Source organism: Cyrtonyx montezumae, unplaced genomic scaffold (assembly GCF_038088225.1).
Source record: "Cyrtonyx montezumae isolate F1298 unplaced genomic scaffold, pur_monq_1.0 scaffold_40, whole genome shotgun sequence".
Taxonomy (NCBI): Eukaryota; Metazoa; Chordata; class Aves; order Galliformes; family Odontophoridae; genus Cyrtonyx; species Cyrtonyx montezumae.
In genome coordinates, this window is record NW_027072046.1 from 249,209 (window position 1) to 319,354 (window position 70,146).

General features: G+C 49.8%; 3 protein-coding genes across 3 annotated transcripts; 2 read left to right on the forward strand and 1 right to left on the reverse strand.

Annotated features, from left to right (window-relative positions):
• Positions 1-15,256: 15,256 nt before the first annotated feature.
• On the reverse strand, positions 15,257-25,378 carry LOC136055332 (ceramide synthase 4-like). The gene is made up of 8 exons (XM_065747057.1): positions 25,341-25,378; positions 24,445-24,502; positions 22,358-22,408; positions 20,816-20,908; positions 19,560-19,688; positions 19,189-19,295; positions 18,629-18,785; positions 15,257-15,448 (listed from the first exon to the last, which is right to left on the reverse strand). Exons 1-8 carry the CDS (start codon positions 25,376-25,378, stop codon positions 15,257-15,259), a joined length of 825 nt encoding a protein of 274 aa, XP_065603129.1.
• A 16,939-nt stretch (positions 25,379-42,317) lies between these two features.
• Positions 42,318-45,165, forward strand: LOC136055333 (tRNA-dihydrouridine(47) synthase [NAD(P)(+)]-like). Its single transcript, XM_065747058.1, has 5 exons — positions 42,318-42,498; positions 42,833-42,898; positions 42,986-43,096; positions 43,714-43,810; positions 45,056-45,165. The coding sequence occupies exons 1-5, from the start codon at positions 42,406-42,408 to the stop codon at positions 45,163-45,165; spliced, it is 477 nt and encodes a 158-aa protein (XP_065603130.1). The 5' UTR covers positions 42,318-42,405.
• Positions 45,166-46,584: 1,419 nt separating this feature from the next.
• Positions 46,585-51,449, forward strand: LOC136055334 (tRNA-dihydrouridine(47) synthase [NAD(P)(+)]-like). Its single transcript, XM_065747059.1, has 9 exons — positions 46,585-46,968; positions 47,535-47,660; positions 48,267-48,308; positions 48,409-48,561; positions 48,658-48,774; positions 49,117-49,182; positions 49,270-49,380; positions 49,998-50,094; positions 51,340-51,449. The coding sequence occupies exons 1-9, from the start codon at positions 46,585-46,587 to the stop codon at positions 51,447-51,449; spliced, it is 1,206 nt and encodes a 401-aa protein (XP_065603131.1).
• Positions 51,450-70,146: the final 18,697 nt, after the last annotated feature.

Here is a 70,146-nt window from a genome sequence, read left to right on the forward strand (position 1 = left end):
GTGCCAGTGCTTCACCACTCTTTCTGAGGATGAATTTTAAATAATACCCAACCTGAACTCGTGGCTACACACTGCCAGCGAGGCATGGACGTAACCCTTTGAGGCAGAGCTTGCCATGCAGCTTCGAGTTCTGGGCCGTTCCCAGCACTCTGAACAGTAAGGCTGTGCGTACGGTCAGTGCAAGGGGAAAAAACAAAACAAATCAAAACAAAACACGCACACATGAACTGAATTACAATTCAAAGGAAGCACAGCTGCGTACAATCAACTGAATCCATGGCACAGTCCAAAATCCCAACAGTGTTTCTATGCTTGGTATATGTAGGGTGAATACCCTGAAAGAATAGAAACCCACACAAAATAATGAAGGTGGACAGTATAATTTTGTATGACTTATCTAGGTGGTATAAAGACAACCAGAAAATTAGGAAAGGCTCACACGTCACTGACAACACTTGTTGAACAATTCCTGCAACAGCAAGACAGACATGAGCTGCTTCAGCTGAGCAATCCAAGCTGCCACAACGTCTATGGGAAACTTCTGTGATCATGTTGTTCACCCTGCCTTCAGCGAAGAAGGCCTCACAGACTGATAATTGTAACTATAGGTATTTTTAGAGTAAGCTGTCCTTGGTAGTCTATTCTGTTTAGCTAGCAGGCGTTCTTCCCTTTGGGCTCTGTGTTATGCGCTGGCCACGCTGATACGGTGCTCAGGGGAAAGTACACTGTGTGACTCTTGAGAAAAGTAAAAGCAGGAGATGGTCTGTTGTGAGTGTGGGAGAGGTAAAGGGCACTTTGCACAGAGGATACCCTGCCAGCACTGCCTTTCACATCCGCCGCCGACGCATTCCTGCTTGGGTTTTTTTAGGATTAGGATGATATCAAGAGTTACCTCCCTCAGGATGGTTTCTCACTGCTGTTAATTGTTGGGAACTGCTTGAAGTTGTCTTTCTCTGAGGCTCTCAGCCAAAGATTGTGTGCTATTCTCTGTATGCCCCTGTCTTGAACACTATAAGAATAAGGCTGTCCGGGTAATAAACTGAAGCATGATTTAACCACATTAACCACAACCCAAGCCCATAGCATTGCATGGGGTTATTGTGGCCAAAGTGCAGGACCTGGCACTTGGCTTTATTGAACCTCATCCCACTGACCTCAGCCCAGCTACTCAGCCTATCCAGATCCCTCTGAAGGGCCTCCCTACCCTCAGGCAGATTGACGCATCCTCCCAACTTGGTGTCATCTGCAAACTTACTGAGGGTACACTCAATCCCCTCGTCTAGGTCATCAATAAAGATATTAAACAAGATGGGCCCCAATGCCAACCCTTGGGGGAAACACACATAATGGGATGCCAGCAGGACTTAACTCCATTCACCACTACCCGCTGAGCATGACCCTCTAGCCAGTTCTTCACCCAGAGAAGAGTGAACCTGTCCACACCACGGGCTGCCAGTTTCCTCAGGAGAATACTGTAGGAGACTGTGTCAAAGGCCTTGCTGAAGTCCAGGTAGACTACATCAACAGCCTTTCCCTCATCTACCTATCTGGTCACCCAGTCATAGAAGGAGATGAGGTTGGACAAGCACGACCTGCCCTTGGTGAACCCGTGCTGGCTGGGCCTGATCCCCTGGTTGCCATGCACGTGCCATGTGATCTCCCTCAAGATCATCTGCTCCATAACTTTCCCTGATACTGAGGTCAGGCTGAACGGCCTGTAGTTCCCCAGGTCTTCCTTACGGCCTTTCTTGTAGATGGGAGTCACATCAGCAAGCCTCCAATCTTGTGGGACCTCTCCAGATAACCAGGAATGCTGATAGATGGTAGAAAATGGCTCGGCAATCACCTCTGCCAGCTCCCTCAGCACCCTTGGGTGGATCCTATCTGGTCCCATGGACTTGTGGCAGTTCAGATGGAGGAGCAGGTCTCTGACCATCTCTGCTTGGATCACAGAGGGTGTATTACACGCTCCATCCCGGACTTCGAGGTCAGGGCGAAAAGTACCCTGAGGATAACTGCTCTGTCTATTAAAGACAGACGTGAAGAAGGCATTGAGAACCTCAGCCTTTTCCTTATCCTCCGTGATTACATTCCCTGCCTCATCAAGTAAAGGAGAGAAATTCTCCTTAGTTCTTCTCTTGCTGTTAATATATTTGTCAAAGGATTGTCTGCTCTCCTTTACAGCAGTAGCCAGTCTAAGTTCAAGCTGGGCTTTTGCATTTCTAACTTCATGCCTGCAGATCTTGGCCAGTTCTCTGTAGTCACCCCAAGTAGCCTGTCCCATCTTCCAGAGGACATACACTCTTCTTTTCTCTCGGAGTCTCAACAAAAGATCCCGGTTCATCCACACTGGTCTTTTTCCCCTCCAGCTCGACTTACAGGACTCCGGGACAGCCTGCTCCTGTGCCTTTAAGATTTCCATCTTGAGGAGCATTCAGGCTTCCTGGACCCCATTACATCTCAGGAGCGAGTCCCAAGGGACCCTTGCAACAAGTGACCTGAACAGGTCAAAGTCTGCCCTCTGGAAGTCCAAGGTAGTAGTTTTGCTAGTCACCCTCTTGACATCACCAAGAATAGCAAACTCCACCATTTCATGGTCACTCTGGCCAAGACAATCTCCAACCTTCACATCTCCTACTAGTCCTTCCCTGTTAGTGAAGAGCAGGTCTAGCAAGGCATCTCCCCTGGTAGGTTCTTTCACCAGCTGTGTCAGGAAACAATCCTCCACACACTCTAGAAATCTCACGGACTGCTTCCTCTGCGCAGTATTACATTTCCAGCATATATCAGGGAAGTTGAAGTCCCCCATGAGAACAAGTGCTGGCCATTGTGCAACATCTACTAGTTGCTTGTAGAACACCTCATCTATCTATTCATCCTGACTAGGCGGTCTATAACAGACCCCCACCACAATGTCACCCTTACAGACCATCCCCCTGATCCTTATCCATACACAACCTACTTTGTCATTTCCAACCTCAAGCTCTTCAACATCAAAACACTGATATAGAGAGCTATGCCACCACCCTTTCTTCCCTGTCTATCCCTTCTGAAGAGCTTGTAGCCATCAATCCCAGTACTCCAGTCATGGGAGAGGTCCCACCACGTTTCTGTAATAGCCACAAGGTCATAGTTAGCCTGTCTTACAATGCCCTCAAGTTCCTCTTGTTTGTTGCCCATGCTGCGTGCATTGGTGTAGATGCACTTCAGCTGAGACATCTGCTTCACCCCTTCCTCCAGCACAGCCCCCCTGGGCTCTTTGCTGGTGAGCCCTCTTTTATCCCCTTCCCCCGTCACAGCTAGTTTAAAGCTCTCTCAATGAGTCCAGCTAGCTCCTGTGCTAGGATTCGTTTCCCCCTTTGGGATAGGTGTGTCCCATCAACAGATAACAGGCCAGGAGCCGAGTAAACTGCCCCATGGTCAAAAAACCCAAAGTGTCTGTCTCTACACCAGCCTCTCAGCCAATGATTCATCACCTGTGTTTTCCTAGCCCATTCTGTGTCCTTCACCGCCCCAGAAGGTATGGAAGCAAACACCACTTGTGCTCCCACCCCTTGAAATAATCGCCCTAAGCCCCTGAAATCTCTTTTCATAGTTTGCAGGCTTCTCTGAGTTATTTCATCGCTGTCTGCCCGAACTATGAGTAACGGATAGTAGTCAGTGGGGCGTATCAAATCCGGGAGTCTTTTAGCTATGTCCCTGACCCGAGCCCCAGGGAGACAGCACACTTCCCTACGGTTTGGGTCCAGTCTGCAAATGGGGCCCTCAGTTCCCTTGAGAAGGGAGTCGCCCACTACAGTCACCTTTCTTTCTTTCTTGGCAGCAGCAGTCTCAATGTGCAGAGTCGACTGCCTTGCCATTGGTGACCTCCTGGGGGGATCTTCCCGCACCTCCCCCCTATCTCCCCTTCAACGTCCAGTGCTGCAAACCTATTGCTTAGGAGGACCTGGGGATACGAGGTAGGCAGAGGGGGAGATTGCCCACGGTACCGAGCAGGGATTCTCTGCCAGCCCTCCCCATCCCTCAGATACCCCCCTCTGTCCCATGGGGACAGGTCAGAGAGTCCACCACCAATTGCGGGGGATCTCCCTGGCGCCTTTCTCTCTGGCACTCGAGGGAGCTGCTCCACCAGTCAATCTCCCGCTCGCAGTCCCCGATGGCCTTCAGTCCCTCCACCTCCTCTTTCAGCTCTGTCACCATGCTAAGCAGATCTTCCACCTGCTCACACCTCACACAGGAGAACTTTCCTTTGGCATTGACCCAGCAGTGGGTGCTCGCTGCCGTCTCTCCTTCAGCGTTAGCGTAAGGCCTTCGGTTTATCAGACACTCTCCCTTGCTCATTTTATTTGATTAATTAGCTTTATTTCCAATCATAGCATAGGAGGCATTACCTTCAGAGCAGCCCTCAGAATTACAGCTGATGTTTCTTGTGTGAAAGGGGATAGTAAAACATACCATTTTGGACACAACCGAGCAAAGAATTAAATCAAATCCAGAAAGAAAAGTTGTGCTGTTATTTATTTTCTTATTTATTTATTTATTTAGGGTTGGTTTCTTTGTTGTTTTTTTTTTTTAATCGCAAATGTATAAAACAGATCAAGTCAAAATGGAGGAAGTGAAGATGCTTTGGTACAGCACTTCTGGCACTCTCCCACAGATCTCTGCATGCAGGAGAGTTTAACTCAGCTGGAAATAAGCCAGAGCATCACTCCCACATTTTCCCACCTCTGCCCTTAACCCCCCACCCTCACTGCACGTTTCCTCCTTCCCCTTTTCCCCGGATCCCGCATCGCAACAGCAGCGGCAACGATTGGAAGAGGAGAACTCACTTCCTAAATAAGACACCGAATGCCAAAGAATACGGGATAACACCATTTAATTGGAATCGAAGCCAATGAATCAAATACAAAGAGGGAGAGTGTGGGAGCTGGTGGACTCCTGAAGGAAGGAACCTTAAAGCCCGCCCAGCTACTACCTGGTTTTCTGTGGAACTGAGGCATCCACGCAGCCCGAGCCCTGGCACATAGGTCACGCACAGATACAGAATGAAGAGCAGAGCTCTTCCACGGAGCTGGAGCTGGAGAAACGTCCAGTGTTTCCCGCTATTAGGAATAGTCTTTGGTGAAACTCGCATCCAAGGCGGGTTCCAGAACCTTCTGTGTGCCTCCACGTCAGCTTCGTGCCGCATCACAGTGACATCTAGAGGACTTCTCCAAGCTTTGAACTTCTCTGAGCCTCGATTAGATCCGAATCTCACAAGTCCAGCAGGGCATCTACCAGGGCACACTGGGAATCCCATGGCCAGGGTGGGGGAAAGGCATTGTGACATCACAGCTGTTATGGTTTTATGATTTTTGTTGTATTATTGATATTCCACATCGTGACATCATGTGGTGTATTGGGAGTTAGAGAGTTAATGCTCCAGCTCTGTGGATCATCGATAGTTCTGGGTATACCTGTCTCAGAAGAGAAGAACTACATTCCCCAGAGGACTTTGCGATGCTTTGCGTTCTTACGTGTTTCTGCTCAGAGGGAAAGATAAAAACTGTCTGCAGTCACGGGACATGCTCTTTCCTTTGGGATCGACTCAGCAGTGGGTGCTCGCTGCCGTCTTGCCTTCAGTGTCTTCGCCTTTGGCCAGGGCATGCCCCTGTACAAGCTGAAGTGTTAACCCAAGACAGGAATACGGCCTGTATCTTACCCTGGAGAGCAGATCTTCCCCTCTTGGTACCTCTAAAACACTTATATTACTCCCCATAAGTCTATGAGTCACCAGAAGGAACCAAACAATGCTGCAGTGTTCCAGAATTGCAGCATCTGGTGATGGTCTAACCGGGACTGATGACACACAAGATGGACCTGCACTGTGTGATTGCATGCTTCCAGTAGATACCACCGAGCACTGGCCCAAAGAAGAGTTCAACTGATATGCCAATCATCACCCATCTCGGATTACATCAACATGCATCGCGACGGGCAATTATGTAAGCATCACGATGTATTGGGTCTCTGTATCAAGGGGAGCTCACCTTATGGTTACTTGATCAGTGGTTCATGTCGTGAAGGGGTGGAATGTATGGGAACTGCTGAATCACGGCCTGAACCACTGATTGGCCACCTGAGGTGAGCACCGAGTCAGCCATGGGGGCACAGGTGAAGGCGATATACCTGTGTGACTGGGAGGGGTGGAGCCTGGCTCCACCTCTCCCATACCCCATTTAAGGGCTGACCACCACCAGGGAAGGATCTCTTCACAGAGATCCCTCCTATGTGGAGTCCCCTGCAAGCCTTGACATCTTGAAGGTGAGCCATTTTCTCTTTTGTATTATTTGTATCCCATCTATATAGAACTACCCAAAATATACTATCATCTATACTATTTTGTTGTGAAGTACCACCCTTGGGAGTTATTTACCTCACAGCAGGAGGCTTGGAGAAGGCAAGGAAGAAACTGACATTCACTCCAAAGAATGATGCCATGATTGGCATGTGTTTGGGAGCTGACCTCTTTTATTACACAGTGCAGGGAGAGGAAAAAGCCTTCCAGAAGGCAAATCTTTAAGGAAGTATACATTTGCTCTCAGCCCAGCTTTGGGTTACTGCAGCCACGGCTTTCAAAGCCAGCTATGACACAAGGAATGGATTGAACATGTTGAGCCCAAGGGAATGTTCATGCCTCACCAGTTCAGGATAGAGATGGCAGCAGCTCCTTGTGCTGTGCAAGCCATGCCACCCGCTGGGGGGCACAGCCCTGCCCCCACCTGAGGAGGCACGTTACCATACATCTGGCTCTGTGCTGCCATCGGCTTCGTGCTTCCTCCCATCCCCACTGTGCAAGTTGTCATTGGACGGAGTGCTGTAGTTGGGCCACATGAGATAAGCTCCTAGAGGGGTGACAAGAGGGGAAGGCAGCATCGTTCAGCTAGGTTAGTTCATGCATCACCATTGTTATGGTTTTATGATTTTTGTTGTGTTGCTGATATTCCACATCATGACATCGTGTGGTGTATTGGAAGTTAAGGAGTTAATGCTCCAGCTCCGTGGATCATCGATAGTTCTGGGTGTACCTGTCACAGAAGAGAAGAACTGCATTCCCCAGAGGACTTTGCGATGCTTTGCATTTTTACTTATTTCCGCCCAGAGGGAAAGATAAAAACTGTCTGCGGTCACGGGACTCTCTCTTCTCTTCAGGACCGAGCTCAGCAGTGGGTGTTTGTTGCAGCCGTCCGCCTTCAGAGTTAGCATAAGGCCTTCGGTTTATCGGACACTCTCTCTCTTGCTCATTTTATTTGATTAATTAGCTTTATTTCCAATTATATTACATTGTGCTATTTTCCTTTCTGATATCTTATGTAGTAAATTAGCTTTCCTCCTCAGATCGTTGCTGCTGTTATGTTCTTAGGCCCATCTCCCTTCTCCTTTTTCCCTTTTTCCCCTTCCCTTTCCCTGGGGTGTGGGCCCGTGGGTCCCCTGCCTCAATTGTCACAGTACTGGGTCAAACTGTCCTGCAAATCGGTGACATTTTTGGCGCCCAACGTGGGGCACAACTAGCTGCCTTAGCCGGACAGAGATATCCTTTTAGAGTGAATCTGTCTTTTGTTAGGAAGACTATCTGTACTGCAGGTCCTATATGGCAAAACACGACCTTGAAGTCCAGGCATACTGCCAGTTCTTCTGGGATATTTGTAAATTTTTTGGGTGCTGACAGCTTGTTTGAGTAAAAGAAAAAAAAAATGTCTTTACTGTTTCTATTAGAACTGCCCTGTCACGGTGTTATCTGTGACAGTGACCCAAGGGAAACCAAGAAGGGAGAGGGGAGAGAAAAAGAAACTGTGTCAGCGGCTGCCCGAGCAGAGCCGCCCTCCGGGGGGGAGGGGGAAAACAGCGGGAAGAGATGGGTCTACAAAAACAACGGCACGATCTGAGAAGGAACGGTAACTTTACTAAATCTAATAAAATTGAACAATTGAGAGAGAGAGAAAAATTTCCAACCCAAAAGCTGTGAGCTTACGTTAAGGAGGACCTGCAGGGGAAGCACACGTGCTGAACCTCCACGGCAGCCCAGAGCAACGCGCCCAGACCGAGCGCCGCCTGCATCCGGTGCGGAGCTCCGCCCCTCTGCTGCTCCCACAGCATTAACTCCTTCACTGCTGCGTGATGCTCTGATGTGGAATACCGGCATCAAAACACAAAACCACAACATTCCACCTCTTATTCCACATCATCACATCATGCTTAACATACATCTATACCTAACCAAAACAGTAATAAGTTACATAGAAACATATATATATACATACATATACATGTAATTACAGACTGCATTCCCCCAATATCAAATTCCCTTGTGGGACACACTGGACGTCCCCATTTTTATCCATTACCCACCAGGTGCACCCAGGTCCCTGCGCAAAGATGGTTCCATGGAGGGGTTTGCCCTTTCCAGAGGCTGGAAGGACCCACACCGCTTTTCCCAACATGCTCCTCACATGTACCACAGGGACCTTATCTCCCTCTATGGTCTGGACGGAGCTGGACTGTGTAGGATCCTCTTGGTTGACTGATCCCCTAGTGTTGACCATGGGCCACCTCTCCTGTTCAGCCACATCTAAGGCCAGCTAGACAGCCTTTACCTCCGCAAATTGGCTTGACTCTCCTTCTCCATTGGTGGCCTCTGCAACTCGTCGTGTGGGGCTCCACACGGCAGCCTTCCATCTGTGATGCTTCCCAACGATACGACATGATCCATCAGTGAAGAGGGCATACGTCTTTTCATTCTCTGGCAGTTCATTATGGTGAATATATATGGTGGGGCCTCTTTAGCACGTGGTATCTTCTCTGATGGGGATGTTCCAAATTTTTTGCCTTCAGACAGTCCATGATCACCTCCAGGATTCCTGGATGGTTGAGGTTCCCCATCCGAGCTCGCTGTGTAATCAGTGCAATCCACTTACTCCAGGTGGCATCGGTAGCATGATGGGTGGGGGGGAACCTTTCCTTTGAACATCCAATTCAGCACTGGCAGTCGAGGTGCCAGGAGGAGCTGTGTCTCAGTACCAATTACTTCAGATGCAGCCCAAACCCCCTCGTATGCTGCCCCAAGAGATTCTCTCCTGCAACTACAGCACCCCTGAAGCCTCCAGCATGATGCTGAGCACAGAGCAGCTCAGTCTCCCCCTGCAGCAGTGGGGTGGAAGAGAAGGGTCAGAGCCATTCTTATAGGACAGGGGGGAGGGAAAGGTAGGATGAGGTTAGTGATAGTTGTACAGTTTTTCTCATTTCCTAATAACTGTTATTTGTTCAGAACTGGGGAGGGAAGGGATGGGATGAGGATAGTGTTCTATTGTTGTACAGTTTTTCTCGTTTCCTAATAAATGTTGTTTGTTCTGATCCGCTCCACGTCTTGCTGGGGGTTGAAACAGCCCTTGGGGGGGGGGAAGCTGGGACAGACACAGCACCACAAATAGAAAGTGGTGTCCCCAGCCCTGAAGTCTTTGGTCATGAGATACCTGTGTGAAAGAGAGCCTTGTATGGAAGATTCCCCTGAATGCCTACAGTATTCTACATCTTAAAAAAGAATATTGTGGACGCTGCAGCCATACAGAGGGGAGGAGGAGTGGGAGATGGGGATTTACAGTCTCACAGACAACGGGGAGGTTAAGACAAGCACAGTCATAGTCTGTAAAAGTCATCCTCATCATCCTCTTCATCTTCTGGGTCTTCCTCTCCTTCATCCTCTAGACTTCGTTTTCTCTTCTCCCCTCGTGGAAGGTCTGCACACAGAGGTGAAGCATGAAGCTCTGTTTGGTCTTGTGGAACAGCACCTGAGCTGTGACTACAAGCCTCAGCAGCCACAGCTTGCCAGCGAGCAAGCACAGACTAAACTCTCACCGTGTCGTATCAGATCCACCCAGCTCCATTTCTCATGCTACCCCAAAAAGCCTCAACTCCTAAGACCAGGAATTACCTTATGGTCTCCAAGCATCCCACATTTCATCAACTGCTTCAAAGCAAGGTTTTTGTTGAGCACCCCCAAAAGCATAACAATTGCACAATTCAGTCATCTCTGACCAAACTCATGCAAGGACATTTAAAGTCATGCCAGCCACTACATTCTGTCAGTCTGTTTGGGTTTTTATGACCAGAGGAGTACGGACTCCAGTTCAGGACTATACCCCTTTTCTAGAGCTCCAAGAGCATCTCTCAGAGCCTACTAATAGGAGAACACATGACAAGCCCCAGTCTGGCAAGAACCATCAGTTCAAGCTACTTAGACAGGCCCACCAGGCAACTTTCCTCTAATATTTGGCAGACCTACCCAGTACTGAAACTTATTTCCCCATCACCACCACCTAACTCTCAGGTTTTAGCCTCCATTTTAGTTAGCTCAGGCACAAGCTAACTATATATACAAACTAACAAGTTCAGCAGTGTCTGCGAGGAGCTACACTGCACTTATCATGGAAAAGCTGAAGGCCACAAGGCACAGAAGATTTGGAAGCTCTGAGAATAGAGCAAACACGCCAAGACTGTCAAGACAGCTTCACAAGGCATAGAGTTTGTTAGAATTCAACTTACCATCACCAGCTTCATCACCATCCTCATCCTCACCATCTTCCTCCTCGCCTTCCTCCTGGAGTCAAAACAAAACACCTTGTTACACAAACCACAATCCTTTTCCTTCACCTATGCTCCTGCCTTACTTAGGGTGCCAGGCACAAGCTGAGCATGGAAAACCTTAGCAGCACCTGTTACAAGTTGTGTGTGTGCGGCCTTATGGCTTGAAGACTGACACACAAACATCAGTCCAAGTAGAAAACTACTGAACCAGAAACTCTCACAGGACAAAAAGTATCTGGATGGGAAAAGCCAAAGCCCAGGGTAGGACCCCTTGAATCTGCTCACAGAGGCTCTGTGACATCTCGTCTGACGGGACACAAGTTTGCAGTTCACACACACAGTCAAATAAGCCAAAACTCTGCTGAAGACACTCAATAGCAATAGAAAGCCTCACCTCCTCATCTACTCCATCCTCCTCCTCTTCACCTTCCAGATCATCATCATCATCTTCTTCTTCATCCAAGTCATCTTCTCCTTCGTCCTCCTCCTCTTCCTCACCTTCTACCAAAAGAAGATATTATGGTTTCCAAATACTTGCTAATCCCACACCTCCTAGAGCTGGAGTAATATCACACCAAACAAGCACAAGGAGTACCAGCAGCAAGCCCTGTCAGCTTGCAGCAAGCTTCGTTTCTGACGCAGCCCACCAAAGAAAGGAATGAGCAGGGCTGTCCAGACAGCCCCTACTTACATGGCAAGTTGTAATCATTTATTTAGCTACACAATCATAAAGAAGGGAAGAATGAGCTGTTCCCACATAAAAGGAGAAAATCCTTACCTTCCCAGTTCAAATATTCATCTTCCAGTCCATCCCCATCTGTCTCAGAGTCTGAGTCCAGGGGCTTCCTGCTCAACAGCATCAAATCCCTCTTGGTAGGTGAACTCGGGCAGAAAGGAGAACATGCTATCCCAGATGTTAATGAGCATGGTCACCTTGCAGTTGAAGAGGTCCAGACTATGAAGGTTTGGCAACGTTTTCTGCAAAGATCAAGTTAGCAGATCATTTACAAGTCAACAGATCAAGCAGCCATTACAGTATAGATGGTCTGCTTACTACCTCTATCTAACACACAAAAGGATATTCGCATGCATTATTTTCACTGTGTGCTCCTCAGGTGGAGATAAGCTGCTGGTTTTCCTAAGTGTAGGACAATATTGATGCTGAAAGATGACTCCTTTTCAGCTCCTCTGTCCTACAGCTTCCTCTCCTTGGACCCATATAGGAATCTCACTTCCTCTTAGATGGAGTGGGTAACAAGCACAGTGCCCAACTCCCACACAGCAGGAGAAATTACAAAACCAGGCTCATACTGCCCAAAAACATCAGGCAAAATGCCCAAGAGAACAATACAGGCAGCTCAGTGCCTGCAAACTGTACCTGATTCAGCACAGGCACAGCGGCTCCTCCAGACAGGCTGTGCACCAGGCTAAGCAAAGGAGAACAGTTTCAAGCTCTTTCTAGGAGGGGATGGGGGGACCAAAGATTACACCTACCAGGCCAACACCCTAGATCCAGCCCTTCACAGCTACGGATTCTAGACCACAAGGCGAGAGCCTTTTTTGGGGCAGTTTAGCTCCACCAGCAATGCTGTTCCTGCTGTCACAACAAGACCCTCCTGCAGTGTGTGTTCTGACAGCACCTAACCTTAGTTACAGTTTGAATCACTGAGTGAGCACTTGAAAGTAGCCCTGGGAGCACAAGTGAAGGTGATTCACCTGTGTGACCAGAAAAGGTGGAGCCCCTCTTAGACCTCATTTAAGGGCTGACTGCCACTTGAGGAAGGATCTCTTGTTGGAGATCCCTCCTTTGTGGAGTTCCTTCCCTGTGAACCTAGATCTTCGGAGACAGGTGAGCAGTCATCTTCCTTCTTTTGTAACACCTCCTTTGTTTGCACTCGTCTCTTTGCTTTTACAACCTTTACACACAGCTTTGCAGGTTCCCTGCAAAAAGACAGTTTGTAGTCCCAAGGCACCCTATGCCATGCAGGCTTTTAAGGCATTGTTTGCCTTAAACTTGATAAGAGCCACAGAATCATTAAGGTTGGAAAAGACCTCTAAGATCATCAGTCCAACCTTCAGCCCAACCTTCCTGTGCCCACTGAGCCATGCCTTCCCCTCAGAGGTTTCCATTCCACGTAGGAAATGAAGAGTAGGAATCTCACATGTAAGTCCAGCAGACCAGACAAAGAATTGAGATGATGCTGGGGCTTAGACCCTAGGAAACAACTTGTCTTACTGCATGTGCCTTAGGTTCTGTGTTATCTTATGCCTGTTGCAAAGCAGCACTTCCTCCTATCAGATAATGCAGAAGTTAACCCTGGAATTAAATGCGGGTTGGCAACCATGGAGCTATGCAATTGATCCAATTAACTGGCCCAGTGTGATACATTTAGGGTAAAACACATTGTCTTTAATGAGAAAGAAGTACTTATTTTGAGATGAAATATGAACAGATCAGAATTAACACCCTTTTCTGAGTGCTCACCCCAATTTACACTGCAGGCAGGGAATTCTGCAGCTGTAACTGCACCGCTTATTTCATGTTGCGACTGTAACTTGGACAGCCATTGTCACGGTGTTATCTGTGACGACAGGGATACAAGGGGAAAAAAAAGGGAAAAAAATGCATCGTTGGTGGCCTTACACTCGGGGTGGGGGGAGGAAGGAAGAGGGGAAGGGTATGGAGATAACAGATGGGTCAAAAAAGGAAAAATCTTTTTGAGGAGGAACAGTAACTTTACTAAATCTAACAGAATGGAACAATTGGGAGAGACAAAAGTTTCCAAACCAAAAACTAAGAGCTTACGTTAGAAAAACTGCAGCAGAAGTTCACACACTGCATCTCCGCGGCAGCCGAGGACGGCATCCGGTCTGGAGCTCCATCCCTCTTCAACTCTTCAACTCCCAGCATGCTGGTTTGATGTGGAATACCAGCATCAAAACCACAAAACCACAGCAGCCATGAAGGCACAGCCATCTCGTATGGGACAGAACTCCTGCAGAGGCCGTGTGGAGAATAGAGAAGGTTGGTGTCCATGTTACTGAAGATTTCAATTCATTGTCCTGCTGGTGCACTTCTATTTCACTGCCAGGCTGTGGCACCCTGTGCTCCATCTGCTCTGCTGGGTTATTTATCAGACATAACGTGGCATCTTGCTGCAGGTTTTTACAGCAGCTTCAAGTTTTGAGGTCTGTGATGCTCCAAGAGGAACTGTGTCAGTGGGTGGTGGTGGTGACAGAGGGTGAATTCAGAAATACTAATACAGCACTCACAGAATTCCTGACACCAGAGCACACACAGAATGTGGAGCCATTGTGGGAAGAAAACTGCACGCAGGACTTGACTGAGCCATAGCAATTTGATGACAAGAAAACGTTTGCTGCACCATGGGTCCCAGTGATTCACTGTTGCCATGCTTGGTTACTCAGTTCAAGTGTCCTAATTCAGTTCCAAGAGCCCTCTTGAATCCTTGATGTATCCTTTCACAGTGATCAGATTGGGCTTATAATGAGAAATTGCTTCTCTCAACAGTCAGTGGGACAGCGAAACAGGATGAAACAGCTGGCATCACTATATGTCTGCACTGGTTCCACAGCACGTGGTGCAGTCTCCGGGGAGCATTCTGCCATACTTATTTAACTCCTTCAAGGCATTACAGAATCAAAAGTCTAAGACTACACAAGATAGAAGATACAGAATGTCTAAGGAAACTGAATCAGAATTGCATCATGACTTCATCACCTACTGCTTTAAACTCTACACATCTAGGCACAGGCCCCAGAATTAGAAGACTAAGTTAAAGCACTGTGTCAAGAAGTTCAGCAGATCTTCTCTGATTCTTCTCCCTTTGAGAACAGGGATAATCTATTCCCTTCTTACCACAAGCTGTCTCTGTAAATATCTCCCGCTGTACCAATTATCTTAGATAAAAACATGAATACTTCTTCAGTGTTTTCTTCTCAAATAGATATTTCCTTGTCCCCTCTCTTCTCCTGACGGTGTTACTTTCCAAGGTAGGATTAATGGATTCTCTGGCAGCTGAGACACAGCTGCTTGGATTTTCCAGCTCTCCAACCATGATTTGGGTGGGAACTTTCTTCAGTACAGGCTTTGGAGTTCACCCCTTTGTGGCAATAATGCTGATAACAGAAGGGAATGAGATCCCTTCCAGTACAAAACCAATCATGTGGTGCACAGTGGCATTTACCATAAGAAAACGTTTTCTCGGGTCATAATAATAGTCATTAGTGGCAATGGGCTGAGGCTTTCAGAGGCCGTTCGAGGCTAACCTCCTATCAAACAACATTAGGCAGTTAAGATGTGACATTGCCAAAGTTCATCCACCGTTCTGAGTATTTTTCAGGATTAACACATTTAACAATTGCTATGGTACAGTCTAATTCAAGTCAAAACACTTTGATCCCTTTCTGTTTGCCTCAAGGCTACAACATGTAGTAAGCGTTTGTTGAAGAGAGACCAAAAACTCTCCTCAGGTATCAATGACTATACACAGTTCTGTTTACAATAAGAAGGAGTTCAGTTGTGATACTGCAATTGCAATCTTTCATACCTAAACAATGAGCAGAACTGCTTCTAAAGACAGTGAAGTGGACTCATGACAGATAATAGCAGCGGCTATCTTTCCTTGACGTGGCCGTTGGTGAGATGGGCTCTGTTATTCAGTGGGTCGGTCCCATTCCTCTGGATGTAATTGCTGCTCGTGACATTGCTGAAATGTGCAATCCCATTTTTCTCCTTTTCCGTCATGTTTTCTCTTTCTTCATCCACGTCACTTTCTTCTGTTTCACTTCTCATGTCCTTTTCCATCTACAGAACAATGTAAATGAGAAACAGTACAAATGCAGAAGTGCTCAAGAAGCAGTGCCAGCTGAGCCACAGGCTGAAACTGTTCCTTCAGCCACCTGCCTGTGGCATGCATTTCTGCAGTGTGCTTTTAGCTTTAGTTCACCTTTGCAAGCAATTTGATTTCTGCCCCAGCTAAATCTTAACTGTGATCCTGGTGTATGTTACACAAACAGGCTGAAGCAGCCCCAGATCACAGCTGCCCAGGAGTGAGGACAGCCACGTCAGACTGAAGAGATCCACACTGCTGCTTTGGGCATCATCGTGCACATGAAGGAAGGGGCAAGGCAGTTGATCAAAATCTTGTATTTTCCAAAGGGGACATGACTATAGCTTCTGGGTGCTACCAGCTGAGCACTCTGATATGGAGTCCCAGGATCACAGCACAGCCCAAGTTGGAAGGGACCCACAGGATCCCTGAGTCCAGCTCCCGGCTCTGCAGCACCACCCAAACCCAAACCCTTTGGCTGAGAATGGTGTCCCAACACTCCCTGAGCCTTTGGGCTCCAGGGCATGCTGCTGCCTCAGACTCAACTCACTGGCACCCAGAATCCCCAAGTCCCTTTCTGCAGGCTGGCCTCACATCCCCTGCCCGTACCCATGGCCAGGTCTGCCCACCCACGGGTAGGATTCGGCCCTTGCTCCTGCTGAACTTCATGCTCCTGGGAGTTGCCCAGCCCTGCCATTTATTGAGGTCTCCGCAAGGCCTCCCTGCCCTTGAGGGAGTCAACAGCTCCTCCAATGAATGCAAGCTGTTTTCTTTTCGGTCACTAAAGTCAATTTGAAAGGCCTGTAATTACCATGATCCTTTTTCTTGCCCTTCTTGAAAACTGGGAGAATATTTGCCAACTTCCAGTTTACTGGGACCTCTCCAGACCCCCAAGACTGTTGGAAAAAAATAGAGAAAACTCTTGGACTACCCTGGGATGAATCCCATCAGGCCCTCCATCCAGCTGGATGCAGTTCAGTCCATAGGGCCTGATGGGATTCATCCCAGGGTAGCCCCACAACATTCACAGTGTCCATGAAGCCTGAAGCCTTTTTTAGAAATCCCCACACCACAGAGCAGTCAGGAATTGTAAGAATCTGAACTTGCACTGAGTTCTTACTGCCTGCAAGAACAATATGAATAGGAGGTGCCAAATTTTGTGAGCAATCTATGTCATTCTGGAATTGGCAGCTGCAGAACTATGCACAAAGAGCACTGATCTGCAGCATAAATGAAATCAATGATCAGTACTCTTTTAAGTCCTGTTTTTTCTTTATTTGGAGGTGCAGAATGTGGCTGAGGTCTTACACATTGCAAGGTTTCTAAAGGAACTAGACAGCTGCATGGACTAAAAAGATGGTTGCCTCTATGAGGAAGTGAAACCTATTACTTCAGGATTTGGCTGAATCCTAATTACTTGGGATAAGGGAACATCATATGAAAAGGTGGTTCAGATAAGGCTGTAGCCATGGTGGAAAACTGTGGGGGTCAGAAAGGCTCATAAGAAGAATATGAACTTTTGAACTGGAGTGAGTTTCAAGGGTATGGAAAGGAGGCAGTGCTCTGTATTTCTCCTAATACTGCCTTGTGCTATTATCACAGAATCAGAGAATATCCTGAGCTGAAACGAACACGTAAGAATTACTGAATCCAACTTCTGGCTCCACACAGGACTACATAAAAATTAAATTGTCTGTCTGAAATCATCACTGAGACATCCCTTCAGGACCATTTTAATTTGCTATTGATGGCTCAATATGTCATGTTCTCAATTTTATTTTTTCATATCAAATATAGCAGGTAATTTACATTGTGGGTTGGGATTTTTGGGGTGGCTGGGATACAGTTAACTTTCTTTGCTGAGGCTCATGTGATGCTGTGTTTTGGATATTTGATGAAAGTAGCTGTGTTTTAGTTGCTGCAGAGCAGTGTTGGCACTGAGTCAGGGACCTTTCTGCTTCTCATACTACCTGCCAGTGTGGAACTGGGTGGGCGTAAGGGGCTGGGAGCAGACAGAACTAGGACAGTGGACCCAAAGTGGCCAAAGTATATGTCATATGGCCACACCATTTGACATCAGCAATAAAAGCTGGAAAGGAGGAAGAAGGGCATCTGCAGAGTGATGGTGTTTGCTCTCAAGGGATCATTATGCATAAGCCCTGCTTTCCTTGAAGCAGCCTGTCCATGGGATAGTGAATGAATTCCTTGTTTTGCTTTGCTTGTGCATGCAGCTTTTGCTTTGCCTAATAAACTGTCTTCATCTCAACCCAACAGTTCTCATATTTTTCCCTTTCTGATTCTGCCACCCTGCTTGTGGTGAGCAGTGAGTGGCTGTGTGGCAATTAGGTACCTGCCAGGTTTAAACCGTGACACTTAGAGATAAAATATGAAAAAATCTGGATGTGCTCCAGCCTTCCTGATGGCTCATTTATTTCTAATAAGGCTATTTATTGCCTCATCATTTAACACTGCAATAAATGCAGTGGCGTTTCACCCTGCACTAGATTTAGGAAAACAGAAGTAGGACCTCCTCAGTCACCTCTTCGTTTTCTGCAGCGTGTGAAGTTTCTGGTTTTAATTCACAAGTAATTTGCTTTGTGCTACCTTAAGGGAAGGCTAATAAGGAAGCTCTGGACAATATGGATGAAGATGAGCTATCCATGCTTGTTCTCAGTTCCCCTAAGACAGAATTCCCCAGTTGGGCAGTAACAAAACAACTCATCCCAGGGCATGAGGTCAACTCCCACAGAGCATAAAGTTGTTTCTCCTACACTGTGTCCTTGGCAGGTGGCCAACCTGATGACATTAGGTCACACCTTTGATTTTGAGAAGAATTTCATGCTGAACAGCAGTTTGGTTGCACAGCAGATGCTAAATGCTGTAGACAGAAAGAATGGGGATGCATTTGTCTTAAGTTTATACAGCTGCATCTCAGGAATGGAATGTTGCTCTACGACTGATAGAGAAAGACAATATCAGTCTTGAATGGATTATGCTTACTGAGTGCTCCTTTTACCTCATGGACAGGAGTCTGCATGTACAATTACACTACAACAAGAAAGCATCAATCCCAGATGAACTTCTGTGCTCCTGAGTAGTTTTAGGGCACCCTCCCTCCCCATGTGATGTGCAAGGGACTAGAAGTTGATTCATACCGTGCCCTGGAGCATGAACTTGTAGACCATATGAATAATGGGGCAGGACCAGAAGACGTGAAGCAACTGTAGAATTATCAGGAGAGTATTCACAAAATAGTATCCAAAGAAGGGCTGGAATATCTCCATGGAGTAACAGTAGGTGTTACAGAGCACTCTGCAAGAGAGAAAAAGTTGCACTGAAGGGCAATTGTGTTCTTAGCAGGACTGTAAGCCCCCATAAGCTCTTGTCACAGAGGAAGTTACAGGTCAGTCTTTTCCTTCTTCTATATAGCATGTGAGCTCCCCACTGGAAATAAGCAGAGTAGAGCCAAAAGCTAAGGACTCTTCTGCAGTATACATCAGGTCTTTATGACTCCTCTATGAACTCCAAAGCAGACCACCCTTGTTTACCCCAAGGCAGGTGCAACAGCCATATGGCACTGTAATCTATGCAGAGATCAGAGACATGAGCTCATGAATCAAAAAGCAAAGGCTGTAGCAAAAGATTCAGCCCACAGCTGAATTGTCCTGCCTCTGAGAAGGCAGTTTTTCATTTTCCTTGACTGCAGCAGACGCACGTGTAGGGGAAAATGACCAGGCGGCTGATGAGGAAAACAGCTGAGAAGATCATCAAGAGGCTGTCACGAGTTTTTTTCCACTTCATGTAATTTAATATCTTAGTTGGCTGGAAGGAGAAAGAACAATAAGACAAAGCAAGCCAAGACACTGCATCTGCACATGCTCCAAGAGGCTAATGAGCCAGATATAATACAATCCACATGCAGGTAATCATCTCTCCTCTGTAGGGCACCTAAGCTAGGTTGAGAGATCAGCATTGAGTTATCAGTGAAATAATGCTTAGCCCTTACTGTGCTAGATCAAAAGACAGCATTTGGCTGAAAAGCATCGCTGACCACTAGGCTTTGCCTGGCAAATAACTGGAGCTCACCTCTAGGAAGCAATCAGACGCATCATGAATCACCATCACCAGTGTCCCAATGCGGATGTAATTGGCACAGTATGAGAAACTGATCAGGAAGATGGTTGCAGCATGATGGACTATCTGCTCCTTGAAGTCCTAAAGAAAAAGGGGACAGGAGAGAATGAAACACACAGTGTTTTATCTGTCCTGGTTAAGCACGTCTCGTTCAGGTAATAAAATCTCTCACTGAGGCAAAAAACCTTTCACTGTAAGGTCTCAGAATAACAGAATCGTTCACCTTTCCTGCAGTGAACAGGGACCTCCACATCTAGATCAGGTTGCTCAGAGTCTTGTCCAGCCTGATTTTGAGTGCCTCCAAGGACGGGCATCCACATCTCTGGGCAACCTGTGCCAGTGCCTCATCACCCTCACTGTAGAATACTTTGTCCTTATATCCAGTCTAAATCTTCCCTCTTTTAGTTTGTAACCCTTGTTCTATCACCACAGACTCTGCTAAAGAATCTGTCCCCCTCTTCCCTGTAGTTCCCCTTAGATACTGACAGGCCGCTCTCAGGTCTCCTCAGAGCCTTCCCTTCTCCATGCTGCACAGCCCCAGCTCTCTCAGCCTGTCCTTGCAGGGGAGGTGTTCTGTCCCTGGGGTCATTTTTGTGGCCCTCCTCTGGACGCACTCCAACAGGTCCATGTCCCTCCAGTACTGAGGACACCCCATCAGGACACAGTACTCTAGGTGAAGTCTCACAGCAGAGAGCAAGAGGGGAAGGAGCACCTCCCTCACTCTGTAGACCATGCTGCTTTGGATGCAGCCCAGGGCCTTCTGGGCTGTGATGGCACATTGATGGCTCATGCCCAGCTTCCCATCCACCAGTAGCCCTAAGTACTTTTCAGCAGGGCTGTGCTCTATCCTTACATCATACAGTTTGTATTGGTAGTGGGGAATGCCTTGATCCAGGTGCAAGACCTTGCATTTAGCTTTGCTGAACCTCATGAGGTCTGTCTAGGTCCCTCTGAATGTCATCTTGTCCCTCTGGTGTGACGATTGCATCCCATGCGGTAGCTCACACCTTTCCATGACAGGGTTTGCAATCCCCACCTCCCAGAGGAGAAGGAAGACAGTGACTGGGATGGAAATGCCTGGCAACGAGCAAGGACAGAGTCCCACAGAACATCAGACTGGCACTGTATGCATTATACTCTTGAAGAACGCTCTCCCAAGTATTAAGCTTGCATTGTGTTTGCACTTCTTCCCTGGCATTGTCACTCACCTTCCTCTTCACATCAAAGGGCAAGGTGAAAACCAGAGAGCAGTAGAAGGAGAGCTCCAGCAGGTAGTACCAGAACAGAGAGGGCTGGAGAGGCTGCAACATCAAGGGAGAGACAGTGATATACCCATCAGATAAGGCAGAAAGAGAGATGGAAATGACAACTCCTTTCTATGCAAAATACAACCTATCAGATCACCATCATGAAAAGAGCTGGCTCCTACAATGTTCCGGAAACAAAAATCAACAGAACAATCTAGTCACTAAACAAACATCCACTTGTGCTGAGGTAAAAGCAAACAGCAGGGGTTACTCTATTTTGCCTTACCAGGGAGAACATCTGGGAACTCAGGGAAGACCCAGAATGGTTTTAGGTTTTCTTCAGCACTGTGTGAATTGACAAGCCAACACTGTAGAACCTTACAAACTCTATACACTGTTTCACTATGGTGGAACAGATTGGCACCTGAATAAATCATTCTGTTTGATAGCATTCAGGGAGACACTTCAGATTTCTTGGACTCTGTGACAGATTTTTCAATCTAATGAAATTGTCAGGAAAAGTACAGTCCTCCTGTGTGAACAGGAGATTGTACAGCGCGAGCAGTCATCTACATTCTTTTGAGTAATTTGTTCTGGGGTTTTATACATGGTAAACTAAAAGCTCAGACACAATCAGCAAGCTCGTGCCAATTAAGGAGTAATTTTTCTGTTGTGGCACTGAATGGCCTCCTTAAACCAGAACCCACCTGATAAAAATATTGCTATAACTAGAACTTTGCAACTAGCATTTCTTAATAATCTTGGAGTATGTCACTCCCGAATACCAATTTATTCCTTAGGTTTTCTCTACCCAAAATGCCAATAGATGGTTCTGTAGACGTTGCTTTGTTTTTCTTTAATGCAGCAGTGAGTGCAACAGGAGGAAGCATGGCTGGACACACTGCTGCTGCTGGAGGGTACCAGTGTGTCTCTCAGGTTGGTTCATGCTCTCTGTGCTCTGCGGGTCATCCAAATGCGAGCTCTGGATCAGAAGGGATTCTTTTATTTCCCAAAGATAGATTGTTTGGGAGAATTGATACTTCTTTTGCCCTTGTCTGTACGACAGAGCATGGTTCGTTTAGCAGAAATTATATTTAAAACATTCTTGGCTCCTGTTAGGACACAGGTATGTTCTTGAGACTTTCTACTCTTTTCCTGTGGAATGTTACTAGCTCCTTTGGCTAAGTGTCTAACCTCAGTCTCCTCTATAAACTAAACAAGGAGCATGCTTATTTTTCAGTTCTTTGCTTACCTGGTCCAAAGTGTCACTTTCCCTTTCCTTATAGAAGTTTTCTTCTGCTATACTGACTCCTATCGTGTTTAGATTAAGACAGATATTGAGATGTTATCTACTGACAAGGATTGGATTTGAATTCCTAAGGCTCATCCGTCTGAATTGTGTTCAGCACTACCTCTTGTATCTGTAATGAAATCTGACGTTCAAAAGATATACCAGGACAATACACGATTTATAACAGCAATTTTCACTCCTGGATGACTCACGTGTTGTGGGTATCCTGTCCAGCACTCTCTGTGGTCCCAAAGCCAAGGCTTCTGGAAAGAAAAAGCAACATGAATGGGAGGATGCCGAAGAAAGTCTTTTCTTATCAACAAACTAAATCTTTTACTTGTTGGCTATCACAGATTTGCTGCATGTTATCACAGAGCTGGTTGTGCTGTCTGAAATTTGGTTGTCAAGAAACTTCTACTGCACAGCTTGCAGTTGTTCTTATGCTACCAACGAACTGCCGCCCAGCTGAAATTTTATATGTTGTTCAGCTCATTTCCAAATAAAACAGCCTAGGAAAGATTTCTAGGGGGTATATTTTGAATATATTGAAGTATTTTGAAAAGTATGTCATTATGTATTGCTATGGATCGTACAACAATTGTTGAGTACTGCACAAAGGCTAAGCACCCCTGTCAGGAATACGTCTTTTTCATGCTGCAGGCTGTAAGTAATGAATCTCTGAAAAGACAACCGCTTCAAAGCGCTGCTTACACTTCAAAGAAAACTGTAATGTAGAACTTGTAGTTTCACAGGGCTTCAAATGAGGTTTGAAGGGGTAAAGGGGTGATAGCAAGTCTGCGCACAACAAGGTGTGGGATGGAATAGCTCAGAGGGACAAGGTGCTAGTGGGGGCTCTCAACCTTCTGCATCTTATGATGATGAAGGCAACAAGGATACTCAAGGTAAAAATATCAAAGGAATTAAGGATTACAAAAAAAAAGGAATACAGTGTGAAGAGCTGTCCTTGAAGAAGGGACAAAGGCAAGTCAAAAGTCTTTGGGTGAGAGTTAGAGACTGAGGCAACAAAGGGAGCCTTGTGGTTGGTATCTACTACAGGCCATCTGATCAAGAGGAGCCTGTTGATGAAGCCTTCTTCCTCTAGCTACAGGAAGTATTGTGATTGCGGGCTCTCATCCTGCTGGGGGACCACATCCACCTGGACATCTGCTGGAAAAATAGGATAACGATCTGTAGGCAATCCAGGAGGTTCCTGGAATGCACTGAGGACAGCTTCCTGAGTAAAGTGATAGATAGCCCCAGCAAGGGTGATGCAATGCCAGACCAGTTGCTCACCAGTGTGCGTGAACTGACTGGTGACATCAGAATTGGAGGCTGCCTGGCTGCAGTGACCATGCAATGGAGGAGTTCACACTCATGACTGATATTGGACAAAGAATAAAACCAGGAAACTTAATTTTAGGAATGCCAAATTCCAGCTCTTTAGCAACAATATATACTATTGAATTTAAACTTCAACGTTTGTTTTTCTTTTTTTAGACAAACCAAAGTATTTCACAAAACAATTTATTTTGTGGAAACTGGAAAACATCTCATGAATGAAGAAAAACTTTCATGAAAAGTACAGGTAGTCTCATTCCCAGAATGGGAAGGTTACATTCAGAACAGGATTTTGTCCCTTCTGTCACCACAGGGATCTTGAGCTATGCTGAACAAGTCATTAATTCTAAACTTTCAGAGCTGGCTTCACAGAACACCCTTCTATTTTGATGTAAAGAACCACAAAACAGTGTAGTTAGGATTTAGACGCCTCCACTCCTATGCTAGTTCATCTTGCAATCCCCATACATGTCAGGTATCTTACATTCTGCCTTGGAAGTTAAGTTTCGTTGCTCTTCAGTTTTTATAACAAGCAGCCCTAGCACAGTCTGTGCCCACTGACTTGAGATTTGAAGATCTCCCATTCCTCGACACTCCAGAAGATCACAGGGGAGAACATTTTGCAAAGGAAACAGCACAAGAGCCAGGGGAAACTTCATCCCACAGACAGAGGACAGGTGCCCCTCATGATCAAGTCAGGATGAGAGTGTATGGCATGACTTCCACTACCTCTTCTGTCTCAGTTATTCCAACTCATAACATTTAAGTCTCAGCCTTCTCTTGCTGAAGTTGTGTTAAGGTGAGCATGATTCCCTATTTTTGTGTTCTCACAAGTGTGCTGTGCAGCTGATATATCTGACGGGAAAGTCATCAGGTTTGAAGACACAGGTTTGGCACCCACATCTGCCATTCTGAGGCACTCCCTAGATAGGACAGCAGGTGGCACTGCTTGTATACTCACATCGTAGAGTCCAGCAAGCCCAGTGAAGAACGAAAGGACGCAAAACGTAAACCTCCAGCTACAAAGAAGGAAAGAAGCATGTCAGTAACCCATTAACCACCAAGATTCACTTCTGTGTATCAGTCCCACTCATTCAGAGAATTATGCCATTAAAGCAAACAAAAACATCAAGGTTTGCCTAGATCCTAACAGATTTTGTGTAGTTAGCAAATTCAACAGAGGTCACAAGGGCTGTTGAAATCACCCAGATAACCATCTAGGTGATAATCATTTCCCAGATAATCGTTTTCTGGATGATTACTTGGAAATTGCCCAGATAATCATCCCAAACCTTCCAAGCCCAACTAGAGGCATGCGTAAAACTCAAACAGTACCTATCTCCTTCTTAGGCTTTTGAAGATTAGGTATGCTAAGTTCATTATCATGTAAAGCAAATGAAAAAGAAAAAACAAAACATGTTCAGTCTCTGTGAGAGCTGCTAATGACTTACCCACGTTAAACCAACAGCGAAGTACATATAAGATATGTATAAAATAGAAATGTCATACTGAATATTTACACCTACAGTAAGAAATGAGGGAAATTTCATTCCAGAAGAACAAATTAGTAGCTAATAGACTGAACACAGAAAATCTGCAAAGGAGTCAAACTGCCTACAACAGCTCTTACATTACCAAACATATCTGTAACAAACTGGAAGCAGCTTTATGTTTTGAAAGATTCCATTTGTTAACGAACCACCCAGGATTCCAAGGAAGACAAGCTACTATTTTATGTTAGAAGGGCATTCGATCTGTAGACTGCAAATGGCAACAGAGGGCAGGCAGAAAGACATTACTGTCAGTGAGCTGAGTTAGAAACCTATTTACTGTCTAGTGTTTACTGGTACTATTTACTGCAAGGCAGCCGAGTGCAGGAAGAGCTTGGATTTCATCTTGATAGAAGTGAATTAAGCATGTTTGTTTTACAGCTCTTTGTCCACAATTCTGTAAATCTTTCTAACTGTAACGATCTGAAATGCCATAAATAAATAATATGCACCCTTTTTGTTTTGTTTTCTACATTTGGGGTAGGAGTTTTGAATTAGAGGTTGAATGTTAAACGGATTGTGATCAGCTCAGAGGTGATGCCTACCCTACAGACACACACTTTTAGTTAGATGAATGTCACTGTTGGTATTTATTTTCTCTTTCATCTCTGCAGCCTTCCTGGAAGAACCTACTTCTCCACAAGCCAAGCAGAACAGACACTCAGTAACCAGGCATTTCACCCAAGCTCAGGAGAGTTCTTCACTGGGGAAAGCTGAGCCAAAGCTAACATTTCTAAGAGGGCTAATTTCTAATGTTTTACCAAAATATTCTTGGTATTCCTCTAAATACAATTCTGGGATCTGGGTTCGTTTCTACTCCTACGAAACCCCAATATACAGGAATTTATGTGCAATCAATCGCTGAGTGATGGTCTGCCATGTACTGTCACAGAGCATAACCTCTCAGATCTTAACATCTCTAACAACCTCAGGCTGAGATTTCTACAGCCTCTGCACAAGCATGAAGACCAAGTGGAGTTCCCATAAGGAATCACAAAGACATAGACTAGGAGAATAGCTGGGGCATGCTCACGAGGGTGTGGGCATTAGTGTAGAACGGTTTCTTTAAGAGTTTTACAGTATGACTTTTTGGTGTAAAATGGCTGTGACGACAATTCACCTAGATTCTGGCAAGGAGGCAGTCCCAGCCAAGAAAGTCTTTCTAGGCATGGGGGCAAGGATGGACAGTCATGGAGCTCCAAGAGTTGTACAACTCCTGGCCTCAGCTGTGCAACAGGTTGCCACAGGCCAGGTCACCAGCACCTCTAAGTGTAGCAGTGAATACGTAAGTGTGCAGCCAGCTCAAGTCTATCGGGGCTATTGCTCTGCTACAGCTTCAATCTGCATTAGTTGAAGTACCTAAAAAGTGGAGTTCTCCTTTGCCAGATCTGCTTGAGCCTCCTTAGAACAGCTTTCACATAGGCCCGACATTATAAAAGGGTTCTATTTTTTGGCTTTCAAGGAATACAAGTCTATGACTTTTGAAAGCAGCACTGTGGAGAACAGTTGCAGGAAAGATGCAGCAGAAGGTATCAGCTTGCAGTGAAGCAAATAGGAAGGAAACACAGAGGCAATGGTAGGCTGTTCTGGAGTCACAAGAGTAGCAACTAAGCAGTAGGAAGCGGTGGGAAGCAAAACAATACTGAATATTCAGTTATCATGTTTCAAAGTGGAGTCTTTCAAAGTCAAAAACAGGCACCCTATAAGGAATGAAGTGAGAGAGGAGTAAAAGGAGTCTTGGAAGTGAAAATAAAGGGGAGAAACAAAGAATAGATTACTCACAGAAATACTGGAATTACATTTCTTCTTGCCCTTAAAACTCTTGAAGAGTTTGCTGTGTGACACAGAGGAAGTCCATCATTTTCTATAAACCTTTTGAAAGTGTCATCACGGATAGTTTAGTAAAGGTTTTCATTGAATGTGTTCACCTTAAAGGTATAATGTGACAGTGATTTACATACCCCAAGAGCGTTGTAAAAATCTGTGTCCATTAGCCATTTTCAGATACATTTTTTTCTATTTTTACCTAGTGACTTCTGTTCTTGGGCTGGTGTCATACAGATAACTGTGATTTCAATTCTCCAATTGCTCCGCCGGGTGATATCCCTCCCAAGGTGAGGGCTGCTGAGAACAGCAAAATTACATCTTGTAAAAGCTGCCTCATAAGCAAAATTTTGAGAGCTCACAAGAGGGGAAGGAATCCAAAAGACTGGCTGAGGTGCAAGTCACGAACAAGAGAGTAAGGCTCTGGCCAGCTGCTGAGTTCTTGCTCTGTGTCACACTGATATCAGAAGGCCATCACACGGCCAAGATACACTCTGATATCCCAGATTTTCTAGGACAAAAGTGCGGATTTCTACTCCTTCATTGCATTCAGGGTGTAGTGACAGCTGCATAGAAAGTCTGACTATGAGGCAGCCCTTGAGTTCTGTATCTGCAATGGGAGTTTTACTGAGAAATGTGCAAATTTCTCTGATAGGCAAGAAGGTCAGGGACCATGGCAAGTGTTCCTGAGAACACTCCTTCCCATTGCTAGGGAAAGAGGCTGGCTGCACAACCCAGATGAATGCCTGCATTCTTATTTTAGCCTCTACTCTTGCACTGTCAAGCTGCTGCTGAATGTCCTGGGGTTCCATATGCCCCACAGTAGTACGAAACATGCTGTAACAGCCTTGACAAGGCATTAGCTTGCTTGCACTAGGACTGTCCAGTGGAACTGGAATCCCTACTCCTTGGTACTGCTATCAGCTTTTGCTTCAAGGCGTGCAAAAAGGAGACAAAAGGTAATGCTGCATTGGGCATACACAACAAGGTTTTGTTAGCAGCGCTGGCTTCTGTGAGCAGATCCCAGCAGCTGCCCCTTGTCAGTTCAGCCCCAACTCCAGCTGCTCTAAAAGGGACCTGCCACTGCTAGAGCTGAGCTGTGAACACTGCTCGCTACGCACACTGAAGAAAGGGAAAAACTGCTGTTACTGAAAGAGAGGAGTGAGGAACAGAGAGAGAAGCAGTTCTGCAGCCATCAAGGTTAAGTGCAGAAGGACGGCAGGAGGAGATCCAGGTGTGGAGCAGAAGATCCCTGCAGCCCAAGAGTGGCCCATGGTGTGGCACACTGTCTCCCCGCAGCCCATGGGCACCGTGTGGAGCAGATCTCCACATGCAGCCATGGAGCCCACAGTGCAGCAGTGGATGTGGCCTGGAGGAGGCTGCAGCCCATGGAACCCAGCAGGAGCAGCTCAACCTGTGCAGAGTGGTCTGCAGTGCAGCAGGACAGCTGGGGGAGCTGCAGCCCATGCAGCCCTGTATTTGAGCAATGCTTGGAAAGCTGCAGCCTGTGGCAAGGCCACGCAGAGTCAGTTCAGGAAGGACAGCGTCCATGGGAGGGACTGACATGGAGCAGGGGCAGAGAATGATCAAGGAGGAGGGGTAGAGACAGTGTTGTGGAGTGATCAGAACCCCATTCCCTGTCTCCCTGTGCCACTTGGGGGGAGCAGGTAGAGGAGTGTTTATTTGAGGAAAGGTGTTATAGTTTGCTTTTAGATCTCCCTGCTCTATGCTGTTAGTAATAAGCAATAAAATATATTTATCTCCCTACGCTGACTAGTTTGCCTGCAATTGTAATTCCTGAGTGCTCTCCCTGTCCTTTTCTCACCCTTGACCCCTTTTCTGATGCATTTTCTCTTCCCATTCTTCTGATGAGGGAGAGTGAGACAGTGGTGTGGGTAACTTTTGCTAGCCATCTATTTGAAACAACCACAGTGATTCCCTTACCTACAACAGGGTCGCATCCAGGGACTTAACTGACAAGGTTAAATCCCAATACAGAATATCTACAGTCCTGCTTTTTCCCTCAGCAAATTATCCTGCCAAGATCTTCAAGATCACTCTTCTTCTCCCTCATGGGAAAACTACCTACTATTTGTGCTTGCAGTATTCTGATGGTCCTTATTGTGTCTCTGATGACAGAGAAGATTTTAACAGGCTTCCTTAAAGACCAACCAAAAACCTGTTGATTGTACAGCAACAGAATGCTCTGCCTCCCAGACCTAAAAGAATCATGCAATCCACATGTGCTAAGCTGCAAGGATTCACAATGGGCAGTCAGTTCCAAGTGACCTGATCTGACAGTGATTTGCTAATACATGAAGAAAAAGCCCTGTACAAGGCAAACAAGAGGAAACAGGAGTTTGGAGACTCACCTCTTTAGGGTTCTTACAATTCGTAGTGTAGAATGTTTCCAGAACAGAGATGGGCTGAGCTTTAGGTCTCAGCTTGTCCTTCACACCCAGTTTGGCACTGAGAGGCAGGGCTATGGCTCTGCAAGAGGAAAAAATAAAGATTCAGCCCAAAACAGAACAGGAACAGTGCAAAACATTGTGTAGTACATAACAGTTTCCTCCTACAATTCTGAGTCACAGCACAAGTATCAGGTGAGAGAAAATCAAGTACAAAACCTTGCAGCAGAAACAGTGAGTCTTGTATATTATACAGGCCTGAGCTCTGTTCGGTGTTGAATGAGTTTGGAAATACCACATCCTGCTTTGTCAGTGCTTGCAGAGGCAGCTGTGATCCCTGCCATTGTTTTTTGCCTTACCTGAAGCTTATGCAGAGTGCCACGCTGATGGTAAGACCTAAATCTAGGTGACACCGGGGTCCCACAGGGACATCTGGGTGATGTTATGGACACAGGGGTGCAAAGAGACTGATGGGTAACACTGGGAACATCGTGCCCCTATCCCATGTGGACATACGACCTATTTCAGGTGCTCCTGCTCTGGCAGGAGGATTGGACTAGATAACCTTTGGAGGTCCCTTCCAATCTCTGGCATCCTGTGTTTCTGTGAAATGCTGTTCAGTTTTGATGTTGTGCATATAAGGCACTCACTTGAACTAAGGACTCGGCTCAGGATCAGGACGAAGACTATGTGTATTATGTAAAAGAAATGTCCATAAGAAACAGGAGGCTACTTGGTCTTTATTGGAAGAATGTTCTTCAGTTTTTCCTATGGCAAGCCAAACTGTGGGAAAATTAGGGCACAACAACTAGATACTTAATCATAAGGACTTATGCCAGCTGTGCACCTTCACTCTTTCAAAGTGAAACAATGCAAAGAAAAATATCTGTATAACTAGGAAAAAGTACCTAGAGATGACAAATCTTCCTGTGCTTAACAACTCAGCTTCTGCACTACAAACCCTCTTCTCTTCCATGGCAGTAGGAAATAACAGTGTCAATAGCATGAAGAATCCCATCTGGGCCCACGGTTTTGCTTATGTAAGTATTCTCTGAACAGAACTTCTCCTACCAAGGGTACATGTTCCTGCTTCTGAACACGAAACATGCAAAATGGAAAACCCTATTTCTGCATTTGGAAAATTTCTTTTTTTTCCCCTCAAAGTGCTAATAGCTTTCTTGAATGGATACTGAATTATGAACTGTCCATCAGTGCTGGCAATGATTAAGAGCTGATGAATATGCAGCTGCCTAGCCAGTCTTAATTCTGTTCAGGTAGCTTCTCTCCTCTGGTCATTTATACCAAACGATTCAAACAACTAACAAGAATTCTCTTTTTCCACTGCAGCAAACAAGCTGTGGAGCATTCACTATGCAGGTTTTTTAAAGATGTTTTACTTAAAAATAGTTTGTGATATGCTAGTTGCCTGTGGTTACCTCTTCTAGCTATATGGACTGTACCCCATGTGTTCATGTGCCTGGGGACTATTCTAGACCAAATATCCTATCAGGGGTTCTCCTGGAAGTTTTCTTTTCAAGAACTTGTATCATCATTTAATAGACAGATATCAGAACCAGCTTCCTGAAGAGATCACCTAGGAATGGAATTTTGCAGCTTCTATTACATCAAATCATAAAATACAGAATGTGTACAGCACATTCAGTTCCTTTGTGTAGCCATTGATTTCAAACGTTCTTTTGCATGCCAGCTCTGAATTTCAGTTCCTCTTTTTTTACCTTCTCTTTACCTTTTCAAGAAGGCTGATTCAAGCTTCTCTGAAAATGAAGATGTAATCAGTTTCTGTTGTTTAAGAAGAACCTTACTGCAACTTCTTATCAATGCACATGGAAACAGAATGATCTGAAATTTTCCCGACAGATTAAAGAGAATATTTCTGCTGGGTGTCAGGGCAGTCAACAGACCTGAAAAGCTATTTAAATTATCTTGACTGACTCCTTCTTATTTTCTCTTTCTTGATGTTTTGTCGTGGTCATGGTACAAAATCTCACTGTAGTAAAAACAAGCCAGTTGCAGCTGAAGAAGATAGAGCATGAGTAATCAAAGGTCCAATTACCTTGTTGTTGAGGTACTGAATTAAACTATGAATTATAGAGGCAATCCTACTTTTATGAACATTATTGGGAAATTCCTCCAAAGGGATGTTGGTACATGTTGAATGTGTGCTCGGACTCACTTTTTAGTTGAATCTTGTTCCAAACACGACCCTAAGAGAATGATGCTTGTACTGATTTCAACATCACACGTTCGTAGTGTCAATTGCAGGGGATGGTCTCATCAATGGAATCTTTAACAGCTTTCTGGAATATGGAAGAAGAAAGCCTGAAGACTATATCGGACAGAATTCCATAGCTACGTACGACAAGACACAGACAGTGACATGACTCTCAACTCAACCCTGTTTTTTCTTCTGTTGGGTTGAGGTGAAGATAGGTTCTCCAATTTCAAGGTTTACAAGAGAAAGTCCACACAAAAAGGCATTTTATTCAATAACCACCAATGAGCAAACTGTCTTGAGCAAAACCTGCTGAAGCTGAAACTACATGGATGAAGGGGCATAAATCCGTAATCCCTCACCTGCAGAGGCTTTCAGAGTCAGGATGAGACAAAATAATTTAGCTTTTGTGGGCTTACTTTCCACAAATGTTACTGAATTTATAAGGATGCCACTCTGCCAATATCTTCCAGCACCAAGAACCAGTGACTGTGGCAATGTCCTCTCTTGGAATCGCACAATCTCTTGAAGCCTCATACACTGTACTGGCTCTCTTTGCTCCACAAATCTCTTCTACGTGGTTCCAGGAAAATTCTGTCAAGAAGTTATCATCACAGCTATGTTGCACAGAACAGTCAGATTACACCTTTGCATCAAAAAAAAACCCAACACACCCAGAGCATCTAAGAGAAAGATGCTTTCAGACACTTTAGTTTCTATATAATAACAAAGATCTCTGTGGAAAATGAATTGCACATGAATACATTTTAAAATAAGCAACTTGAAAAGGGTCTTATCTTCCATCTCTTTTCTGGTTCTGAGTTCTTATGTTCTCTGCAGATCAACAATATTCCTTTCTTATAATGCACAAAGTATGGTTAACAAACCACCACCAATCTCCTAAAGAAGAGACCTAACCATTCTGACTAAGCAAGGAGTCTGTTTAAAGAGTCATTAAAAACTGTCCTGATTTAAGACAGGAGGCATGTTCCTAATGCTCCTTTATGTCCCATCAATAACTTCTTGCCATGACCTCTCCACATCCTCCACACAACTATCACCATGGAAATTTCTGCATTAGCTACATTTGAAAAAGAAGCAGGGAAATAAAATTTACTATTTCTCTTGTTAATAATCCTGATTTACAGTTCTGCTCCCACGAGAGATGCACCAGTTCACATCAACAGGCATTTCCCCTTTTATAGAAATAGAAATTATCCAAAATCTACTTACTTGGTAGAAGAGTTATATTCAATGGGCTACAGACATTCACCTTTCATTGGCAGTACACTCAGTTACATCTGAATTAAAGAGCTTACTCTCCATGAAAGCCATCTCAACAGTGTAACAGCCAGCCTCCTCCAACCCTATAGAACTGAGGAATGCCAGAGGCAGGCAGATGGAGGAAAGAACTGGAGCTAAACTAAAATAAAGCTATTGTTCTCCCATTCTTCTAGCACTTCGGGAGTCTAAATGAAAGTAAATCAACAAATTAGAAGGGAGTAACAGGTACGATCACGGCAAAGACTTTCTCCAGAATGAGGGGCACTTTGGTGCAGCTCTATCCTATGACTCAGAAGATATAAGACTGTAACAGCCAACAGAGTATCGTGACTATGGAGGAGGGTATTTTTGAACATTTGCCCTACGACTTTCCAGTTTAAACATTTCAACTTGGAAGAAAATGCTTAAATATTGATTGAGTCACAGAGAGTTAAAAATTCCCATGATAGGAATCAAATTTATACTATTATTTAGGCATATTTGTTAGAATGCATTTCATTTGTAAGACTGTGTTTAAGATTCCTTCATTTATTCCTTAGCGTTTGATCCTCTGTAAATTAATGTGTTAGTCCTAAGCTTCCATACAAAATTTAGGCCATGAGGCTCTCCAACTGCTCCCCTGAGCTGAGCGGATCTGATCCTGAGCCCCAGGGGATCAGCCACGGCCTCCCCAGCAGCATCCCCGTGCTCCAAGACCTCGGGGATCTGCGACCTCGATGAGATCATCACCTCTCACAGCATGAGCTCTCTCTCGCTGCCCCAAGAGATTCTCACCTGCGACTACAGCACCCCTGAAGCCTCCAGCATGATGCTGAGCACAGAGCAGCTCAGCCTCCCCCTGCAGCAGTGGGGTGGAAGAGAAGGGTTAGAGCCATTCTTATAGAACGGGGGGGAGGGAAAGGTGGGATGACGTTAGTGATATATTGTTGTACAGTTTTTCTCATTTCCTAATAACTGTTATTTGTTCAGAACTGGGGAGGGAAGGGATGGGATGAGGATAGTGTTCTATTGTTGTACAGTTTTTCTCGTTTCCTAATAAATGTTGTTTGTTCTGACCCGCTCCACGACTTGCTGGGGGTTGAAACAGCCCTTGGGGGGGGGAAGCTGGGACAGACACAGAAAGTGGTGTCCCCAGCCCAGAAGCGAAGCTCAGATCAAGGGCAGGGATGAAGGGCACTGCAGCCTTCCTCTAAGGCAGATGGGGTCACTTCTGGGAGGAGGGGGGAGCAGAGCCTTCCAAGGGGGGCCCACTCCCGAGCCTGGGTTGTTCTCCCTGCTGCAGCAAAAGAACTCCAAATATCCCAAAGAAAAGTAAGGGAGGGAGCTGCTGGCAGGACACTACCCCACTCCCCTCTTCCACCCAACATAAAGCCACAGTACCAGAGGAAAAATAACATCACCTTCGCAGCCAGAAAGCGCCAGAAAACTTCACCTCACTTTATCGACCATTTCACATCTGAGCTCCTCAACTTCATAGCAATGCAGCCAACACAGCACCTTCAGGCCACAGTGCCACCACAGTGCCGCCACAAACGGACCCAGAGCCAGAAGGAGACCGTAACAAGTGCTGCAAACGCATAGGAAATCCAGCAGCTACACAGGACGGAAAGGTCACGGGCACGCACTCGGAGAGCTCAGCGCAGCAGTTTCCCTTTCAGGCCCAAACTGAACGCCCAGAGCAAAGACGAGGCCCGGATGGCACTCCGGGCAGTCGCAGGAGCAGCAGCAGGGACGGTCCCCGTCCTGAGCTCCAGAGTGGCAAGTCGGGGAAGCAGCGCAGATCCACGGTGCCACGGTGGGGCCTCCATCCGAACAGCCCACAGCTGTGGGGAAGCCACAGCCAGAAAGCCCATAGGGCACGACGAGGCCACGGGGCAGCTCCCAAGAGAAGCCCGGGCAGCTCCGGCCCCGCTCCGCACAGAGGGCGGAGCTGAGGGAGCCCACGGCCTTTCGGAGTCCTCAGCAGCAGCACAAGCGCTCCCGGCTGGCAAAGCGAGCAGCCCAACACAGCCGCGCTGCAGCACAGCCACAACGCCTCGGCCCGCTCCTCCCGCCGCTCTGAGGGGGCCCGCTCTCCGCCCGCCCTTTTCCAGCCGCCCCGGCCCGGCCCCGTCCCGTCGCGTGAGTGACGTCATCGCCGCGTGCGGCAGCAATGGCGGCAGTGGCGCCGGTCCGGGAGCGGTGAGTGCGGGGCCCGGCGGCTCACGTGTGCTCCCCCCGATCCCTGCGACATCGGCCGCCCCACGGGGCCGTCCCTGGGCCTGGGCTGCGTTGGGGACAGCGAGCGGGAGATGCTGGTGCTCCTCGCTCAGGGGCTGCGGCCTACAGGGGGGCACCGGGGACGGCGCGGCCGCGTCCCGGGATGCGGCTGGATGGGGGTGGGGATGGGATCGGAGATTGGGAAGTGGCTTTGCTTGGGGTTGGGAGTGGGGATGGGCTCAGGGAGGGGGGCAGGGATGGAATTGGGCATGGACATGAGGGTTTTGGGATGACGACGGGTTCGAGGATTATCAAGGATGGCGATGGGGACTTAGTTGGGGTTGGGAGTGGGATGGAGTTGGGAATGGGGCCATGGAGGGGGACAGGGACAGATTTGAGAGCGTAGATGAGGTAGAGAAGGGGGTGGGGACGAAGATGAGGATGTGTTTGAGGATGGGGCCGACGATGAGGATGAGGTCAAGGATGGGGATAGGGATTTAATTGGGGTAGGGTTCAGGGATAGATTTGGGAATGGGGATGAAGTCGAGAAGGAGATGGGGACAAGGATGAGGATGAAGTTCGAGGAGGGAATGGGATCAGGGATGGGAATGGGATTTAGTTGGGGTTTGGGATGGGGATTTAGTTGGGAATGGGGTCATGGAGGGGGGTAGGGATGAAGTTGGGAATGGAGATGAGGTTGAGGAGGGGGTGGGGATGAAGATGAGGATGGGTTTGAGGATGGGGACAGGGATGAGGTCAAGGAGGAGATCGGATCGAGGATGGTGATAGGGATTTAACTGGGGTTGGGGTATGGGATACAGTTGGGAATGGGGATGAGGTCGAGGAGGGGATGAGAGTGGGGGCACTCTGTGGCTCTGTGGTGCTGGCAGTGCAGCTCTTCACAGCTTCTTGATTCTTCTGCAGGTTCATTGCTTCCAAGGAGCGGTTCCATGCCTACCTGAGAGCCAACGGGGAGCCCGGCAGCTGAGGGGGTGGTGAGGAGGAGGAGGAAGAGAAGGAGAAGGAGGCTGTCAGCAAGCAGAGCAAGCCCCCTGCCAAGAGGGGGAGGTTGGATGCACAGGGACAGGACGGAGAGAGGCAAGGGGAGCCCGAGGATGGGGAGCAGGAGCCCATGGAGCGCAAACGAGCCCGGGGGCAGAACAAGAGCAGGCCCTGCATGAAGCCCAACCACTACGAGAAGAGCCGGTTATGCCCATCAGTCACGCAGGTATGACATGGAGTGTGATGCTCTGCTTTGCTCTTGGTGGGTTTCTTGATTTTTCTAGTTAGGAGAGCACACCCCAGAGTGATGGAAGGCAAAGATGCACCAGGGTGACCTCCCAGGAGAAGGGAGCTGAGGGCAGGTTCACAGCAGAGCTACAAGAAGAACCTTGGATGCCCAGCAATGGCTGAGCAGCTCCGCAGAGCTGGGCGACCCCCGGAGCAATTTGTGCCCTACACGGAGCAGGGCATAGCTGTGGCCCCAGTAGTGCCCTCAGTCCCCACCTTCCAGCAGCTGGAGGGGCAGATCCAACACTTGAACATCTCAGAGGCAGCCCCAGGTGGCAGCAGTGGTATCCCCACGGGTGACACCGTCCCCCTCCACAGCAACATCCCAGCGGGTACCTTTGCTGCCCCCAGTCCCCAAGAGATAGAGAACAGCCTGGAGAGCTTAGACACAGATGTGCCCGAAGAGGTGCTGCTGGAGGAGGCCATGAGGCTCTTCAACTGCTCCCCTGAGATGCTGAGCGGATCTGATCCTGAGCCCCAGGGGATCAACCACAGCCTCCCCAGCAGCATCCCCATGCTCCAAGACCTCGGGGATCTCTGTGACCTCGATGAGATCATCACCTCTCACAGCATGAGCTCTCTCTCACTGCCCGAAGAGATTCTCTCTTGCGACTACAGCGTCCCTGAAGCCTCCAGCATGAAGCTGAGCACGGAGCAGCTCAACCACGTTTGGATGTGCCCCAAGGAGGCGCGACAGGATCTGACACTGTCAGAAATGCTGCTGGCACTGCCCCGGGGTGATGAGCTCCAGCTGAAGGCCAAGTCAGAAAAGGGGGGGAAAAAGGAGCAAAGCAGCTTCCTGATGAGAAAAAGCCACAAAGAGAGGGTCTCCCCCTGCAGCAGTGGTGTAGAAGAGCAGGGTTAGAGCCAGTCATATAGGAAAGGGGGGAGGGAAAGGTGGGATGAGGATAGTGTTCTATTGTTGTACAGTTTTTCTCGTTTCCTAATAAATGTTGTTTGTTCTGATCCGCTCCACGTCTTGCTGGGGGTTGAAACAGCCCTTGGGGGGGGGAAGCTGGGACAGACACAGAAAGTGGTGTCCCCAGCCCAGAAGTGAAGCTCAGATCAAGGGCAGAGGAAGGCTGCAGTGCCTTCACCCCCCTAAGGCAGATGGGGTCACTTCTGGGGGACGGGGGTGCACAGCCTTCCAAAGGGGGTCCCACTCCAGAGCCTGGGTTGTTCTCCCTGCTGCAGCAAAAGAACTCCAAATATCCCAAAGAAAAGTAAGGGAGGGAGCTGCTGGCAGGACACTACCCCACTCCCCTCATCCACCCAACATAAAGCCACAATATCAGAGGAAAAATAACATCACCTTCTGTATGGTAAATAACCCCCAAGGATGGTACTCAGTGAAAATAGTATGGAAGATGGTATATTTAGTAGGCTTATATAGATGGTGCACAGACAGCCAGCAAAGGATGGTGGCTCGGCTTCAGGATGAAAGAGGCTTGCCGTGGACGCCACGCAGGAGGGATCTCCAAGAAGAGATCCTTCCCCGGTGGTGGTCTGCCCTTAAATGGGGTTTGGGAGATGTGGAGCCAGGCTCCAGCCGTTCCAATCACACAGGTATATCGCCTTTAGCTGTGCCCCTGTGGCTGCCTCGGTGCTCAGCTCAGGTGATCAATCAGTGGTTCAGGCCGTGATTCAACAGTTCCCATACACCGTGGGTACAGCGTGGCTGCACAGAAAGATCCAGAAGGGGATGTCCAAAAATTACCCGTAAAAGCCACAGCTTTTCAGCCAGGCCTGGCTTGAGACGGATACGGGAGCACGTGGGGAACAGATGTGGTTAAGGGCGGTGGGTTCAAGGGCAGGGACACGGGGGGGAGAGGATGGGTGGCCCACGGTGCAGCCCCCGGGCAGCTCTCCAGGGCAGCGTGACACTGCACGAAAACGAAAACTCCCTGCAGTGCATCATGAAAGTCAGCCATTAGAGTCAGGCATCCGGAGCCGGAGCCTCAGCAGAGAGCATCTCCACCAGCCCCAAACACAACGGGAACCCCGAACGGGGCTCCACGTGCAGCCCCAAGCTCACACGTCCCTATGGTGGGCGCACGGATGGCCCCAGCACACATTGCTCTCTCCACAGCCACAGAAATCCCCCCTGGGCTGCAGTGATGGGAGCTCTGACCCCTTCCCATCTCCTAACGGCCACGGTGAGGTGGCTGCACCTCGCGGTTAACCCTGTAAGCTCATTGGAGGTGAGGAGGACGTGGTGGGCGGGGACAGAGCACGAGGACCCCCAGTAACGACCACCGGCAGGAGACCCCAACCGTTGGCAGTTGGAGCCGCTGCTCAAGAGCAGCAGACGCAGCTCTCTGCTGCTTACTTCTCTGCTTCTTACTTCTCCCTGGCACCTCCGATGCTCATCTATCCTGAGCTCCTCAACAGCGCAGGTGAGCAGCAGCCCCGCTCGCCCCACGCCGGCGCTGCCGTCCCTTCTCCGTCCCCCTCCGGGCTCCTCCTGGCGGTTGGGGAGGGGATCGACGCCGTTTCCCTCATCTCTTCCAGGCTCAGCCAAACCCTGCCAGCCCCCTGCGATGCAGCAGCCCCCGCTGGCAGCCCCGCTCACGGTGACACCGATGGCAACCGGCGCAGCCGAGGCTCTCCCACCAGGTTAGACGTGCCCCTACCCGCAGTGGGAGCTCTCCGGGGGAGGGGGTGTCAAAGACCCTTTGACGGGTCCCAGCAACATCCCGGACCCCAGCAGAACCAGTGGCCATCACCAGAGCACAGATCCCGATTACGGGCAGCGAGGATGGCTCAGGCACCCAAAAGCCCGGGGTGCTGCCCTGCCCTGAGCATCCTCACTCCAAAACAGAAGCACAGGCAGCAGCAGTGCCTCTATGGGCCACAAAGAGACGCTCTGCTCAAGAAAAGAAGGAAAAGAAGAGTTCCTAAAGAAAAAAAGACGCCGAGCAGAGAGTCGGGGATGGGGACGCCACAAACGGACCCAGAGCCAGAAGGAGACCGTAACAAGTGCTGCAAACGCATAGGAAATCCAGCAGCTACACAGGACGGAAAGGTCACGGGCACGCACTCGGAGAGCTCAGCGCAGCAGTTTCCCTTTCAGGCCCAAACTGAACGCCCAGAGCAAAGACGAGGCCCGGATGGCACTCCGGGCAGTCGCAGGAGCAGCAGCAGGGACGGTCCCCGTCCTGAGCTCCAGAGTGGCAAGTCGGGGAAGCAGCGCAGATCCACGGTGCCACGGTGGGGCCTCCATCCGAACAGCCCACAGCTGTGGGGAAGCCACAGCCAGAAAGCCCATAGGGCACGACGAGGCCACGGGGCAGCTCCCAAGAGAAGCCCGGGCAGCTCCGGCCCCGCTCCGCACAGAGGGCGGAGCTGAGGGAGCCCACGGCCTTTCGGAGTCCTCAGCAGCAGCACAAGCGCTCCCGGCTGGCAAAGCGAGCAGCCCAACACAGCCGCGCTGCAGCACAGCCACAGCGCCTCGGCCCGCTCCTCCCGCCGCTCTGAGGGGGCCCGCTCTCCGCCCGCCCTTTTCCAGCCGCCCCGGCCCGGCCCGGCCCCGTCCCGTCGCGTGAGTGACGTCATCGCCGCGTGCGGCAGCAATGGCGGCAGTGGCGCCGGTCCGGGAGCGGTGAGTGCGGGGCCCGGCGGCTCACGTGTGCTCCCCCCGATCCCTGCGACATCGGCCGCCCCACGGGGCCGTCCCTGGGCCTGGGCTGCGTTGGGGACAGCGAGCGGGAGATGCTGGTGCTCCTCGCTCAGGGGCTGCGGCCTACAGGGGGGCACCGGGGACGGCGCGGCCGCGTCCCGGGATGCGGCTGGATGGGGGTGGGGATGGGATCGGAGATTGGGAAGTGGCTTTGCTTGGGGTTGGGAGTGGGGATGGGCTCAGGGAGGGGGGCAGGGATGGAGTTGGGAATGGACGTGAGGTCGAGGAGGGGGTGGGAATGAGGATGAGGATGGGGGACGAGGATGAGCTCATGGGGGGATAGGATCAAGGATGGGGATAGGGATTGAACTGGGGTTGGGTTAGGGATAGAGTTGGGAATGGGAATGAGGTCAAGGAGGGGATGAGGATGGGGGCACTCCAGGGCTCTGTGGTGCTGGCAGTGCAGCTCTTCACAGCCTCATGGTTCTTCTGCAGGTTCGTTGCTTCCAAGGAACAGTTCCACGCCTCCTTGGGAGCCAACGGGGAGCCCGGCAGCCGAGGGGGTGGTGAGGAGGAGGAGAAGGAGGCTGTCAGCAAGCAGAGCAAGCCCCCTGCCAAGAGGGGGAGGTTGGATGCACAGGGCCAGGACGGAGAGGGGCAAGGGGAGCCCGAGGATGGGGAGAAGGAGCCCCTGCTGCTGGAAGCCTCGTGCTTCTCTTGCACTACCAGGAGATGCTGGGAAGCTTGCCCGAGGCTGAGCCTCATAAACCCACCGCACCAGTGCCCTGAGAGGAGATTAGATGTGAAAGCCTGACCTCAGCCAAGTACTGCAAGGCGAAAGCACTCTGCATTCAGGCTAACTGCCCCACAGAAACATCAGTGAAATAACTTCATTAATCCCCACGGCCTCGTTACCTTCCTTGCTTTCCTCAGCCACGCTGAAGCTTAAAACAGTATTCCAGCATTCCTCATATTTCTCTCCAAAACTAATTAATATCCAATCAGCCAAAAGCTCTTCTCACAGCAGCTTGCCTCTATCGTGCAACCTGCCCACCCTCAGCAATAGCAGAAGCACCCTGCCAGGCTCCCAGCTCCTCACCTCCTCCCAGAAGACATTTCTGAAGGAGCATCATCCGGAGAGAACTGCATGAAGGTGGCAGAAGAGAGGAAAGTGACGAAATTACCCACGTGCAATCCTACCTCCATCCCCCACACATACACCCCGCACTGCTGTGCCCATGAACACACACTGCACGAATTCCCCGACACTGTAAGAGCAGCTGCTCAGCACCAGCTTCTAGCAGCCCCTAACGGCAAAACACAGGGCACCATCCCCCTCCTACTGTCTTGATGGTACCGACACTTCAGCAGAAGACTGGAACCATGTTCTGGAGGACAGGAAAGTCCACGGGATCCACAGGATGCCCCACCAAAACAGCAGGCCCAGTGACAGAGGAGGACGTTGTAAAGCTGAGGTCGTGCGAGAAGAAGAAGGTGAGCAGCGAGAGTTTGGTCGAGGGCTGCTGTCTCTTGTGTCCCCTGGGAAGACAGAAGAGAGCTCGTAGCTGGGTGGCAGGCGGGCAGAGGGCTGAGCTGTCTGGAGAGCACATCACTGTCACGAGAGGGGAAGGATGCAGGTGGGTGAGCTGTTGGGCCCCAGTGGTGTGGTTGAAGGGGTGAGAGCTAAGAGAAGCTTCAGCCCTTTGCACGTGAGGGAATGATTTGCAAGGAGAGAGGAGGCTGGGGCTGGTTGATCTGCAGTGCTCTCCTGAGGGGAGGCTGAGCACTGCCTCCTCCTCCTCCTCCTCACCTCGTGTCCTTTGGCCAGTCTTACATCCCGCTGCATTTTGAACTGCTTTGAGTTTTCCCCACGCAGAGCAGTGGAAACAAATGGAGCCGTTAAAGTTTGTGGTTCTCTTACCCAGCTGATGTAGTGTCAGGGAACTGCTGAGGTTCTTAAACAAAAAACTGTGATTTCCTGGGTTTCCCACTGAGTTTGCTCCAGACAGGTGATCACGTGGCTAAGTGGAATCTCGTCGTGTTTAACCAGTGCCGGTTCAGCTCTGCTAACGTGCTCCTCCATCCCTGGTTGTTTTCCAGTTGGAAATCCAAGGCAAGCTCTACTTGGCCCCACTGACCACGGTAGCTGGATAATTCTGTCCTTCTGTCAGAACGTGCCTAATATGAGCACGTTTGGAAGAGAGCTCAGCTCGTGACAGAGGATCTCTCTGCTGTCTTTCAGTGTGGTAAGCTCCCTTTCAGAAGGACCTGCAAACGCTTTGGGGCAGATGTCACCTGTGGGGGGATGGCTGTGTGCACAAACCTCCTTCAGGGCCAGTCCTCTGAGTGGGCTCTCCTCCAACGGCACCACACTGAGGATATTTTTGGGCTGCAGGTGAGTGCCGCCGTGGTGACAAGCAGACAAAGGATAACTCACTTCTGAGGAGAAAAGCTGCTTCTTGAACTCACACAAACTGTCGCCCTTTGGTAGCTGGAGGGAGCGTTTCCAGACACGATGACCAAATGTGCAGAGCTCCTGAACCAAACGATTGACGTGGACTTTGCAGACATCAACGCTGGGTGTCCAATCGACCTGGTCTCCGAGAAGGTGAGAAGATGTTCTGCAGCATGTCTCGTTTCTGTGTGGAGATGCTTGTTGTTGGCATCGTCTCCTGCTAGCTGATCTGCTGCTGTCAGTTTGATGGAGAGTTAGCAGGTCATTTATGGACGCTAGGCTTGAGCAGCAGGCAGAAGCGGGGAGGGGAAAAAGGAGAAAGGGAACGGATGAAGAGAAAACCACACCAAGCCTGGAAAGTCTTGGAGTTTGAGCTGTGTTCCTTTGAGCAGAGGGCTGCTCTTTACTGTGCGAGGAGGCAGAAAGTCTTGATTGTGTCCCCTTTCTTTCTTTCTGTCTTTCTGTCTTTCTGTCTTTCTTTCCCCAGGGCGGAGGCTGTGCTCTCATGACTCGATCTAACAAGTTTGAGCAGACTGTCCGAGGGATGAACTCGGTGAGTGCGAGCATGGGCTGGCAGCAGGACGTGAGCAGGTGGAGCTGAGTCCTGCCCCAGCCTGGCCTCACTCTGCCCTCTCTGCAGGTGCTGGACGTCCCGCTGACCGTGAAGATACGGACAGGGGTGCAAGAAAAGAGGAACGTGGCTCATCAAATAATCCCCAGGATCCGGGAGTGGGGAGCAGCCACGCTCACGGTACTGGGATACTTGCTGTGGCTTGAAGTTGTTGGCTGCTGTCTGGGGGAGCTCTGCTTGCGTGTGGGCCCAGAGTGGGCTGTGGGATGACCTTACCCCCTGCTAAGTAGCTCTTTCAAAGCTTTGGCCATCTGTATTTCTAGTGTCTTCTAGTGCTTTCTCCTGATGAGAGAGACAAGTTTCCGTGCCTTTCTATTTAGAACGTTGTCCTCGGTGCTCCTGAGGCTTTGTATCCATTACCAAAGGAGATGGCCACTGCAGTGCTTTTTCAAAAACAGAGGCTTCATTCAGACGAGCTTCATTATTTCAGGGCTGGCTATTGGTTTGCATGGGGCTGAGTAGTTCCTGCCCACAGTGAATATTCCCTTTCACTGCCTACAGTCGCTTCCTGCTCTGCCTTGCAAGTAGCCCAAAGGTGACTCCGAAAAGCATCCAGCCCTTTCTTAGCATTGCAGACCACCTCTGCAGCCTGGTTTGTTAGCAGCTGTGCAGCCATGAGGATCCTTTACCCCAGCCTGGTGCCGTTGCCTCGTGGAAGCACATTCCTGCAGTGCTCCTGTGCCATTCTGCCTCCTCTGGGCTGCCTGGTGAGGTCTCACTGTGACTTCTTTCTGCAGCTGCACGGCCGCTCCAGGGAGCAGTGGTACACGAGAGTCGCTGACTGGGACTACAGAGCAGAATGTGCTAAAATAGCAAGCCCCATGCCTCTGTGTGGTAGGTGTTTTGGGATGCCCGTCTGATCTGAGCAGTGCCGTTCCAAACTCAAAGAACAAGGAGAAAATGCAGCTCCCAAATACGTCCAGCCTGGGGGAAAGGTTGGAGTGTCCCTGCACAAAGCGGGTGGAGCATGGGAGCGTTGTGCAGCTCCGCTGTGCCTGTTTGCTTGTGGCCAGGCAGGATGAGCGTGGAGCAGAGCAGGATGGAAGGGACATGCAGCACACAGGACACCTGGCTTTTAGCAGGTGCTTTCTCTTGTGGGCAGCCAGGCTCCAGCCATTCCAATCACACAGGTATATCGCCTTTAGCTGTGCCCCTGTGGCTGCCTCGGTGCTCAGCTCAGGTGATCAATCAGTGGTTCAGGCCGTGATTCAACAGCTCCCATACAGCGTGGGTACAGCATGGCTGCACAGAAGGATGCAGAAGGGGATGTTCAAAAATTACCCGTAAAAGCCACAGCTGCACCCTTTTTAGCCAGGCCTGGCTTGAGACGGATCCGGTAGCACGTGGGGAGCAGATGTGGTTAAGGGCGGTGGGTTCAAGGGCAGGGACACAGGGGGGAGATGGGTGGCCCACGGTGCAGCCCCCGGGCAGCTCTCCAGGGCAGCGTGACACTGCACGAAAACGAAAACTCCCTGCAGTGCATCATGAAAGTCAGCCATGAGAGTCAGGCATCCGGAGCCGGAGCCTCAGCAGAGAGCATCTCCACCAGCCCCAAACACAACGGGAACCCCGAACAGGGCTCCACGTGCAGCCCCAAGCTCACACGTCCCTATGGTGGGCGCACGGATGGCCCCAGCACACATTGCTCTCTCCACAGCCACAGAAATCCCCCCTGGGCTGCAGTGATGGGAGCTCTGACCCCTTCCCATCTCCTAACGGCCACGGTGAGGTGGCTGCACCTCGCGGTTAACCCTGTAAGCTCATTGGAGGTGAGGAGGACGTGGTGGGCGGGGACAGAGCACGAGGACCCCCAGTAACGACCACCGGCAGGAGACCCCAACCGTTGGCAGTTGGAGCCGCTGCTCAAGAGCAGCAGACGCAGCTCTCTGCTGCTTACTTCTCTGCTTCTTACTTCTCCCTGGCACCTCCGATGCTCATCTATCCTGAGCTCCTCAACAGCGCAGGTGAGCAGCAGCCCCGCTCGCCCCACGCCGGCGCTGCCGTCCCTTCTCCGTCCCCCTCCGGGCTCCTCCTGGCGGTTGGGGAGGGGATCGACGCCGTTTCCCTCATCTCTTCCAGGCTCAGCCAAACCCTGCCAGCCCCCTGCGATGCAGCAGCCCCCGCTGGCAGCCCCGCTCACGGTGACACCGATGGCAACCGGCGCAGCCGAGGCTCTCCCACCAGGTTAGACGTGCCCCTACCCGCAGTGGGAGCTCTCCGGGGGAGGGGGTGTCAAAGACCCTTTGACGGGTCCCAGCAACATCCCGGACCCCAGCAGAACCAGTGGCCATCACCAGAGCACAGATCCCGATTACGGGCAGCGAGGATGGCTCAGGCACCCAAAAGCCCGGGGTGCTGCCCTGCCCTGAGCATCCTCACTCCAAAACAGAAGCACAGGCAGCAGCAGTGCCTCTATGGGCCACAAAGAGACGCTCTGCTCAAGAAAAGAAGGAAAAGAAGAGTTCCTAAAGAAAAAAAGACGCCGAGCAGAGAGTCGGCGATGGGGACGCCACAAACGGACCCAGAGCCAGAAGGAGACCGTAACAAGTGCTGCAAACGCATAGGAAATCCAGCAGCTACACAGGACGGAAAGGTCACGGGCACGCACTCGGAGAGCTCAGCGCAGCAGTTTCCCTTTCAGGCCCAAACTGAACGCCCAGAGCAAAGACGAGGCCCGGATGGCACTCCGGGCAGTCGCAGGAGCAGCAGCAGGGACGGTCCCCGTCCTGAGCTCCAGAGTGGCAAGTCGGGGAAGCAGCGCAGATCCACGGTGCCACGGTGGGGCCTCCATCCGAACAGCCCACAGCTGTGGGGAAGCCACAGCCAGAAAGCCCATAGGGCACGACGAGGCCACGGGGCAGCTCCCAAGAGAAGCCCGGGCAGCTCCGGCCCCGCTCCGCACAGAGGGCGGAGCTGAGGGAGCCCACGGCCTTTCGGAGTCCTCAGCAGCAGCACAAGCGCTCCCGGCTGGCAAAGCGAGCAGCCCAACACAGCCGCGCTGCAGCACAGCCACAGCGCCTCGGCCCGCTCCTCCCGCCGCTCTGAGGGGGCCGCTCTCCGCCCGCCCTTTTCCAGCCGCCCCGGCCCGGCCCCGTCCCGTCGCGTGAGTGACGTCATTGCCGCGTGCGGCAGCAATGGCGGCAGTGGCGCCGGTCCGGGAGCGGTGAGTGCGGGGCCTGGCGGCTCACGTGTGCTCCCCCCGATCCCTGCGACATCGGCCGCCCCACGGGGCCGTCCCTGGGCCTGGGCTGCGTTGGGGACAGCGAGCGGGAGATGCTGGTGCTCCTCGCTCAGGGGCTGCGGCCTACAGGGGGGCACCGGGGACGGCGCGGCCGCGTCCCGGGATGCGGCTGGATGGGGGTGGGGATGGGATCGGAGATTGGGAAGTGGCTTTGCTTGGGGTTGGGAGTGGGGATGGGCTCAGGGAGGGGGGCAGGGATGGAGTTGGGAATGGACGTGAGGTCGAGGAGGGGGTGGGAATGAGGATGAGGATGGGGGACGAGGATGAGCTCATGGGGGGATAGGATCAAGGATGGGGATAGGGATTGAACTGGGGTTGGGTTAGGGATAGAGTTGGGAATGGGAATGAGGTCAAGGAGGGGATGAGGATGGGGGCACTCCAGGGCTCTGTGGTGCTGGCAGTGCAGCTCTTCACAGCCTCCTGGTTCTTCTGCAGGTTCGTTGCTTCCAAGGAACAGTTCCACGCCTCCTTGAGAGCCAACGGGGAGCCCGGCAGCCGAGGGGGTGGTGAGGAGGAGGAGAAGGAGGAGAAGGAGGCTGTCCGCGAGCAGAGCGAGCCCCCTGCCAAGACGGGGAGGTTGGATGCACAGGGCCAGGACGGAGAGGGGCAAGGGGAGCCTGAGGATGGGGAGAAGGAGCCCCTGCTGCTGGAAGCCTCGTGCTTCTCTTGCACTACCAGGAGATGCTGGGAAGCTTGCCCGAGGCTGAGCCTCATAAACCCACCGCACCAGTGCCCTGAGAGGAGATTAGATGTGAAAGCCTGACCTCAGCCAAGTACTGCAAGGCGAAAGCACTCTGCATTCAGGCTAACTGCCCCACAGAAACATCAGTGAAATAACTTCATTAATCCCCACGGCCTCGTTACCTTCCTTGCTTTCCTCAGCCACGCTGAAGCTTAAAACAGTATTCCAGCATTCCTCATATTTCTCTCCAAAACTAATTAATATCCAATCAGCCAAAAGCTCTTCTCACAGCAGCTTGCCTCTATCGTGCAACCTGCCCACCCTCAGCAATAGCAGAAGCACCCTGCCAGGCTCCCAGCTCCTCACCTCCTCCCAGAAGACATTTCTGAAGGAGCATCATCCGGAGAGAACTGCATGAAGGTGGCAGAAGAGAGGAAAGTGACGAAATTACCCACGTGCAATCCTACCTCCATCCCCCACACATACACCCCGCACTGCTGTGCCCATGAACACACACTGCACGAATTCCCCGACACTGTAAGAGCAGCTGCTCAGCACCAGCTTCTAGCAGCCCCTAACGGCAAAACACAGGGCACCATCCCCCTCCTACTGTCTTGATGGTACCGACACTTCAGCAGAAGACTGGAACCATGTTCTGGAGGACAGGAAAGTCCACGGGATCCACAGGATGCCCCACCAAAACAGCAGGCCCAGTGACAGAGGAGGACGTTGTAAAGCTGAGGTCGTGCGAGAAGAAGAAGGTGAGCAGCGAGAGTTTGGTCGAGGGCTGCTGTCTCTTGTGTCCCCTGGGAAGACAGAAGAGAGCTCGTAGCTGGGTGGCAGGCGGGCAGAGGGCTGAGCTGTCTGGAGAGCACATCACTGTCACGAGAGGGGAAGGATGCAGGTGGGTGAGCTGTTGGGCCCCAGTGGTGTGGTTGAAGGGGTGAGAGCTAAGAGAAGCTTCAGCCCTTTGCACGTGAGGGAATGATTTGCAAGGAGAGAGGAGGCTGGGGCTGGTTGATCTGCAGTGCTCTCCTGAGGGGAGGCTGAGCACTGCCTCCTCCTCCTCCTCCTCACCTCGTGTCCTTTGGCCAGTCTTACATCCCGCTGCATTTTGAACTGCTTTGAGTTTTCCCCACGCAGAGCAGTGGAAACAAATGGAGCCGTTAAAGTTTGTGGTTCTCTTACCCAGCTGATGTAGTGTCAGGGAACTGCTGAGGTTCTTAAACAAAAAACTGTGATTTCCTGGGTTTCCCACTGAGTTTGCTCCAGACAGGTGATCACGTGGCTAAGTGGAATCTCGTCGTGTTTAACCAGTGCCGGTTCAGCTCTGCTAACGTGCTCCTCCATCCCTGGTTGTTTTCCAGTTGGAAATCCAAGGCAAGCTCTACTTGGCCCCACTGACCACGGTAGCTGGATAATTCTGTCCTTCTGTCAGAACGTGCCTAATATGAGCACGTTTGGAAGAGAGCTCAGCTCGTGACAGAGGATCTCTCTGCTGTCTTTCAGTGTGGTAAGCTCCCTTTCAGAAGGACCTGCAAACGCTTTGGGGCAGATGTCACCTGTGGGGGGATGGCTGTGTGCACAAACCTCCTTCAGGGCCAGTCCTCTGAGTGGGCTCTCCTCCAACGGCACCACACTGAGGATATTTTTGGGCTGCAGGTGAGTGCCGCCGTGGTGACAAGCAGACAAAGGATAACTCACTTCTGAGGAGAAAAGCTGCTTCTTGAACTCACACAAACTGTCGCCCTTTGGTAGCTGGAGGGAACGTTTCCAGACACGATGACCAAATGTGCAGAGCTCCTGAACCAAACGATTGACGTGGACTTTGCAGACATCAACGCTGGGTGTCCAATCGACCTGGTCTCCGAGAAGGTGAGAAGATGTTCTGCAGCATGTCTCGTTTCTGTGTGGAGATGCTTGTTGTTGGCATCGTCTCCTGCTAGCTGATCTGCTGCTGTCAGTTTGATGGAGAGTTAGCAGGTCATTTATGGACGCTAGGCTTGAGCAGCAGGCAGAAGCGGGGAGGGGAAAAAGGAGAAAGGGAACGGATGAAGAGAAAACCACACCAAGCCTGGAAAGTCTTGGAGTTTGAGCTGTGTTCCTTTGAGCAGAGGGCTGCTCTTTACTGTGCGAGGAGGCAGAAAGTCTTGATTGTGTCCCCTTTCTTTCTTTCTGTCTTTCTGTCTTTCTTTCTTTCTGTCTTTCTTTCCCCAGGGCGGAGGCTGTGCTCTCATGACTCGATCTAACAAGTTTGAGCAGACTGTCCGAGGGATGAACTCGGTGAGTGCGAGCATGGGCTGGCAGCAGGACGTGAGCAGGTGGAGCTGAGTCCTGCCCCAGCCTGGCCTCACTCTGCCCTCTCTGCAGGTGCTGGACGTCCCGCTGACCGTGAAGATACGGACAGGGGTGCAAGAAAAGAGGAACGTGGCTCATCAAATAATCCCCAGGATCCGGGAGTGGGGAGCAGCCACGCTCACGGTACTGGGATACTTGCTGTGGCTTGAAGTTGTTGGCTGCTGTCTGGGGGAGCTCTGCTTGCGTGTGGGCCCAGAGTGGGCTGTGGGATGACCTTACCCCCTGCTAAGTAGCTCTTTCAAAGCTTTGGCCATCTGTGTTTCTAGTGTCTTCTAGTGCTTTCTCCTGATGAGAGAGACAAGTTTCCGTGCCTTTCTATTTAGAACGTTGTCCTCGGTGCTCCTGAGGCTTTGTATCCATTACCAAAGGAGATGGCCACTGCAGTGCTTTTTCAAAAACAGAGGCTTCATTCAGACGAGCTTCATTATTTCAGGGCTGGCTATTGGTTTGCATGGGGCTGAGTAGTTCCTGCCCACAGTGAATATTCCCTTTCACTGCCTACAGTCGCTTCCTGCTCTGCCTTGCAAGTAGCCCAAAGGTGACTCCGAAAAGCATCCAGCCCTTTCTTAGCATTGCAGACCACCTCTGCAGCCTGGTTTGTTAGCAGCTGTGCAGCCATGAGGATCCTTTACCCCAGCCTGGTGCCGTTGCCTCGTGGAAGCACATTCCTGCAGTGCTCCTGTGCCATTCTGCCTCCTCTGGGCTGCCTGGTGAGGTCTCACTGTGACTTCTTTCTGCAGCTGCACGGCCGCTCCAGGGAGCAGTGGTACACGAGAGTCGCTGACTGGGACTACAGAGCAGAATGTGCTAAAATAGCAAGCCCCATGCCTCTGTGTGGTAGGTGTTTTGGGATGCCCGTCTGATCTGAGCAGTGTCGTTCCAAACTCAAAGAACAAGGAGAAAATGCAGCTCCCAAATACGTCCAGCCTGGGGGAAAGGTTGGAGTGTCCCTGCACAAAGCGGGTGGAGCATGGGAGCGTTGTGCAGCTCCGCTGTGCCTGTTTGCTTGTGGCCAGGCAGGATGAGCGTGGAGCAGAGCAGGATGGAAGGGACATGCAGCACACAGGACACCTGGCTTTTAGCAGGTGCTTTCTCTTGTGGGCAGCCAGGCTCCACCCGTTCCAATCACACAGGTATATCGCCTTTAGCTGTGCCCCTGTGGCGGCCTCGGTGCTCAGCTCAGGTGATCAATCAGTGGTTCAGGCCGTGATTCAACAGCTCCCATACAGCGTGGGTACAGCATGGCTGCACAGAAGGATGCAGAAGGGGATGTTCAAAAATTACCCGTAAAAGCCACAGCTGCACCCTTTTTAGCCAGGCCTGGCTTGAGACGGATCCGGTAGCACGTGGGGAGCAGATGTGGTTAAGGGCGGTGGGTTCAAGGGCAGGGACACAGGGGGGAGATGGGTGGCCCACGGTGCAGCCCCCGGGCAGCTCTCCAGGGCAGCGTGACACTGCACGAAAACGAAAACTCCCTGCAGTGCATCATGAAAGTCAGCCATGAGAGTCAGGCATCCGGAGCCGGAGCCTCAGCAGAGAGCATCTCCACCAGCCCCAAACACAACGGGAATCCCGAACGGGGCTCCACGTGCAGCCCCAAGCTCACACGTCCCTATGGTGGGCGCACAGATGGCCCCAGCACACATTGCTCTCTCCACAGCCACAGAAATCCCCCCTGGGCTGCAGTGATGGGAGCTCTGACCCCTTCCCATCTCCTAACGGCCACGGTGAGGTGGCTGCACCTCGCGGTTAACCCTGTAAGCTCATTGGAGGTGAGGAGGACGTGGTGGGCGGGGACAGAGCACGAGGACCCCCAGTAACGACCACCGGCAGGAGACCCCAACCGTTGGCAGTTGGAGCCGCTGCTCAAGAGCAGCAGACGCAGCTCTCTGCTGCTTACTTCTCTGCTTCTTACTTCTCCCTGGCACCTCCGATGCTCATCTATCCTGAGCTCCTCAACAGCGCAGGTGAGCAGCAGCCCCGCTCGCCCCACGCCGGCGCTGCCGTCCCTTCTCCGTCCCCCTCCGGGCTCCTCCTGGCGGTTGGGGAGGGGATCGACGCCGTTTCCCTCATCTCTTCCAGGCTCAGCCAAACCCTGCCAGCCCCCTGCGATGCAGCAGCCCCCGCTGGCAGCCCCGCTCACGGTGACACCGATGGCAACCGGCGCAGCCGAGGCTCTCCCACCAGGTTAGACGTGCCCCTACCCGCAGTGGGAGCTCTCCGGGGGAGGGGGTGTCAAAGACCCTTTGACGGGTCCCAGCAACATCCCGGACCCCAGCAGAACCAGTGGCCATCACCAGAGCACAGATCCCGATTACGGGCAGCGAGGATGGCTCAGGCACCCAAAAGCCCGGGGTGCTGCCCTGCCCTGAGCATCCTCACTCCAAAACAGAAGCACAGGCAGCAGCAGTGCCTCTATGGGCCACAAAGAGACGCTCTGCTCAAGAAAAGAAGGAAAAGAAGAGTTCCTAAAGAAAAAAAGACGCCGAGCAGAGAGTCGGGGATGGGGACGCCACAAACGGACCCAGAGCCAGAAGGAGACCGTAACAAGTGCTGCAAACGCATAGGAAATCCAGCAGCTACACAGGACGGAAAGGTCACGGGCACGCACTCGGAGAGCTCAGCGCAGCAGTTTCCCTTTCAGGCCCAGAGCAAAGACGAGGCCCGGATGGCACTCCGGGCAGTCGCAGGAGCAGCAGCAGGGACGGTCCCCGTCCTGAGCTCCAGAGTGGCAAGTCGGGGAAGCAGCGCAGGTCCACGGTGCCACGGTGGGGCCTCCATCCGAACAGCCCACAGCTGTGGGGAAGCCACAGCCAGAAAGCCCATAGGGCACGACGAGGCCACGGGGCAGCTCCCAAGAGAAGCCCGGGCAGCTCCGGCCCCGCTCCGCACAGAGGGCGGAGCTGAGGGAGCCCACGGCCTTTCGGAGTCCTCAGCAGCAGCACAAGCGCTCCCGGCTGGCAAAGCGAGCAGCCCAACACAGCCGCGCTGCAGCACAGCCACAGCGCCTCGGCCCGCTCCTCCCGCCGCTCTGAGGGGCCCGCTCTCCGCCCGCCCTTTTCCAGCCGCCCCGGCCCGGCCCGGCCCGGCCCCGCCCCGTCCCGTCGCGTGAGTGACGTCATCGCCGCGTGCGGCAGCAATGGCGGCAGTGGCGCCGGTCCGGGAGCGGTGAGTGCGGGGCCCGGCGGCTCACGTGTGCTCCCCCCGATCCCTGCGACATCGGCCGCCCCACGGGGCCGTCCCTGGGCCTGGGCTGCGTTGGGGGCAGCGAGCGGGAGATGCTGGTGCTCCTCGCTCAGGGGCTGCGGCCTACAGGGGGGCACCGGGGACGGCGCGGCCGCGTCCCGGGATGCGGCTGGATGGGGGTGGGGATGGGATCGGAGATTGGGAAGTGGCTTTGCTTGGGGTTGGGAGTGGGGATGGGCTCAGGGAGGGGGACAGGGATGGAATTGGGCATGGACGTGAGGTCGAGGAGGGGGTGGGAATGAGGATGAGGATGGGGGACGAGGATGAGCTCATGGGGGGATAGGATCAAGGATGGGGATAGGGATTGAACTGGGGTTGGGGTTGGGGTCAGGGATAGAGTTGGGAATGCGAATGAGGTCAAGGAGGGGATGAGGATGGGGGCACTCCAGGGCTCTGTGGTGCTGGCAGTGCAGCTCTTCACAGCCTCCTGGTTCTTCTGCAGGTTCGTTGCTTCCAAGGAACAGTTCCACGCCTCCTTGAGAGCCAACGGGGGGGGAGCCCGGCAGCCGAGGGGGTGGTGAGGAGGAGGAGGAGGAGAAGGAGAAGGAGGCTGTCAGCGAGCAGAGCGAGCTCCCTGCCAAGAGGGGGAGGTTGGATGCACAGGGCCAGGACAGAGAAACGCAACGGGTGACCGAGGATGGGGAGAAGGAGCCCATGGAGCGCAAACGAGCCCGGGGGCAGAACAAGAGCAGGCCCTTCATGAAGCCCAACCACTACGAGAAGAGCCGGTTATGCCCATCAGTCACGCAGGTATTACATGGAGTGTGATGCTCTGCTTTGCTCTTGGTGGGTTTCTTAATTTTTCTAGTTAGGAGAGCACACCCCAGAGTGACGGAAGGCAAAGATGCACCAGGGTGACCTCCCAGGAGAAGGGAGCTGAGGGCAGGTTCACAGCAGAGCTACAAGAAGAACCTTGGATGCCCAGCAATGGCTGAGCAGCTCCGCAGAGCTGGGCGACCCCGCAGCCCCCCCGGAGCAATTCATGCCCTAAAAGGAGCAGGGCATAGCTGTGGCCCCAGTGGTGCCCTCAGTCCCCAGCTTCCAGCAGCAGGAGGGGCAGATGCAGCAGCTGGAAATCTCAGAGGCAGCCCCAGGTGGCAGCAGTGGTATCCCCATGGGTGACACCGTCCCCCACCACAGCAACATCCCAGCAGGCACCTTTGCTGACCCCACTCATCAAGTGGCACAGAACAGCCTGGAGAGCCTAGACAGAGATCTGCCCGAAGAGGTGCTGCTGGAGGAGGCCATGAGGCTCTTCAACTGCTCCCCTGAGCTGAGCGGATCTGATCCTGAGCCCCAGGGGATCAACCACGGCCTCCCCAGCAGCATCCCCGTGCTCCAAGACCTCGGGGATCTGTGACCTCGATGAGATCATCACCTCTCACAGCATGAGCTCTCTCTCGCTGCCCCAAGAGATTCTCTCCTGCAACTACAGCACCCCTGAAGCCTCCAGCATGATGCTGAGCACAGAGCAGCTCAGTCTCCCCCTACAGCAGTGGGGTGGAAGAGAAGGGTCAGAGCCATTCTTATAGGACAGGGGGGAGGGAAAGGGGGTGTCATAAACGCTCAGAGTCCAATCTGAGTTTTTAGAATATTTTATTATAATCAAAAGGTGAAAAGCAATAAGCAAGCAGTGCTGGGTGTGCCGGGGAGTCTCTCTCCACCGACACACCGCAAAGAAAGAAAGAATACCTATTTAAAAGTATAGTTCATACATATTCATCACATTCCAAACTCTGATTTATAGAGAGGATTACACTTAAGGGTTGATTTTCATGTAAATCTTCAAACCTTGAAGGGGAAGAGCCCCTCGCTGGTATTTTGTTAGGAGGGGTAGCGATAAGCTTAACACAGCTGGCCCAACAGATAAATCAGTAAGGGAGGAGCACCTTTGGCGCCATGTGGTCCTTTTCCAGGGATCAGCTTCCCCAAGCTAAGTACCCCGAAAAGGGCCACTGGCCCCATCTCTCGGTGCATTCCAGGCTCATCTTCCAAGGTCTGTGTTAGTTTCACCCCTTGGTGTGAGGAATACGCTTTTTGTTACACAAGACTGGTGTTTGAAATGCAGATAAAGTTCTATCCTTCCATGTCTCACAAGGACATTTTACTCCTTCAAGTAACTTTGTATACCAATTGGAATTAATGCCAGTCCGAAGGTATTGTGTCAGCAGCTTTGACTTTTTATCTTTGACACGAATCACCTTTACATGTTTCACAATCCCCCATTTCCTTTTTGATCCCCATCAGTGATTCGTGTCCGGTATTCTAAATTCAATACTGCTTTCCTAGCAGCTTGCAAAAATGGAGCCGCTTCAGTTTTTACTACCATCAATTTGTGGGTCCTTCCAGACTTTGCTTCTTCTGGATCTATTGGCATTGCAGAAATCTGCATTCCTTGTATCACGGAAGGTATTATCCGAATGAGGCATGGAATTATACAAGGTATAAATATTAGTCCAATCATCCCACACAGTATCATGAAACCCAGTCGTTTCCACCACGCGCCCCCAAATAATTGATTCCACCAATCCTCGTTTAGAATTGAATTCCACCTCTGGACCGGAACATGGGCACTTCTTTTTATCTCTTCTGCAATATTTGTTATGGCTTGTCTGCTCTCGTCTATTGTGAGACAGCATTCGGAGGTGTTAAACCTTCCACAGACCCCTCCTTCCTCCGCCAGTAAGTAATCTAGAGCTAACCGATTTTGATATACTGCTGCCCTGGTTTGTGAGAGTTGTCGGGCTATTAATTTTAAGGCCTCTGCTGTTTGGTTTGTTACTACTTCTACCACGGCTTGTAACCTAATAATTCGATTCAGCATATAGATGGGAGTTCTATATCCCCAACTACCATCTTGGGCCCACAGAGCTGGGTCGTAGTATTCTATTATTCTCTGTGGAGGCCATTCATCATCCTTCCAGGTTTGAGTCCCTCCTATTTTTAATTCTCGTTTTTGTCTAGCCAGAGTTTCGTATAGTGGCACTCCCAGAGTTTTCCCCCGTTGTCTAGGTAATAGGAAAAAGGCTGGTTGTATTATCCCAATAGTACAAGTGCCTTTCCAGTCTTTTGGCAATTTATTAAATGCCCGTCTTCCACAGATCCAAAATAGTCCGTCAGGAGATCTCCAATCTGAGACATTCCTTCCCGGCTCTTCCCAAAATTCCTTTAAGGCTTCTATTTCCCTGAAGGGATTTTCATTGCTCTCATTCTTCCAACATAGGGAGTGCTTAGTAAGAGATGTACAATTATTTGTCCAGTATCCCTGGGGAGGGCCGGGCCACCAATGTCCCGCTCCCTCCGTGGAGTTTGTGGTTAATACCATTTTGCAGGGGGTAACTCCCAAATGTCGTTTAAATTGCCTTCCTTCCCTTGATATACAGATTTGTCCAATAACTTCATGACTAAGTATCCATCCCTCTGGTCTCATTTCAGTTGACCTGTGAGTATGATTCCAATTTAGTAATTGCCATGGTTCTAGTCCCTCCCCTCTCCAGGGCCATTGTTCTGTCATCTGAGACCCCCCGCATATCCAACATGAGGATATATTTAATTCAGTGGCAATTTCTTGCATAAGGTTAATGAACAGGTTAACCCCCTTGGTAGGTCCAGATTCCCCTAGGATTTTTCTCACCTCATCATAGAGGGGTGACTGTTTGTTTTCCTGCATTTTGTTCTTCTGTATTTTGTTTTCCTGCATTTTTTGCTTGACCTGCAGTTGCTTGGTAACATTTCTCACTAGCTCTTCCTTGTATTGATCTTGGACCCCCCCCGCCATCAGAATATCCCCACATCCCTGATTTAGTGAAACAGATGTTTTCCTCTCCCAGTGGACAAGCACGGCCATTTATAAATCCACTTTTTCCTTTGTTAGCTGCCACCCAGAGGTCATGCCTAGCAATTATAATGCGTTCCTATCATAACAGGCCGTGTTTATGTGGGTATGGAATGATAATGCCCATTCCGTGGTTCGACCGTATTTAACGTATTGGTAGCACTTTGAGCATGGGTTTGCAGTTCCACTGCCAGGATAGCTCAGTATGGTTAAGAGCATCACTATACCCCACCGTTCTCTCATCCCTCTGCCTCCTCCGCCTACCGGGTTGCATCCGGCAGCGGGGTAAACCATCTTCTCGGCAGCAAGGATAGTCTTCAGGGGCTCCATACGAGCAGTCATATCCTGCGCACCCCTGCCCAAAATTTCCCAATTTGTATTCTCACAAGTCGAACACTACAGGGCACCCAGTTTTGTTGGTAGTCCTCTATATTTTCTGCTCCCTGTTCCTTGGTCCTGTGAATGAAGAGCTCTCACCCTCTCTGTCTGGAGCCTGAGTTCCCTGAGCGGTTACCTCCCTCCCTATATATATATATATAATCGTCCTACCTTCAATTACTCATTGCAAATTTTTCCCTTTTGCAGACACCCCCCCCTGCAGTGGTATCACCACTTCTCCTTACAATAATAACACATACAAGTCATGCAACAAGGTAACATCCACACTTATCCTTAAAGGGGGCGATTTAGTCCCTTGCATGAACGTTATCGTTGAATTCGTATTTTCAGTTCTCCTGGAGACGATGTAACCTTCCAGTCCTTAGTGTCGATGGGGCCTTTTACACGGGAGGCGTGAGTCCAGCCCTTCTCTGCCGTGCGCACACTGTTTCTGTAGTTAAGAGAACGAGAAAAGGTCCCTCCCCACATGGGGTTAACGAAGTTTCTTTCCAGGTTTTTATTAACGCTTTATCTCCTGGCTTTATCTTGTGTATTGTAAATTCTAAGGGGGTACTTTGAGCTAACAGCCCCTTTTCCCTTAGTTCTTCCAAGTTCTTAGTCAGAGTTGTTATATATTGCTGTACAGTACTCTCTCCCAATCTGGGATGATCGATGGGTATTCCCTGAATATAAGGCATTCCATATAACATCTCATAGGGGGATATCCCATGTTCTGAATTGGGCATACTCCTAATATTAAGTAAGGCTAAAGGTAAGCATTTTATCCAAGACATCTTAGTTTCTAACATTAACTTAGTTAACTGGGCCTTCAAGGTACCATTCATCCTTTCTACCCGCCCCGAACTTTGTGGATGCCATGGGGTGTGATATTCCCACCTTATCCCCAGGGCTTCTGCTAGGCCTTTCAAAATTCGGGAGGTAAAATGAGTTCCTTGATCTGAGTCAATAACCCCTATTAAACCATACCTGGGGATAATATCTTCCAAGAGATGTTTGGCCGCTGTTTGAGCAGTGGCCCTAGTTGTGGGAAATGCCTCTACCCAATGAGTTAATTGGTCTACTATTACTAGTAAATACTTATACTTTCCTGCCTCTGGTAATTCAGTAAAATCTATTTGTACTCGTTCAAAAGGTCTGTGTGCCAATGGCCTTCCCCCTGAGGGTGTTTGTCGTAGATTTCTTTTGTTAACCTTCTGGCAAATTAAGCAACCTCTTGTTTCTTGCTTTGCTACTTCAAATATCCCTATGCACCCATAGAATTTTAGGAAATGATCTGCCAGGGCCCTAGTTCCCCAGTGGGTTCTTTGGTGCATTTGCTGCACAATCCTTCGGGCAAAGTTCTTTGGTAATAACTCTCGGCCATCAGGTAAGATCCACTTATTATCATTCAATTTTACTCCTAATTTCTCAAAGCTCTCTCTCTCTTTTTGAGTATAAATTTTTAGAGTCTCCTTTTTGTCATTTTGGGCTCCTATTTCTTTTCTAGCGAGTATTAGAAGTGCTGCCCTTTTTGCCTCCTCATCTGCCCGATTGTTTCCCCTTACTTGGAATTGCAGCCCTTTTGGATGTCCTTTTATATGAAGCACGGCAATGGTCTCTGGGAGCCTAATGGCCTCCAAGATTTGTTTAATTAGTTCTTCATGTATAAGCCCTTTCCCTTGGGTATTTATAAGCCCTCTTCCTTCCCATATTTTCCCAAAGGTATGTACTACCCCAAAGGCATATTTAGAGTCAGTGTATATAGTCCCTGATTTCTCTTTTAATATTATAAGGGCCCTTAGTAATGCATAGAGTTCACAAGCCTGAGCTGACCAATTGTTGCTTAAAGGGCCTGCCTCAATTGTTTTCCAATTTTTCCCATCAATTATAGCATATCCTGATTTTCGCTTCCCTTCCAGTATTCTAGAAGATCCATCTATAAACAACTTTTCTCCCTCAAGTAACTCCTCCTCCTCCAGGTCAGGTCTAATCTTTGTCTGTAATTCTACCATTTCTATGCAGCTATGACTGGGGCTTCCCTCACTTTCCCCGAACAAAAACTGAGCTGGATTTTGTGCCTGAGTGGTTTTAAGTTCCAATCCTGGCGAATTAATTAATATTGCCTCGTATTTTAAAAGCCTACTGTCTGTTAGCCATTTCTCTGCTTTTTGCTGTAGGATTCCTCGCACATCATGGGGAGCATATACAGTTATTTTTCCCCCGAAAGTAATCTTTTTTGCCTCCCCCACCAACAAAGCTACCGCCACCACTGCTTGTAAGCAGGTGGGCCTCCCTCTACTGACAGGGTCCAATAATTTAGAAAAATATCCTACAGGCTTCTTACTCCCAGCCCAGTCTTGAGCTAATACCCCATATGCTGTATGATCTGTGGTTTCCACAAATAAGTAAAAGGGCTTAGTTATATCTGGTAGGCTTAGGACAGGGGCTGATATTAGATCCCCTTTTAATTTCTCCAGCTTACTCTCATCCTCCTCATCCCAACAAACATAAGTTCATAAGTTCATAAGGTTGGAAAGGACCTATAAGATCATCTAGTCCAACCATCCTCCTATCACTATCTCTACCCAACTACTAAATTAAGTCCTTTAGCACCTCATCTAAACGCTTCTTGAACAGCGCTAGGGATGGTGCCTCACCCACCTCCCTAGGCAGGCCATTCCAGTGCCTGACCACTCTTTCAGAAAAGAAATGCTTCCTCAGGTCTAATCTAAATCTTCCCCGGCGCAACTTGTGGCCATTCCCTCTCATCCTGTCATTACTTATCAGGGAGAAGAGGCCTACCCCCTCCTCACCACAACCCCCCTTCAGGAAGTGGTAGAGTGCAATAAGGTCTCCTCTGAGCCTCCTCTTCTCCAGACTGAACAATCCCAGCTCCCTCAGCCGCTCCTCATAAGACTTGTGCTCCAGGCCCCTCACCAGTTTTGTTGCCCTTCTCTGAACACGCTCCAGGGCCTCAATGTCCTTCTTGTAGTGAGGGGCCCAAAACTGAACACAGTACTCGAGGTGCGGCCGTACCAGAGCTGAGTACAGGGGGATGATCACCTCCCTGCTCCTGCTGGCTACACTATTTCTAATACAGGCCAGGATGCTGTTGGCCTTCTTAGCCACCTGGGCACACTGCCGGCTCATGTTGAGCCAAGCATCCACCAACACCCCCAGGTCCTTTTCCTCTCTACATTCTTCAAGCCATTCTGCCCCAAGCCTATAGCATTGCATGGGGTTATTGTGGCCAAAGTGCAGGACCCGGCACTTGGTCTTATTGAACCTCATCCCATTGAGCTCAGCCCAGCTGTTCAGCCTATCCAAATCCCTCTGAAGGGCCTCCCTACCCTCAGGCAGTTTGACACATCCTCCCAGCTTTGTGTCATCTGCAAACTTACTGAGCGTACACTCAATTCCCTCGTCTAGGTCATCAATAAAGATATTAAACAAGATGGGCCCCAAAACTGACCCTTGGGGGACACCACTCGTTACAGGACGCCAGCTGGACTTAACTCCATTAACCACTACCCTCTGGGCACGGCCCTCCAGCCAGTTCTCCACCCAGAGAAGAGTGAACCTGTCCACACCACGGGCTGCCAGTTTTCTTAGGAGAATACTGTGGGAGACCGTGTCAAAGGCCTTGCTGAAGTCCAGGTAGACTACATCAACAGCCTTTCCCTCATCTACCTGTCTGGTCACCCAGTCATAGAAGGAGATGAGGTTGGACAAGCACGACCTGCCCCTGGTGAACCCGTGCTGGCTGGGCCTGATCCCTTTATTGCCATGCACGTGTCGTGTGATCTCCCTCAATATCATCTGTTCCATAACTTTCCCTGATACCGAGGTCAGGCTGACAGGCCTGTAGTTCCCCGGGTCTTCCTTACGGCCTTTCTTGAAGATGGGACCTTGGTGGCAGTTAGTTTTTCGTATAAAAACTTTACCTTACTGCTATAGTTTTCTATCCACTGTCCACAATACCCCAGTAGCCCTAATAATTGTCTTACCTCCCTCTTAGTTCTAGGGTAGGGTAAGGCCAGGATCCCTGAAATACGCTCTGGGTCTAGCTTCTTTGATCCCTGACTAATCCAATGTCCCAAATATTTAACTTTAGTCTCTGTAAATTGTAGTTTTGATTTGGATACTTTCAGCCCCTTTTCCCCTAGGAAGTTTAACAATCCCATGGTACAGTTCCTAACTTCCTTCTCTGATTTTCCAGCTATTAGTAAATCATCCACATACTGAATTAATTTTGTTCCTTCGGGTGGGGCAAATTGCTCCAGCAATTTTTCTAATGCTTGCCCAAATAAATGTGGAGATTCCGTAAACCCTTGAGGTAGAACCTTCCACCTATATTGTTGTTTCCGAAGGGTATCTGGATCCTCCCATTCAAAGGCAAAATAATCCCTGCTATCTTCTGCCAAGGGACAAGCCCAAAAGGCATCTTTTAAATCTATCACACTATACCATGTGTATTCCGGGGATACCTGATTCAATAATGTATATGGGTTAACCACTCCTGGAAACCGGGTGAGGGTCCGTTCATTCACCGCTCTTAAATCCTGCACTAACCTGTATGTCCCATCCTGTTTCTTTACAGGCAATATTGGGGTGTTATGGGGGGACATACAAGGTTCTAAGATTTGTTGTTGGATCAGATCCTCAATAATAGGCTTTAATCCCCGTCTACCTTCCTTTGAAATAGGATATTGTCGCACCCTAATGGGGCACTCAGGATCTTGTACCCTAACTCTTATGGGTGGAATTTCCAATTTTCCTATAGTTCCCTTTGCATGCCACACCTGGGGATTTATTCCCTCCTCGTCTTTTTGGGTGAGAACACACAGTCTTGAAATTCTCTCTCCTTTATTTACAGCGAGGTTTATCCCTAATGCCACTATTAAATCCCTTCCCAGTAAGTTATATTCTGCCTCAGGAACAACTAATACATTCCCTACACAAATTTTGGTTTCAGCTTCAATCATCACACCTTTTACAATTGGGACCCGAAAGGGTTCACCCTTTGCCCCAACTACAAGGCTTGTATCTTTGCTTATTACACACCCTTTGGGTAGTTTCTGTATGGTGGACCTTTCAGCTCCAGTATCTATTAAAAAAGTAGCTTCCTCTCCCTGGGGACCTATTTTTAACTTTATCAAGGGCTCTCTAGTTTGTCTCGTCCCCAGGATGTATAGCCCCTGACACCCCTATTCTTCTTTAAATGCCTCCTCATCCTGTCGGTTTTTTTTTAGACAATTTCGCTTCATGTGTCCTTTCTTCCCACAATAATAACATTCTATTCCTTGTTCTGATCCTTTTCGAGGAGGCTTTTTAATGCCCTTATTAGTATTCCTAGGGTTTTCTCTTTTCCTAGATACCTCCTCCTTTTTTGCCTCTCTTACCGCCGCGACAAATATTCGGGCCTTTGCTTTTTGGTTTTCCTCATCCCGTCTCACATAGACTTTCTGTGCTTCTCTCAGCAATTCATCTAATCCCCGCTCTTGCCAATCCTCCAATTTTTCCAATTTCTTTCTAATGTCCGTCCAGGACCTGGCCACAAATTGGGTTTTTAATAGTGCCTGCCCCACAAGGGTAGTAGGGTCTACGCCTGAATACATTTGTAAACTTTTCCTCAATCTCTCCAACCAGTCTGTGGGGGTTTCATCCTTCCCTTGATGTTCACTAAAAGCCTTACTTATGTTTTGCCCCCTTGGGACAGCTTCCCGAATTCCCTGAATTATTATTTCCCTTAAATCTGCCATGTCCTGTCTATGCTGTGGATTCTGATTATCATGGACCGGCTTCTGATTAGGCCATTTACGCTCTGCGGCCGGACCTTGCTGATGTCTCCTATCCCAGTTTTGCATACCGGCCGTCCTAATCATTCCTCTTTCTTCAGCTGTAAATAACATTCCTAGGATCGAATGCAATTCATCCCATGTATAGATGTTAGGCCCTAAAAACTGATCTAGCCTTTCTGAGACACCTATGGGGTCATCTAGCAAGTTTCCCATTTCTTTCTTAAACTGTCTTATGTCCCCGGTGTTCAGGGGAACTGATACAAATCCTATCCCCCCGATATTCCCTCCAAGGGGAACCTCTCGGAGAGGTAAAAGCGCTGTCCCCTCCCCCTGTTCCTTCTCAGTGCCTGCATTTTGCTTTTCTCTTGTCTGGCTCCTAGTGTGGGAGGCGGGGGGGGGGGGGAATTAGGTGGCGCCGAAGGAGAAGTTTCTTCCCCTGGTAAGAAGGGGTATACTTTCCTCCTCCTCCCCTCGTATGGGGGAGGTAAATTATCGAGGGGGTCCCAAGAGACCCCTTTATCCTTCTTGTCCTCTTTTTCCCTTACTGCATATAGGGAGACATGTGCCCAGGATCCCTTCCAAAGGCTGGCATAATCACTTTCTTCCTGGCTGAAGGGCTCTGTAGTAGTTACGTAAATGTTTAGAGCATGACATATCCAATCCTCAAAAGACCCGAACATCGGCCAATACACACTGTCAGGCCTTATCTGTTTTCCAGCCCATACCTCCATACAATAATAAACCATTTTTTCCATGGTTTTACCTTCGTGGGATGGACAATCATCCCAATGTTTTATCATTAACCCCAGGGGACTGTCCGGGGGTATCTCCGGTAGTTCGCTCCGAAGGTATTGTGTCAGCAGCTTTGACTTTTTATCTTTGACACGAATCACCTTTACATGTTTCACATCGTAGATTTCTTTTGTTAACTTTCTGGCAAATTAAGCAACCTCTTGTTACTTGCTTTGCTACTTCAAATATCCCTATGCACCCATATAATTTTAAGAAACAATCTGCCATTGCCCTTCTTCCCCAGTGGGTTCTCTGGTGCATTTGCTGCACAATTCTTTGGGCAAAGTTCTTGGGTAATAATTCCTGGCCATCGGGCAAAATCCACTTATTATTAGTCCATTTTACTCCTAATTTCTCAAAGCTCTCTTTCTTTTTGAGAATAGATTTTTGGTGTTACCTTTTCGTCATCTTGGGTTCTTATTTCCTCTCTAGTTAGCCTGCCCCTTTTGCCTCCTCATCTGCCCGATTAACTCAGTTTCTATTAAAGGATGCAATTGAGCTGGGGGGGGGCTTCTAATTTTTCTAGCCTTGCTTTTATTCCTTCCAGTCACTGGTATCCATACAATTACCCTTCAGAGCCTCTAGTAAGAGAGCTGCATTATGTTTTTCATTTTCTAATTGTCCTTTGAGTTCATCTATCTATTTCTGCAGAGTTTTAACCAATTCCTGAAGTGACTCTGTAGTTTGGCTTTCTGATTTCAACTGCTGGTCACGGAATTCTATGGCTGCAACCGGAGCCGAATCTAATACTGCATAAATAATTACCTTCCCTTTTCCAGCTCGGGTACGGCCGTTTTTCTGCAGGATGCCGTCTGAAACACTGCAAATTATGCCAGTTCTGCCGTGCCCAGTCTACCTCTGTTAATGAGGGTCTGGCACCACGCCTTTCTAAGAGGTCGAATAATACCTCTTCACTTTTCATTGTGACTACACTGTCGCTCATTTCTCTGTACTCAGAAAAGTTCATAACTCGCAGGGGACTCCACGTGGGAGGGATCTCCAAGAAGAGATCCTTCCCTGGTGGTGGTCAGCCCTTAAATGGGGTTTGAGAGAGGAGGAACCAGGCTCCACCCCTTCCACCCACACAGGTATATCACCTTCACCTGTGCCCCCATGGCTGACTTGGTGCTCACCTCAGGTGACCAATCAGTGGTTCAGGCTGTGATTCAGCAGTTCCCATACATTCCACCCCTTCACGACATGAACCACTGATCAAGTAACCATAAGGTGAGTTCCCCTTGATACAGAGACCCAATACATCGCGACGCTTACATAATTGCCTGTCGCAACTCATGGTGATGTAATCTGAGATGAGTGATGATTGGCGCATCCGTCGAACTCTTCTTTGGGCCAGTGCTCGGTGGTATCTACTGGAAGCATGTAATCATACAGTGCAGGTCCATCTTACGTGTCATCAGTCCCGGTTAGACCATCACCAGATGCTTCACATGGTCTTATTACAACTCTGGAACACTGCAGTATTGTTTTGATTCCTTCTGGTGACTCATAGACTTATGGGGAGTAATACAAGTGTTTTAGAGGTACCAAGAGGGGAAGATCCGCTTTCCAGGGCAAGATACAGGCCGTATTCCTGTCTTGGGTTAACACTTCAGCTTGTACAGGGGCACGCCCTGGTCGCCTGTACCAAACCCTTTGACCCGATGTCTGTGGCTGTACGACTATATCAGGCACCAAAGGGGGTGTCCTGATCTGCCACAGAGACATGATAGGGGTCCCCTTAGCAATGAAGACTGGAGTGTTAACCATTATTTCAGTAGGCCATGTACCTATAACCGGAGGAGCTACCGAACCCCCCACCTCCAATAATCTCCCCCAAGGTGCAAGTAGGCCGCACCATCGTGGTCCTACCTGCACCTTCCAGGGCCATTTTATTCTATTGGTACCTGGTTTTAGGTCCTCAGGGGCAGGGAGCAGAAGGTTGTTCTCATTACCAATCTGAGGTTTCACTTCATTATCGGTGCCCGTAATTTGGATCCTAAGTGGGGAGGCCCATATTGTTTGTAACATTTTCAAGGCACTGGGTCTGCCATCTCTAGGTCTTTCATTCAGGTCCCGCAGGGTCTCATGGAGTCTCTTTGTCCACCCCTGCAGGGACTGAGAGTCTGTCTTCAGGGCAGCCTTGAGAATACCATTGTAACGTTCGATAAGGCCTGCCCCCGTTGGATTATATGGCAGGTGGAATCGCCACTCAGTATTATTTTCTTCTGCCCAGCGTTGTATCATTGCACCCGTGAAATGACTTCCTTGGTCGCTCTCGATGACTTGCGGTGTCCCGTAGGCAGCCATCAACCTTGTGAGTGCCTTTATAGTGTATGCCTGGTTGGCTTTTGGTACTGGATAGGCCTACATTAGCCCACTCGCGGTGTCGACACAGGTTAGGGCATATCTCGCCCCCTCAGACCGAGGGAGGGGCCCAATATAATCAACCTGCCACCTCTGTAGAGGATTGTGTCCTCTAGCAAGATGGGCTGTAGTTTCAGGCAACGACCTCGGTCTTATCTTAGAGCAGGCGTCACAGTCTCGGCATGCTTGAGCGATGTCCGATAGTTGTACGGGCAGTCCCCACGCTTTAGCGGCTGCCCACATGGTCTTCTGCCCAGCATGCCGCAGCTTTTGATGTAGCCAGTAAGCGATATTCTCAGATGGCGAGTTCTCAACCCATTTAACTCGGGCCAGTGTGTCGGCTTCATCATTTCCTGGTGACTGTAGGGGTTGATGACCAGAAACATGGTAGACACACACAGTTCTGTGTTTGACTGCATTCCATATGTCTAACCACATATCTTTGCCCCAGATCGGTCGGGAGTGGATAGTCCAATCCTGGGTGGCCCACTGTGCGATCCAAAGAGTGAGCCCCCGATACACAGCCCAACTATCTGTGCAGATATTCAGGATACCATCACCAGGTTCTTTGGTTATAACCATCCACACCGCCCGCAGCTCTGCCCACTGGCTGCTTTGACCATCCCCCTCTTCGAACCAGATTGTGTCTGTGGCAGGATGGTACGCTACTGCTCTCCACTTACTTGGGTTGCCCTTGCTGGACCCATCCGTGTACCAGGCATCTTCAGGAATAGGATATTTTCCTTCCTGGACGGGACTCTTCTGCGGTGGAGCAACCGAAGTTTGTTTTGGTGCATCACTATGATACGTTACTGAGCCAAGAATCTTCTGAAGCTCTTCTTTCAACGGTGAGGAAGACAGACTACTCCTCTGACTGAGATAGGCAACCCATCGTGCCACCGTCTGCGCCTGGGCCACCCCCGTCTTAGGAAGGTGGGTCAGATCTCTTACCCACCCCTGGATTGGCAATGTAGTCTTGACTATAACTTCGGCCGTTTGGGTTATTGGCTCTACCGCTTGTAATGCAGAATAGGCAGCCAATAACTGTTTTTCAATCATACTATATCTTTCCTCTGCTCCATGCCACACCTGAGACCAAAATCCAATGGGGGTCCGAACAGAACTCTGACTTAATATAATAATCTATAATTATCTCTTATCTATTGCTATCTATTATAGCAATATCTAACTTGAGTATGGCCATTACTAATGGCCAGGCTACTGCGGAGGCAGCTAACCGCCGCTCCTTGGTAACAAGTATATCTTTATCTAAACCTACGAAGTAGTCAGTCAAATAAGATGGAGAGAGAGAGGCAGTCCCTGGAACCCGCATGGGTCCCCATTTCTCAATAACAGACGCCAACCCATAGTAGGGTGACCCCATGAATCCTGGAATTAGACCAGGGATTGTCTGTTCTAGGGGGGTAACGTTCTCCCCCTTGGCCCATTTAAACATACTCCAAATAAAGGACATTATGGATTTAGTTAGAGCTGCCTGGCTCGCCAAATGTAAGGTAAATAACTTCTAATGATGATACTTCACCAGGGAATAGTATATAGAATGGTATATTTTAAGTAGTTCTATATAAACAGTATACAGAAAATACAAAAGAGAAGATGGCTCACCTTTATGATGACAAGGCTCACAGGGGACTCCACATGGGAGGGATCTCCAAGAAGAGATCCTTCCCTGGTGGTGGTCAGCCCTTAAATGGGGTTTGAGAGAGGAGGAACCAGGCTCCACCCCTTCCACCCACACAGGTATATCACCTTCACCTGTGCCCCCATGGCTGACTTGGTGCTCACCTCAGGTGACCAATCAGTGGTTCAGGCCGTGATTCAGCAGTTCCCATACAAACGGGAACTTTACTAAATCTAATAGAATTGAACAATTGAGAGAGAGAGAGAAAAATTTCCAACCCAAAAGCTGTGAGCTTACGTTAAGGAGGACCTGCAGGGGAAGCACACGTGCTGAACCTCCACGGCAGCCCAGAGCAACGCGCCCAGACCGAGCGCCGCCTGCATCCGGTGCGGAGCTCCGCCCCTCTGCTGCTCCCCCAGCATTAACTCCTTCACTGCTGCGTGATGCTCTGATGTGGAATACCGGCATCAACACCACAAAACCACAACATTCCACCCCTTATTCCACATCATCACATCATGCTTAACACACATCTATACATAACCAAACAGTAATAACATGAGTTACATAGAAACATATATATATATATACATACATACACACGTAATTACAGACTGCATTCCCCCAGCATCAAATTCCCTTGTGGGACACACTGGACGTCCCCATTTTTATCCATTACCCACCAGGTGCACCCAGGTCCCTGCGCAAAAACGGTTCCACGGAGGGGTTTGCCCTTTCCAGAGGCTGGAAGGACCCACACCGCTTTTCCCAACATGCTCCTCACATGTACCACAGGGACCTTGTCTCCCTCTATGGTCTGTAGGGAGCCGGACTGTGTAGGACCCTCTCGGTTGACTGATCCCCTAGTGTTGACCAGCCAGGTGGCTTCTGCCAGATGCTTCTCCCAGTGCTTGAACGTCCCACCACCCATTGCTCTCAACGTGGTTTTTAACAACCCGTTGTAGCGCTCGATCTTACCAGCAGCTGGTGCATGGTAGGGGATATGGTAGATCCATTCAATGCCGTGTTCTTTGGCCCAGATATCCACAAGAGAATTTTTGAAATGAGTCCCATTATCGGACTCAATTCTCTCTGGAGTGCCATGTCGCCGTAGGACTTGTCTCTCGAGCCCTAAGATGGTGTTTCGGGCGGTAGCATGGGGTACTGCGTATGTCTCAAGCCACCCAGTGGTCGCCTCCACCATGGTGAGCACGTAACGCTTACCATCGCGAGTTCGTGGCAAGGTGATAGAATCAACCTGCCACGCCTCCCCATATTTATACTTTTCCCATCGCCCTTCCTGCCAGAGGGGTTTCATCCTCTTGGCCTGTTTAATTATGGCACATGTGTCACAGTCATGGATAACCTGTGCAACGGCATCCATAGTTAAGTCCACCCCTCGGTCTCTAGCCCACTTATAGGTCGCATCCCTTCCTTGATGGCCTGAGGTCTCATGGGCCCACCGAGCTAAAAATAGCTCTCCTTTGTTCTGCCAGTCCAAATCGATCTGAGACACCTCAATTCTGGCAGCTCGATCTACCTGATGGTTATTTTTCTGCTCTTCAGTAGCTCGATTCTTGGGCACATGAGCATCTACGTGGCGCACCTTTACACCCAACCTTTTTGTTCGGGCAGCAATGTCTTTCCACAGTTCAGCAGCCCAAATAGGTTTACCCTTCCGTTGCCAGTTGTCCTGTTCCCACTGCTGCAACCACCCCCATAAAGCATTTGCCACCATCCAAGAGTCAGTATAAAGATATAGCATGGGCCACCTCTCCCGTTCAGCCACATCTAAGGCCAGCTGGACAGCCTTTACCTCTGCAAATTGGCTTGACTCTCCTTCTCCTTCGGTGGCCTCTGCAACTCGTCGTGTGGGGCTCCACACAGCAGCCTTCCATCTGCGATGCTTCCCAACAATACGACACGATCCATCAGTGAAGAGGGCATACGTCTTTTCATTCTCTAGTAGTTCGTTATATGGTGGGGCCTCTTTAGCACGTGGTATCTCCTCTGATGGGGATGTTCCAAATCTCTTGCCTTCAGGCCAGTCCATGATCACCTCCAGGATTCCTGGATGGTTGAGGTTCCCCATCCGAGCTCGCTGTGTAATCAGTGCAATCCACTTACTCCAGGTGGCATCGGTAGCATGATGGGTGGGGGGAACCTTTCCTTTGAACATCCAATTCAGCACTGGCAGTCGAGGTGCCAGGAGGAGCTGTGTCTCAGTACCAATTACTTCAGAGGCAGCCCGAACCCCCTCGTATGCGGCCAAAATCTTTTTTTCAGTTGGAGTGTAGCACTCCTCTGAACCCCTGTACGCTCTGCTCCAAAATCCAAGGGGTCGGCCTCGGGTCTCCCCAGAGGCTCTTTGCCACAGACTCCAAGTGGGACCTTTCTCTCCAGCAGCAGTGTAGAGGATGTTTTTCACATCCTGTCCCAACCGAACTGGCCCCAGGGCCACAGCACGGGCTATCTCCTGCTTAATTTGCTCAAAGGCCTGCTGCTGTTCAGGACCCCATGCAAAATTATTCTTTTTCCGAGTCACTTGATAGAGGGGGCTTACTATGAGGCTGTAGTTTGGGATGTGCATCCTCCAAAAACCTACTACACCCAGAAAAGACTGTGTCTCTTTCTTGCTAGTGGGTGGTGACATGCTGGTGATTTTGTCAATCACATCTCCTGCAATGTGACGACGTCCATCTTGCCATTTTACTCCTAGGAATTGAATTTCTTGGGCAGGTCCCTTCACTTTGTTCCGTTTAATAGCAAAACCAGCACCCAGAAGAATTTGGATTATTCGCTCTCCTTTTTTAAAAACTTCCTCTGCTGTA

Excerpts from the sequence above, each read along its gene's own strand:
- LOC136055334 (XM_065747059.1), top strand. The coding sequence starts at position 46,585 with ATGGGGGCACTCCAGGGCTCTGTGGTGCTGGCAGTGCAGCTCTTCACA. Across the intron at positions 49,183-49,269 it reads CTGTCCGAGGGATGAACTCG|GTGCTGGACGTCCCGCTGAC; the intron begins GTGAGTGCGAGC and ends CCCTCTCTGCAG. Across the intron at positions 49,381-49,997 it reads GGGGAGCAGCCACGCTCACG|CTGCACGGCCGCTCCAGGGA; the intron begins GTACTGGGATAC and ends TTCTTTCTGCAG.
- LOC136055332 (XM_065747057.1), bottom strand. The coding sequence starts at position 25,378 with ATGAAATCCAAGCTCTTCCTGCACTCGGCTGCCTTGCA. Across the intron at positions 20,909-22,357 it reads GGACAGGATACCCACAACAC|CCTCTCCAGCCCTCTCTGTT; the intron begins GTGAGTCATCCA and ends TTGATGTTGCAG. Across the intron at positions 15,449-18,628 it reads AGTTCATGCTCCAGGGCACG|ATGGAAAAGGACATGAGAAG; the intron begins GTATGAATCAAC and ends ATTGTTCTGTAG.
- LOC136055333 (XM_065747058.1), top strand. The coding sequence starts at position 42,406 with ATGACCAAATGTGCAGAGCTCCTGAACCAAACGATTGACGTGGACTTT. Across the intron at positions 42,899-42,985 it reads CTGTCCGAGGGATGAACTCG|GTGCTGGACGTCCCGCTGAC; the intron begins GTGAGTGCGAGC and ends CCCTCTCTGCAG. Across the intron at positions 43,811-45,055 it reads AAGCCCCATGCCTCTGTGTG|GCTCAGCCAAACCCTGCCAG; the intron begins GTAGGTGTTTTG and ends CATCTCTTCCAG.